The sequence below is a fragment of the Primulina huaijiensis genome, chromosome 1, assembly GCF_012295235.1.
Source record: "Primulina huaijiensis isolate GDHJ02 chromosome 1, ASM1229523v2, whole genome shotgun sequence".
Classification (NCBI taxonomy): Eukaryota; Viridiplantae; Streptophyta; class Magnoliopsida; order Lamiales; family Gesneriaceae; genus Primulina; species Primulina huaijiensis.
Window position 1 is genome coordinate 10,311,665 of NC_133306.1, and position 72,089 is coordinate 10,383,753.

The following is a 72,089-nucleotide window of genomic DNA, read 5'->3' on the forward strand; positions in this document are numbered from 1 at the left end:
GATGAGCACCGTCATGAGGACGGTAAGGGTCAGAGGCAAGAGAGACAGAGACCTCCACCCCCTCCACCAGATATGAACGTCCAGATGTTAGCTGGGATGACTCAGTTCTTCGCGCAGTTTGCGGGGAACAACGCTGTGGCAGCCAGACAGACAGGGCCTGAAGCTGTCTGTGAGCGGTTCATGAAGATGAGACCGAAAGAGTTCTCAGGGACGACAGATCCTTTGGTTGCAGAGGGCTAGATTAAATCCCTTGAGGTTATTTTCGAGTTCATGGGGCTTGAAGATGGAGATAGGGTTCGTTGTGCGACTTATCTGTTTGGAAGAGACACTCGTCTGTGGTGGGAAGGAGCATCTGTAGCTTTGGATATGGCTACTTTGAGCTGGGCGCGCTTCACAGAGGTATTCTACTCTAAATATTTTACTGACGAGGTGCGTTCCAGGTTGACCAGGGAGTTTATGACCTTGAGACAGAGAGACTTGACTGTTACGGAGTTCATCCGTAAGTTCGAGAGAGGATGTCATTTTGTACCCCTAATTGCTAATGATGCTGGAGCCAAATTGAGACATTTTATGGATGGTCTGCGGTCGATCTTGCGCCGTGATGTTAGGGTGGCTGCCTTACTACCTGTGATGTTGCTATTTCCAGAGCTCTAGCTGGAGAGCAAGAACAAAATGATATCGAGCGCGATCGCCAGGGTAAACGACCATTTCAGGCACCACACCGTCCTCCCCAGCAGCAGCATCAGAATAAGAGACCTTTCCACGGTCCACCAAGGAACAGAGGGCAGCAGCAGCAACAACAGGGACGGGCAGTCCCGAGGACAGTAGAGTATTCAGTCTGTGCCAAGTGCTCACGTCGTCATGCTGGGACTTGTATATATGGTTAGGGAAAGTGTTACAAATGTGGTAGTACTGACCACATATTGAAGAATTGTGCTCAGAAGAATCTGCCTACCCAAGGCAGAGTTTTTGCTCTCCATGCTGTAGAGACTAACCCAGAGACGATGCTCATGACAGGTATCCTAAATCTTTAAGTTGTATTTGAAGTTTAATGTTTTGGGTTAAGATTTTGAACTTAGAATTTATGATAGGATTGCATGTTCTAATCAGTGTTATTTACGGAAATTTAGGTTAGGAGAACTTTGACCTTTGCATGTCTATAAGCATAGCTCTTGTAAAACTATTGGGTTTAGCATGATATTCCAATCTTTCAGGGAGAATCTTTATAGCCGGTTCAGCTACGAAAACCTTGATAGATTCAGGGGCTACTCATTCATTCATTTCAAAAACCTTTACAAATTATCTCAAGATCAAGACAATTGGGCTAGACATAGCGTATTCAGTAGCATTGCCTTCTGGAAAGGAGATGACAGCTACTAATGTGATCCGAGACATAGACCTCGAACTTCATGGTAATCTCGTTTATGGGGATCTTATCGTGCTACCAATGCCAGAGTTTGATATCATTCTGGGTATGTACTGGCTTTTGAGAAACAGAGTTTTGATTGACTACCAGCGGAGATCAGTTCTAGTTCAACCGCCTAGGATGGAACAATTCTTATTCGAACCAGACAGGTACTTTCATTTACCGCGTATGATAGCTTGTGTCCAGGCTAGGAAGCTCATTCATAGAGGGTGTCGAGCATTTTTAGCTACTCTTGTATCTGTTCCTGAGACCCCAAACAGTCAGCATCCGCTGTTCCTATTGTCAAAGACTTTCTAGATGTTTTTCCTGATGACGTCACTGGTTTACCACCTGTGCGAGAGGTGGAATTCTCTATTGAGCTTATGCCAGGTACCGCGCCAATCTCAAAGGCACCATACCGATTAGCACCGACAGAGATGGCAGAACTCAAGAAGCAGATTCAGGAACTTCTTGAAAAGGAGTTCATTCGCCCGAGTTTTTCTCCATGGGGCGCGCTAGTCTTATTTGTGAAGAAGAAGGATGGGTCGATGAGGCTTTGCATCGATTATCGGGAGTTGAACAGAGTTACAGTGAAGAACAAATACCCACTTCCGAGGATTGCAGATTTATTTGATCAATTGTAAGGAGCTTCAGTATTCTCCAAGATAGATCTGCGTTCCGGTTATCATCAGTTGCGGGTTAAAGACGCTGATGTTCTCAAGACTGCTTTTAGGACTCGTTATGGCCACTTCGAGTTCCTTGTGATGCCGTTCGGTTTGACGAATGCGCCAGCGATCTTCATGGATATCATGAATCGCGTATTCTGGCCGTATCTTGATCAGTTCGTGATAGTATTCATAGACGATATTCTGGTCTACTCAAAGAATCAAGAGGATCACAACAGAAATCTGACCACAGTATTGCAGACCTTACAAAAGCATAAGCTATTCGCGAAGTTCAGTAAGTGCGAGTTCTGGTTAGAGAAAGTGACGTTCTTAGGCCACGTCGTTTCTAACAATGGTATTGAGGTAGACCCAGCGAAAGTTGCAGCAGTCAGAGATTGGGTTGTGCCGCAAAATGCATCAGAGATCCGTAGTTTCCTTGGGCTAGCAGGATATTATCGGAAGTTTATTCGGGGATTCTCCTTTATTGCAGTTCCACTCACATCATTGACGAAGAAGAATGTTAAGTATGTGTGGAGCGAGGAATGTCAGAAGAGCTTCGATACATTGAAGCAAGCTCTTATTTCAGCGCCAGTATTGGCCATGCCGTCAGGACCCGGAGATTTTGTTCTGTATACCGATGCTTCGAAACTCGGGTTAGGCGCAGTATTGATGCAGCATGGGAGGTGATAGCATATGCTTCTCGTCAGTTGAAGATTCATGAGAAGAATTATCCTACCCATGATCTAGAGTTGGCAGCCGTAGTATTTGCATTGAAGATTTGGAGGCACTATTTGTACGGAGAGAAGTGTCAGATCTTCACCGACCACAAAAGTCTCAAATACTTCTTTACACAGAAAGAGTTGAATATGCGGCAGAGGCGTTGGTTGGAGCTAGTGAAAGACTATGACTGTGACATTAGCTATCATCCTGGAAAAGCTAATGTAGTTGCGGATGCGTTGAGCAGGAAAGTCGCAGTGATGGCTCATATGGTGGTTTCGAGACCTCTTCAGTTTGAGATACAGAGGTTTGATCTAGAGACATATCCTCAAGGTAGAGTTCCTCGTCTATCTACTTTGACGATTCAGTCTTCTCTTCTAGACCGTATTCGTAGTGGACAGTTAGCAGACGAGCAGTTGGCAAAGTGGAGGCAGAGAGATGAGGTCAAGGGCAGTATCTTGTATACAATCAGAGATGGTATTGTGAGATATCGAGACAGAATGTGGGTTCCTAGCGGCGATTCTATTCGAGAGGATATCTTATCTGAGGCCCATATGTCGTCGTACTCTATTCATCCAGGGAGTACGAAGATGTACAAAGATCTACAGTTATTATATTGGTGGCCTGGGATGAAGAGGGATATCAGACGTTTTGTATCCGAATGTCTGACGTGCCAGCTAGTGAAAGCGGAACATCAGAGACCAGCAGGTATGCTCAAGCCTCTTCCTATTCCCGAGTGGAAGTGGGAGAATGTTACCATGGATTTTGTTGTCGGATTGCCGAAGTCAGTCAGAGGGTCGAATGCTATATGGGTGATTATTGATCGTCTTACAAAATCAGCCCATTTCTTGCCTATTAAGACGACTTTCTCCATGATCCAGTATGTGGAGTTATATATCCGGGAGATCGTCAGACTTCATGGTATTCCCGTTTCTATAGTGTCTGACCGAGATCCTAGGTTCACTTAATCATTTTGGAAGAGTCTACACTCAGCTATGGTTACCAAGTTGTTGTTTAGCACGGCTTTTCACCCACAGACAGATGGTCAGTCCGAGAGAGTTATCCAGATTTTGGAGGATCTTCTTCGTGCATGTGTCCTCGATTTCTCCGGGAGTTGGGAATCAAAGCTACCATTGGCGGAGTTTACCTATAACAACAGTTTTCAGTCGTCTATAGGTATGGCTCCATATGAAGCGCTGTACGGTCGTAAGTGTAGATCGTATATTCATTGGGATGAAGTATGGGAGATAACAGAATTGGGCCCGGAGATTGTGCAGCAGGCTGCTGAGGTAGTAGTCAAGATCCGTGATAGGATGAGGACTGCTCAGAGCAGACAGAAGAGTTATGCGGATCAGAGGAGGAGGGATCTAGAGTTTGCTGTTGGTGACCATGTTTTTGTGAAGATTGCACCGATGAAAGGTGTCATGCGGTTCGGGAAGAAAGGAAAGCTCAGTCCGAGATTCATTGGACCATTTGAGATCCTCGACAGAGTTGGGACATTAGCTTATCGTGTTGCTCTTCCGCCGAATCTGGCCGGAGTACACAACGTGTTTCACGTCTCCATGTTGAGGAAGTATATGGCGAATCCATTACATGTCTTGAACTTTGAACCATTGCAGCTCACTCCGAACTTGTCTTATGAGGAAAGGCCAGTGCAAATTTTAGACAGACAGGAGAAAAAGCCTCGGAACAAAATGGTCAAGCTAGTGAAAGTCAAATGGCTCAATCATTCGGAGGAGGAAGCTACGTGGGAATCTGAGTCGGAGATGAGGAGTTGTTATCCCGAGTTATTCGGTAAGTTTTAATTTCGGGGACGTAATTCCTTTAAGGGGGGTAGAGTTGTAGAACCCGAAAATCAGATTACGTATAAGCCATGCATAATTTCTATTATTTAATTAAAATGAATTTTTATTTAAATATGAAGTGTTTTATTTATTTTAAAAGAAGATGTTTAGTTTTATCTTTACAGGGTAAATACGCGAGGTCGGACCGGAGTTTGGAGATTTAAGATAAAATTAATAATAGGAAAGATATTCCTAATTTAATTAAGTCAATGAATAATTTAATTTAAAGAAATATAATGTTTTAAGATTTATTAAATTAATTAGAATTAAGTTGTTAAATAAATTCTTTTAGGTTCAATATTTAATTAAAGCTTAAATAAAATATGTAAACAAATAGGGGTGAATTAATAAAGGTCAAATATATTCAAGAAATTTAAACATAGCATTTAAACATTTAAATTTGAGGTCATGTATGCTATGCAAGATTTTATCCTAAATGGAATTGTTAATTCACTATAAAATATAAACCTTAAGCATTTAAAATATGAAACTAAAATAATAGTATACCATGCAAATGAGTAATAATTTTCGGTTAAGACAATTCAAAGGTGTAGTAAATCTATTCATGTTACTCTCTATGACCATTAAGGTGAATTCATTCCCTCACTTTAATTCACTAATTAGTAGTAAATTCAAATGTAATAATATACTTCATTTCCCCTTAACCTATGAGCCTAGAAAATGAGCTGATCGTGCATTGAGAATAAGAAAATGTATCGGCCAGCTAGAGGAGGAAAAACAATTCAAATTCCATTCTATTCCTTCACTTGAAACTCTCAACTAAATGCACTTCAATGCCTATTTATCACCTCCTATAATACTCATCTCTATTGTCTAGCAATCACACACCATTACCTTCGAAAAACATCAGAAAAACAGCAGATGAAATCGAGAGAACTGCAGCAGAAAAGTAGGAAAGAAAAGAAGTTCCAACTCCGACTCCGTTGCGTCGTATTCGTTGTATTGATTGTTTTTGTCAAAACAAATTCCAGGCATGTATATATTGTTTATTTGCTCTTCAATCAGGTCCTACAGATATATTTAAAGAATTATATGTTCATGAATCATGCAACAATTTGAAATTTTGACAGCAACATTCTGAAATTTTGCACAACCTTCTTTGGCCTTTATATTCAGCTTTACGGTTGGATTGTTTTTACTGAATCCAGGTGGTTGCTCGGTTTCAGGCTTACACGACTGCAGTTAGGCATGAATTAGAATGTTTTAGGGTGTTATTGGTCCATTGAATTGCATCCATACACTCACAAATAAAGGAATGATATCAACTTTTTCAAAACTACAGATTTAAGCTTCGTTTTTGGTCATTTGGGTGGTTATAGAGTGTGTTCGAATCTTGGCTGTCCTAGGGACTATAGTCATGGTTAGAACCCTCATTTATCATGTCTAGGACGTGACCAAGGTATCCTTTTGAAGCCTGGTTCATGGTTCCATCAGATTTTTAAAACAGCAACACAAGCATCACTTGATCTCTTTTAGTTTCTGATTTGTGTGAGTATGGTTTCGGTTTTTGGGTGTTGTATGGATTGTGGTTGGCTTGTAGCTCATAACCATGGTTCATACCACACGTCATCATGTCAAGATCGAGCCAAGGTTAATTATATAGCCACTGGAACGAAGATTGACAGCAAAATAATTCAATATACACACCACTGCACAGAATATGCATTATCGGCTAGCATGTTGCATTGTCCTATGTGTTGGCTCGGTTTGTGTCTGGCTTTTAGCCCTTAGCCATGGTCCAAGCCATACCTTAGGATGTTATTAAGAGTCCTTGGGTGGTGGTTCAAGCCCATGGTCATTTATTTCAGGATTTTCACTACAAACACACAAGCTGCTATTTCTTGTTTTTGACAGCAACTTGAGCTTCAGTTTTGGAGGTGGTTTGAGTTCTTGGTTGGCTTTTAGCCTATGGCCTTGGACTGGACACTACCTTAATGAGTTAGAAAAGTCGTGTTCTTGGCCGTTTGTGATTTGGTCGAGTTTAGGGGTCGTACAAGAATTTACGGTGAAAGGTGCCAAAATAACTCTCGAAAGAGTGTTTTATGTTTTTGGATTCACTTCACCTATTTTCGTGTTTTTCAGTTCTTATGCATATTTTTCAGTATATTTGAGGTATTTTTAATCATGGTTAAACGTCGGTTTAATGTTGGTTCGGGTTGGTACGATACCATGATTAAAAATCAAGTGGTTGGTCCTAATAGTCTCATTTTTGGTTCTATTGTTGAGTTTTGGTTCTATTGGCAAGTTTAAGTCAAGATAATATTATTTGCATGTGTCACATATTAGAGTTAAGTCGTAGCAAGCCTGGGAGCGATTCAACTCATCCGGTAAAAATAAGGTTATAATTTTATTACGTGCATAAAAATATAAAATGTTTATTTTTGAGATAGATGCTATATGTCTTGTGGCCACCGTATGTTTATGGGTTTGGAAGTCGGTAGGCGCAACCGAGGACCTCTCCACCCGGTGACTTACGACCGGTTTATGATTATGTATGGGTACGGACATCCAGTCCAAGGGCTGTGATTAATCTCTACCGCCCAGTATACTGTGGTTTAGTCTGATTAGACGCTCACGTTATGTTATGGGCCACTAGCTTAGAAACATTATCTCTACCAGAAAACTATGATATGATATGACAGAGCTCTATTGAGCAAAGCTTTTACGTATGATTTTCAGATATGCACGTAGTTATAATTATTCATGATACGATTTTCACCGTACGCTTTAAGATATTTTATTTTTACGTTGCATGCGATTTTATGATATATTTACTTGTTATTCACGATATATACATGTTGAGTCTTTAGACTCACTAGACTTGATTATTGTAGGTATTGATGAGTTTGAGACCACGGGCGGAGACCAGTGAGCGATCTTGGGACAGCAGTAGTAAACCCGAGGACCTCATGATTTAATTTACGCACCTTTTCTCATTCAAACTTGATTTTAACATGTTGGATTATTTTTAAATTGTTGTTTGAAATACAATGTTGACTTCCGCTGTTATTTTAAAGTTAAAATTATTTACATGTTTATTTTATAAATGAGTCAAGATAATTATTTATTTAGAAAATTTTTAATAATTCCGCTAAAATATGAATATGAAATACGGGCCTTTACAAAAACCCTTGGAAAAACATCCCTTATAAATCTCCTACCATGGCAGCTCCTTGGTGCAATATTAATATGAGTTTTGGATCATAAAATCATGAGTTTTTGGTATAGCAAAAGGCAATAAAACAAAAATAATTACAAGGCAACATATTTTTCATGAAAATATACATCAAACATATAATATGATGTGATAGATGAGAAAAAAGAGCTTAAGGCATGCCTTTGCGTTTACTACGCATGAAAACAACTTGGCGATGCGAGGAACGTTGGTAGAGATGGACCCTTGCTGAATTTCCCTCAAAATTACATGACTTTCCTTCCAAAACCGTGGGTGTGTGCGTGTGGTTTGCTGCATGGAAGATTCCTAGTGAGTTTGAGGGTGAGGGGGCGTGTGGTATGGGGTTTACGGGTAGGTTTTAGGGCCTTTTTTTTAATTAATACACATGATATAATCTTAGGTCCATTAACCAAGTATAATAAGTCCATTAGGCCCATTAATAATATTTAAAATATTTTGTTAAGGAAACTTTTGTGAAAATAATAGCCGAGTTCTCAAAAACTCCCTATTTTCATTGAAAATTGAATAACGGTTTAAAATACGACTTGGCGTATAAAAACACATCAAAACACCTCATTTTCAAAAATTCAATTTAAAATACAAAACAATTAAAACTAATTATTTAATAAATATTTTCCCTTATATGGTCCCCGGTCTCGTTCCTCGATCGCGTCTCGAATGACGTTTAAAACATAGTTTTATGCATTCTAACAAAAAACCCTATTTTAAACATGTGATCATGCGCATCATAATTAATTCATGCCATTAAAACCATTTAATTAGTCATTTTTCATTTTTCCTAGATTTGCATACAATTGCATTACGTTATCGTATTTTCGGACCTTACAGCAGCCCCTTCATGCATCAATAGCAAGAGTTCTGAATGATAAAAACTTGAGTTCTTGGCATATTATGGCATAACAACGAAAATAATACAAGGGTTCATATTTTTTTCATGCAAACATGCATCAAACATATGGTTTAATAGATAAGAAAAAAGAGGTTAAGGCGTGTCTCTGTATGCACGAAAACGATTTGCAATTTGAGGACGTCGACGCGGGGAGGAGCTTGCTGAATTTTTTTCTCCAAGTTCACGTGAAAACCCTTAGTTGTGTGTGTGGTCGTGTGCTTCAGCTAGGAAGAGTCCTAGTATTTCTTTTAGGGTGAGGGGCATGAGTTGTGTGGGGTTAAGGAAGGGTTTTTAGCACTATTTATTAATTAAAACTAATGGTGCAAGCTTAGGCTCATTAACCTAGTATATTTGGCCCATTAAGTCCATTAGTTAATATTTAAAATATTTTTTTTAGGAAAGTTTGTGAAAATATTAGCCGAGTTCTCAAAAAATCCATATTTTTATCGAAAATCGATAACCGGTTTAAAATACCACTTGGCGTATAAAAACGTCTCATTTTCGAAAATTTCATTTAAAATACACCACACATTAAACAATTAAAAATAATTATTTAATAAAAATATTTTCCCTCATATGGTCCCCCGTCTCCGTTCCTCGATCGCGTCTCGAATAGTCTTTAAAACACAGTTTTATGCATTCATGTAGAAAGATACATTTTAAACATGCACAACATATTAAATTTATGCAATTAAAACTATTTAATTAGTCATTTTCTATTTTTCTTAGATTTGCATATAGTTAGGTTACGTTATCGTATTTTTGGACCTTACATTCTTGGCGTTCCTAATTCCATTTTATAGGTTTCCCGTAACATAAAATTCAATAATCATAAACTTATTAAATCCAAAATCAATTCTCATAACCAATCTTACATTTACATCAATACCTAAAATCCCAAATTATACATTTTTATATTTCTAAAGATCGTCGTAGTGTTCGAATCATTTATTCTTTATATGAAATTCTCAAAAATTAACTCAACTAGTAACTACGAATCATTAGTATTTTCTTAGAAAATTTACATGTTTCAAAATCATTCATAATCTTCATGACTAACTTATGATCCAAAAAGTAGAACATCAGTACTACAAACAAAAATCACTATAGTCAAATTATTTTCAACTTTTCCTAATGCCCATTAGCCAAATTCTTAATCATGTCCAATTCCACTACAAAGCCAGCACGCATGAAAATCATATAATTTCTTATTTCATGCTGTAACATGCATATAGACAGATAAACATGTATTGTAAAATGTATATCATGTAAACATGCATGTGATAGCATTAAAAACATTTAAAAACTTAAAATTACAGACTTGAGGCTTGACGACTGAGCTTCAGAAGTTGGCGGTGACACAACCCTCTACAAGAACCTGCTCTGATACAAACTGAAACGTCTACTGCCTAAATTACTGCTAAATTTTTTTTTTGAAGCTATGACTGAAAATACACACATACTCATATATATAAAAATAAGACAACCATGCATTTAAAAATGTCGTCCAACCACTGAATAAAATAACTGCAGTTAAATAAATCTTAAATGAAATCAATCTCCTAGTCTACTGTTTTAAAAGAACTCAACATCTGTCAAAATCATCAAGTATAAAGAGATGCAAAAACATTTTAAATATTGTCTACACCTATGACTCATGATCATAATATGCGGAAGACTGCAAGGTCCTCGGGTAAACATGTGCACCTCCAGCTCAGCCTACTTAGTCTTCAGCTCCTCCAGTCTTCTCATCAACAAACTGCTCACCTGCACCATTCAAACTTAGTGAGTCTAAAGATTCAATACACCTAAACCGTTATAACTAGTATGTATACATATCATGTGTAAGGTCTAGGAAATTCGAACTATGTAACTCGACTGCATTCAATCTATGGTTTTATTTAAAATATGTGTTTAATGATTTTTATGCATTTAATACATGAATATTGCATGGATAAGTGTTTACTTCATTGTTACTTAAAAGTTTCATGCATTAGAATTTTAAGTTGCATTTCGTGCTTGAACGATTAATGAAGACCGGTGATAATCAGGAAAATATATTTTTTAAATAATTAATTTTAATTATTTAATATGAGGTGTAATTTAGGGAAGAATTCGAAATTTGGGCCTTGGTGGATATTTTTACTTGCCGACCGTATTTTAAATCGGTACCAAAAATTTTATCGATTCGGAGGACTTTTCGAAGGTTCGGGCAATATTTTCAAAAACGTACCATAACGAAATTTTTTTCAGAAGTTTTTTTGGGCTTGATGGTTTATTTTAGGGCTTAATGGGTCCAAAATCCTTTTAACCCTTTTAAATTTTAATTAGGGCCCATTAGTGTGTTAATTTTATACTTAAACATTACTAAACTAAACCCTAACCCTACTCATTATACATGGCCGCCCCTCCACTCATCAGCAGCCTCTTTTCGAAGAAAAACTAGCAGAAACTCACGAAATCCTCCATAGTTTTTAAGAAAGCTTCTTCTCCGCCTCTCCGGTGCAAGTCCTACGCGCATACTTTTGAGTTTTTTTAGCACAAAAACGTTAAGGCACGCCTTTTGTCATTTTTTTTCTCATCATTCATGCTATGTATGCTGATATATATTTATTTGCATGAGGAACTCTTCGATTTACCTTGTGACATCGTTTTAACAAAGGTTTGACACGAAATATGCATTCTCTTGTTCCATACTCACGTTTTTTGTGATTCTTGTACAAGGGTCTGCCATCTAGGGTTGCTAGGGAGCTGATAATGTCGAGAAAGAAGAGGGTTGAGTGTTGGAGTCGAAGCTTGGTTGGTTTAGGTGAGGGCCGATCGGTTTGGATGGAAAAACCTAGCGGCTAGGCGACTAGATCGAGATGTTGTGGTGTGCCGACTGTGCAAAGGTTGTCCCTAGCCCTGGACCAGACCCTGGTGGGTCTGATCCGTGGCCTAGGATGGCTCGAACATGGTTGGAGTTAGGGAAGAGGCCGATTGAGTAAATGGTGCTAGGATTGTTCTCGGTTGGTGCATTGTTGGTGGCTAGCGGTCATTTGCGTCTTGCAGCGTGCATGGGGCTATGAGCTTGAGTTAGTTCAGTTGAGTAGGGCCCTAAGGTGGGCTAGGAAGGGTTGGTCCAAGGCTGGTTCGAGCTGGTAGAGTCTAGGGTCGAAGATTTGCAAGTTTTGTGTACTAGGGTTGAAGTTCGTAACAAGCTGAAAATTTCCAGAAACCTTTGGGCATGGTTCGTAGGTCATAAGTGGTCTGAAATGAGTGGTTTAGAGGTTGGTCGTGTAGGTTCGAGTCACGGTCCGAGTTGGGAAAAATTCGGTTGAATTTCGGATTGATTCGGGTTAAAACCGGGACCTCGATCCAAGTTTTAAGACGAATAATTTAAGTTTTGAAATGGGCTCGAGTTTACATCTAATAAATGCTTATTTATATGTTTTGAGGTGTTTTAAGGAGTTTGGTAGGTTTCGGGTAGAAATTTTGAGGTCCAGGGATAAAATGGTCATTTAGGGTTTCCAGGGGCAAAATGGTCATTTTATACCCGGGTCGAGTTAGAAGTCCTAGCAGTGCCCTAAACACGTTTTGACATGTTTTAAATGTTTATTTTATCACTTTTATGATTTTTTATGAAAAATACGTTGCATGCTTGATTTTATGGAAAATTACGTATATGCATGATTTTGATAAGTGATGGATATGATGACAAGTTTTGAAGGATAGGAGTTGGTTGTGACTAACATTTATATGTATACGATGATATGTAAGATCAAGGCTCAGTGGATGGGTAATACTGTCGCTGATATCCCCGCCACCTGGTACCACGGTTATACGTAGATGGATCTATCGAATAGAGCTGATACGATAGAGCTGATAATAAAGTCACAACTAATGAACTTAATTCAATTAAAGAAAATGAACACATATATGATGATATGTTGATACATGTTTTGACCCGTTATGCCTTATTACGTTTACGTTTATGCTTTTAAGATCATGAAATGTATGTTGATTATAATACTTTTCAGTGTTGCATGTTATGTATATGTACTCGTTATGACGTTACAGGTGTGTTGAGTCTTTAGATTCACTAGTTGTGAATGATGTAGGTGAGCATATTGATCAGGAGATTGGAGGTGCTGAAGACTGAGTAGGCCGAGTTGGATGTGCGCACGTGAACCCGAGGACCTTATTTCTTCTGCACATCATGTTTATGAGATAGGAGTGATTTTGATATTTTTTTATACGCTTTCGTTTTATATGTTGATGATTGTTAATATTTTTGGATGCTTCGTTTTTTAATTATTTTGCTCGACGATCTAGGGTTTGACATTCGTCATACTTTTTAACTGCAGTGTTTTTTTAATGTTAGTTGAATATTTTTAATTTTAAAATATGAAACTTTCAGCTTTTATCGCATGCATGCTTAAAGATGTATATTTTCGAAAATGAGTTTTTGTTTAAAAAAAATTCTAGTATTAATTTAAGTAGTAGATGTTTCATCATGCAACAGTGAAAATTACTGTAAACAAAGTAACTTTCATGATCTTTCAAAGCCTGAACATAAACGTAAACATATTCATATCAAATCATGTAATATCGTGTCATCATATACGTTTTCCTTAATTGAATTCAGATCATTAGTTGTGACTTTCGTATCAGCTCTAATTCGATGGATCCATCTACGTATAACCGCGGTATCCGGCGGCGGTGACATCAGCGACAGTATTCCCCATCTACTGAGCCTTGGCCTTACATGATCGTGTTCGTGTTCATATTAGTCACAACCAACTCCCATTCTTCAAAACATATCATCATATTCACCACTTATAAAAATGATGCATATACGTAAATTTCCTAAAAATCAAGCATGCAACGTATTTTCATAAAAATTCATATTCATAATAAGCATAAACATTTTAAACATGCAATTTTGGTGATCAGGGTGCTGCCATGACTGCTAACTCGACCCGGGTGAAAATGATAATTTTGTCCTTGGAAACCCTAATTGACCATTTTATCCCTGGACCTCAAATTTCGACCTGAAGCCAACCATACTCCTCAAAACACCTCAAAACATAATTATAATAATTTTCTAGACGTAAACTTGAGTCCATTCGATAGCTTATATGATTCGTTTTAAAACTTAGACTGGGATCTCGGTTTTAACCCGAATCAACCCGAAACTCAACCAAACTTTTTCCAACTTAAACCATGACTTAAACCGACATGACCAGCCCTTAAACCCCTTGTTTCAGACCACCTAAGACCCTCGGGAAGGACAATACAGCTGTTGGAAAATTCTGCACACTAAAGGACATAACCCTAATTACAATAGCAAGCTAAACGCTCGACCCTGCACCTAACCAGCTTGGACCAGCCTCGGACCAAACCCTTCTAGGACGTGACTGGACCCTTCTGGACCGACCTAGCCATAGGTAGCAGTCCCATGCATGCGGATCCCTCGGTTCATCAAGGAGTACGAGATCTAGCCCCAAACTTGTCCTAACTTGCCATCAAGCTTCGATCCGCGTACCATCCCAAGCCCTGACATGAACCCCTCATGACCTAAACCAGCACCTGGAATGAGCCATTCACTGCTGCTCCTCCCCTTCCCCCCGTTCTTAGCCGAAACATGCATCACATGACCCAACCGATCGGCCCCCTTGTCTAGGTACGATTCGAGGTGCTCTCAGCCCTAGTCACCATCGACCTCAACGTGTACAGCCCCTAGGAGTCTATACCTAGCAGCCCCTTGAAACGTATGCATATTTTCGTGCAAGAATTGTATAAAACCAACACAACCTGATAGATCGATGGTTCCTAATGCAAAAACATACAAACCAATATATATTGGTGTTTTAACGCTTGAAAACCTTGATATAGTCGCGTAGAACGTGCACCAGAGAGATGGGGATGAGATTCATTGAAAAAATTTGAAAAATTCGAAGGTTGCTGCTGGAGATTTTTTCGAAAATGCTGCTGGAAAATATGGAGGGGCGGCCGAAATGTTTAGGGTAGGAGGATTAGGGTTTAGATGGTAGGTTTTAATATAATAATTAATGTATAACAGGCCCTTAATTAAAATAATGAGGTTAAAAAGGATTTTAGGCCCATTATGCAATAAAATAGTCCCATCAAGCCCAAATACACTCCCGTAAAATATTTCGTTTAGATACGTTTTTGAAAATATTGCCCGAACCCTCAAAAAGTCCCCCAACTTGTTAATATTTGTGTACTGATTTAAATATGACTTGGCGAGTAAAAATATCCTACCAAGGCTCATTTTAGAAAATCACTCTTAATTACGCAACATGTTAAATAATTAAAGATAATTATTTAATAAAAATATTTTTCCTTAACTGTCCCCGGTCTCCGTTCCTCGTTTGAGCGCGAAATACTACTAAAAGGCCCTAATTCATGAAATCTTAACAAACCATGAAATAAAACACCTATCCATGCAATAATGATGCATTTAATGCATTAAAAATAAATTAATTAAAATACATAATAAATTTGATAACTTGGATGCATGAGGTTCACGTGGACTTTCAAATTTTTGGGTCGTTACAAAGCCCGAATAAGAATAACTGTTATTCTAAATTACAAGAAGTTGTGAACCCATGACTAGCTGTATCTCTGAACCATTGAGGGTCACACAAGTATCGAATTTTGTGTTCTCGTTGAGATAGTCAAGTTTAAGGAGTCACTACAAGAAATTTCACATTCAACCACACTCAAAAGACAACGGTTTTATCAGAAACCGTTGTCTTTTTTTCTTTTAACAATGGTTTTAACGACCGTTGTCTTTGTGCTGGTTTTTTATTTAGCTAAGATAACGGTTTTTGTTAAAACCGTTGTCGTTTATGGGTTACGACAACGATTTTTATACCGTTGTCTATGAGCGGGTTTTTTTAATATGTACGACAACGGTTATTAATACCGTTGTCTTAGACCCCAAAAAAAGGCCAAAAGACAACGATTTTCTAAAACTGTGGCTATATTTAGCGACGGTTTAAGCAAAATCGTCGCATATTTTAAATTAGTGACGGTTTTGTTCAACCGTCGCTAAATTTAGCGATGGTTTTGCGTAATTTAATTATGGTTTTAATAAAACCGTTGTAAATTTTAAATTAGCGATGGTTAAATGAAACACCGTCGCTATTAGCGACGATTTGGTTGGCGATGCTTTAACAAAGAACCGTCGCTATTAGCGACAATTTATGATTAACTGTCGCTAATAGCGATTGTTTAGTCAAAAACCGTCGCTATGACCAAAATCCGTCGCAATTTGTCTATAAATAGCCGCATTCTCGATCTATTTTCCTCCACATCACTTAAAATTTTTCTCTCATACACGATTTTATTTTCGATTTTGGGTATTTTTTTTCCCTTCAATTTTTTGTAAATTTTTATTTAAGATCATGCATATTGTTAACATAGTCAAATTGTAAGTTTTTTTTATATTTATTAAATTATTAAAACTATTTTTTTTTATTTTACTAAAATAGTTAGCGACAGACATCATGACAAACCATCGCTAATACTATGGAAAACCGTCACTAACATTAGCGATGGTTTATTAAAATTAGTGACGAATACTATGGAAAACAGTGGCTAACATTAGCGACGATTTATTAAACCTTCGCTAATTAGCGACGGTTTTTTTTAGCGACGGAATTCAAAAAAAACCGTCGCTAATTAGCGACAGACAATTTTCAATAAACCGTCGCAAATGGTATCTACGACAACGTTTTGAAACCGTTTTCGTTGAATTCACTTTTAACAACACAACTTTTAACAACAGTTTTAAAAGAACAACGGTTTGATGAGTTGAATTTTTTTAAACCGTTGTCGTTGGACTTTTTTTTTTGTAGTGAGTTTAATTTGGTGACTGTAGTTTGATGAATATAAAAAAGATTGCCTATAAAGGATTTTATAAGTGGATTTCATATATTGGAAGTTTTGAAAGTTATCCAAACTATTAATTAAGTGAGGAGATTTGAATTGTTTGTTTTAGTAAAGGAGTTCACAAAACTGGCATCTACAAAAAATGAATCAATGAAAATTTTGATATTCGAAAATTTCAATTGTCATTATATGTACAAGATTTGTAACCTCGGTATATCAACGCTGTCTAATCGTCGATATATTTAATTAATAAAAATAAAGAATCCTGATGGGAGTATGATTATGAATCCTAATAGGATAAAGACTTCTTATGTGATCAGAAATCAAGCTCTATAAATATTTCATTAAGAGTAATATGAAATAAGACTATTTTTAACACAAATTTTGACCACAAAAATTTGTCTCCTTCTCCCTTCCACATTGATCCCGTCGCAGCCAGATATTTGAAATTGCGACGATCTAGTCTCAAAGCAAATTCGTGTAAGATTTCTAATGCACTGTACACGAGGAATCCAACCTCTGATCGTGGACCCAATTAGATGATCAAAGGAGGGAGATCCGTTCGAAAGATTTACACGAAGTGCTATATCCACTTAAAAATCGGAATAATTGTAGTCGACCTTAAATACGGAAAGGTAAACTGAAACGTCTGTTGTTCTTTTTGCTTAAAATGTACTAGGAAATTTTTTTTAAACCTCACTAAATCGGCCGAGATGCATAATCACATGCATAAAATATTTTGGAACCATTTTAAAATAAAACAATCAACTATATATTTGAGAAATACAGCCCATACTATAATCTCTCAAAAATCTCTCAACATAAATAAAAAGTCGTAAAATATTTTTAACATAACTTAAAATCATAAATCATAACTAGTGCGGAAAACTAGCGTCGATCCTCGTGTTATGTGCACCTTCTGTCCAGCAAAGTCAACCATCAAGACCTCCATTAACATATTATCATAATCATCTGCATCAATCACACTTAGTGAGTCTAAAGACTCAACACACCATAATCTTGATAACAACATAATACATATACAGATCACATACAATAGTGAAAAATACTTATACTTAAAATATCATTTTCATGAAGATGCATAAACTTTAAATAAAAACATTTTCATAATGATGCATATACGTATCATTTAGATTTTTCGAAATCAAGCATGCAACATGTCTTTTAATTTCCATATTAAATCATAAAAATCCATAATCATTTAAACATCATAATTTAACATATAAAAATTCATAAACATTTAAAACCAACATTTTAACATATAAAAATCCAGAACAAGCCATAAACATTTTAACATCTTAAACCTTTAAAATAAACATTTAAATCATACACATTTAAAATAAACGTTTTGGCATATTAAATCATGAAAACATCCATAAACATTTAAAATAATCATTTTAGCATATAAAACAGCATTCAGGACACTGCCATGACATTTACTAATTTCTAAGTGTAAAATGACCGTTTTGCCCCTAGACGTAAAATTTCCCGTTTTTGACATTTTCTTAATTTCATTGACTCTAACATGTCCCAAATAATTATTTAAGCTTACATGAATTTTTTTCTTATTTTTATTTAGCTTAAATCGAGGACTTTTTAAATTAACCTTTAAATATAACATATTAAAGCATTTAAATCTCGAATTAAACCAAACCTTAATATAAAATTCTCAAATTAATAACTTAGACTTTTAATAATTATTTGAGTTTAAATATAATTTTATTCCGCATAAAACTAGTCGTTTCAATTAATTCTTTAATTAAAGTTACATGCGGCGATTAAATCTCAGATAAATCCAAAACTCATTATTTTGATCCCAAACGTTAAACATAGTATTTTTATTATTTATTCTACCCTTGTGAGCCATGAACCTCAACCCGTGGACCCATGGTTTCAATTTTAGCCTTTAAAAGTTTTTTTTGACACGTTAATGAACACACCAAACCATCTCCCAAAATACTCGGGCCACGCCCAAGCCATCTTGAGCCAAACCCGAACCAACTCACCTAGGAACCGTACTGACCAAGCCCAACCCCAAAAACCAGTCCTGGACCGCTCCAAAACCTGTTGAAACTTGACCCAATATTCTGCATGTGTGCTTGAGTGCCTCCTAGCCTATCTTAGGACTCCTAGCCAACTATGACACTTCCAGTTGAGCCACCAGGGTGCCCATCTGACCCTAACCTTCCCTAGACCACATCCAGACCCAGCCAAGACCTAGCCCAGCCCCTGACAGCGTGCACGTAGCACCTGAATCAGAAACTCCAGCTGCGCACCAGCATGCCCGTGCTTTAAGTCTCCTAGCCACCCTAGGACTCCTCTAGCCACTTAACCAGCGATCACCTCGGACCCTCACCAACCCTGGATCATGCCCAGACCCGAGCCCAGCCCAGCCCAAGCCCTTAACCCATGTAGCGAACAACCTGAAGCAGAAGACAGCAGCGCGCTTGGGCTTCTTCACGTTCTGCTCGGCCCTCACTGAACCAAGCCACACCTCTGAACCCAGACCTTCGTAACCCTCCCTGGACCATCCTATGGTACCGACCAGACCACCCAGCCCAGCCCCATACTGAGCCGAGAGCCCCTCAGCCCGAGACCCACATGTTCGCGCATGGGGAGGAGTCCCTGCCACTGTGGACTCTTCCCTAGCGTTTCCCTCGAGTCCTAGCCGTGACAGGACTCTACTAGACCCTCTCCCCTGACCCTCATTGAGCCCCTGCCAGTCCTGGCCAAGCCCCAAGGAACCATGCAAATAAACCGACCCATACAATCCACATGATACCCGATGGTTTCCAGCTTATTTTATTCAGTTTTCACAACGTTTTTGTTGTGTTATTATGACCCTAAATCTCGTGTAAAACTACCCCTTAACATCCTAATACATGGCATCCCCTTTAACAACACAATAATCATGTTTTTAAATCAATACACAAGTGTTAAAAATCATCTAATATTCATGTACGAAAATCTTCAAGTTGTGTGCCTTGTTTTCTTTCAAAACATGTTCAAATAAATATTATGGTGTGATAGATGTTTGAAGAAAAGAAATATGGCGTGCCTTTGCGTATTTTACGCATGAAAAACCGTTGGCGATTGAAGAACGACGACGAAGATCCTTGGCTGGAAATTTCCTTGAAGCTTTCAAAGCTTTTCTCTTGATTATTGCTTGTGTTTCGTGTAAATTTGGTGGGGAGAAGAGTTTGTAAATTATAAAAGGGAGTGGGGAGTGTGTTTTAGGGATTATGGGGTGGGGTTTTAGCTTAAATAATAATTAAAACACTAATAAAAGTTTAGACCAATTAGGAAAGTTAATTAGGTCCATTAGTGCTTGATAAAAATATTTAAAAGATTTAAAAATAATTTTGCTTAAACAAGTTTGTGAATTTATTAGCCGGGTTGCCAAAACGTTCATATTTTTGCTGAAAAACCAACACCTATAAAATTTACGTCCATGCGTATAAAATTACCTAAAAACCCATTATTTTCAAAAATAAGAAAAAGCATTACCCATATTTTAAATAATTAGAAACAATTGTTTAATAAAAAATTTTCTATTTTTCAGCTATCGATCTCCGTTCCTCGATCGCAACTCGAATAACCTTTAAAAATAAATTTTAATACAACCATGTAGAAAAATATATTTTAAACATGTCAATATGCACAACAAAATTAATTTATACAATTAAAACATTTAATTAAAGTACAAAGAATTTAATAATTGCATGCATGTGATTCGCGTGGACCTTCGAATTTTCGAGGCATTACATAAACAATTCTAAACACTCTGAATGTTTTCATATGATGCCCAAAGAACGTTTCGAAAGTCCAAAACTAAAAATTTTAAACTTTCAGTGCATCTCGAATATGAGAAAACGGTACTCCAACAATATCTATCTATCTATCCTCATCACTCAAATTTTATCTCTGGTATTGGCGTGGAATTTTAATTCGATTCGGTGCTTGCTTAACAACTCATTATTCAAAAGTTTTGGAGTAGGTCTCTTGTGAGACGGTCTCACGAATCTTTATCTGAAAGACGGGTCAACACTACCGATATTCACAATAAAAAGTAATATTCTTAGCATAAAAAGTAATATTTTTTTCGTGGATGACCCAAATAAGAGATTCGTCTCACAAAATACAACCCGTGAGACAGTTTCACACAAATTTTTGCCAAAGTTTTGTTATGTATCACAAACATTTAATACAATATATCTAAAAAAAATTTAACATATTAATTGAGATCAAACCCACCCATTTTTCTTCGAGATCTTCGAATGGAAAAATTTAGACTCTCATTGAGCTTTAGTTTTGAAATGTAAGGTACACTTGAGACTTTTAACTCGGCGTACAGGGAGCTAGAATTTTTGTCCAGTGTAAAAAAAAATACTATAATTAATTAATAAATCAAAATATATAAATAAATCTTCTAATCAAGTAATAATTAAGTACTACAAAATAATTATCGTACAATTTTTCTTTTTAAGTCTTCGTATTTTGAAATTTTGTGCAATTGTTTCATTATTATAATTGATAAAAATATTTTTTCCTGTACCTAGTATCATTCATCAAATCATCATTCGTTTTTAATGAAAACTCTCTATCTACATGTTAGAGTAGATGTCCTACAAGCCAACGGTTGGCTAGGGAATTTATTGACTCACGTATAATAAACAATTTTTATTTTAATATAATTTAACTTTTTATGGTTTGTTATTACTTTATCTGTATACCCATGTGAATAACATAGATAAAGACCTTGATTATACTTTAATACAAATGAATCATAATTTCATGTTGAAACTCATTTGTAAACACAGTGTAATCTAAATTCGTTCTTAGTCGATTCAGCCGCCTAAATATGGATAAAGGTCGCTTGAGCTCGAGACTAGCATCTGTGATGTTGTGTACCGCGTTTCTTGGTAAGCGCATAGAGATGTTCAAACATGCAGATGGGTAGTCATATGATGATTATACCGAACAACCCTCCCTCGGACTTTCCAAGTGGTTATCATTCATCGAGAAGATAAGTCTGTGGCTATGATTGTACACCATTAGTCCTTACGACCCGGGACAACACTGAGGCTCTATATGCTAGGGCTGTGCTTTGACTCGTTTATCGGCTCCAGGAGAGTCATCAGGTGGCGAGGTTGGGTACAGTTGCATATAGGAGCCAGTGCATTGTAGTCGGGGATTCACCGCTTACCTACGGGTGTGGATATCCTATGTGATCTGAAGTAATAATAGTGCATGGAATCTCTGGCCAGAGTATGAGATGTACGTTAGAGAATGAGTTTTCCAAATAGTACACGCGATGTCACTATTATATGTGTCACATAGTTATCGAATTAATATGCAACTCTCGATGACCCAATGGTTGCAGATTCGATCGAGACATATGAGATGAAGGGACCGTACTGTACGTTAATCATAATCGACTGGTTCTTATAGGCACTATCAGTGATACCTAGGGGATCATGGGGCGATGCTACTAGACGCTCTTACCATGATCCGATTGGTGCAATCAGAAATGAGTTCTGACATTCTTGATCAAGGTGTTGATGAAAAGAATGAGGCTAACTAGGGTAAGCCCGAATAACAATAAATGTTATTCTGAATCACAAAGAGTTGTGAACCCACGGCTAGCTGTATCCCTGAACCATTGAGGGTCACACAAGCACTTGTTTACTTGTTCCCGTTGAGATAATAAATTCAAGGAGTTGAATTTATAGAAAACGTTGAGATAATAAATTCAATGAGTTGAATTTATAAGAAATAAGTTTGATATGATCAATCGATAAGCTTATAAATAAAGTTTATAAAAGCTTATAGAAATTTTGAGAGCATGACTGTTAAGACAGTCAAAGGAGTACACCTGTTGGCGTTCTCTAAATTAAAGTGTGCATCATAATAACAAATAAGTTGAATTTGTCACATCGATGATATTAGATCGTCGATCGGGATTATGATGAGATTAATATAATGGGAGCATGAATCATGGTCTTGTAAGAATATAAGCTCATCATGCTAATTTATTAAAGTTCAAATGAGCTTTAATAATCAAATTATATTTTAATTGAGTTAAAATATAGCTCATTAAGTTTTTATTAAATATGATATTGATTTATGTAATATGGAGATATTCATGATACCATAATTTAGAAACTTGCACACAAAACAAAATAAGATTAATGCATGATATTCTCAGAATATGTGCATTAAAGATTCGAGATTGGCTAATGTATATGGCATGCAATTAGAATCCATAATTATTTAATTAATCTGATTAATTAAGTAAAGGTTGGATTAGAAAATAATTAAGGATATTATTATTCTTATTTTGCACAAGAATCTTTCGAAATTCTCTTGAAAATTTCGTAAGGCATGACCGAAATTTTGAAATAGAGGGACCGAAGATTTGGCATGAAATAAGAATATTTCATTAACACAATTAATTGGATTAATTAAGTTAATGAATAATTAGTATTAAAATAAGGATTTCTTATCCTTATTTAAAAGGCATGCATTCGGCAAACTTAAGGTGAAGAACAATGTTTTCGGCTCTTCAAAAAATTCCAAAAAGGCTGCTCTCGATTTTATTTTTCTGGTTACAAGAAAAATTCGACTTGAGTCGATTTTCCGTGTTCTATCTCTACACAAAATTTCTTCTAATTTTCCAGTACAAATTAGAAGAGGAACAATTAATCCGGTCGTGGACCTGATTCGAAGATCGAAGAAAGTTCGTAGGGATTTACAACAAGAGTTACGTTCGCTAATACCGGAGTAGTTGAAGCCAAGTGAATTATTTCACTAAAGGTATATTACTAAACATCCTATGTATGTTTATGTTTATTAAAATCATACGAGTGTCCAAATATTTTGATTGTCAAAATAAAATAAAAATTTTAAACTTCCGCTGCATTTTGGGCACGAGAGAACCGATGATCCAACAGTGTTATTAGAGCCAAGTTTTCTCTAAATCGTATGGTTTTGATATTGAATAATTTATTTCTAACCACGCAAGAAAATTTTTTCGGAAAATTGTAGCACCATAGAAAAAAAATTTTATTTTTCCAAAAAAAAAAATAATTTGTTTCTGCACGGAACATTTCCGGGCAGCCCGTGCGCACAGGGTCGCGCACGCGGCGTGCGGAATGACCGCACGCTGCGTGCGCGGCCGGCGCGCAGCACGCGCACGGCTGTGCGCACAGCAGCCTGCGACTGCCCGAAACGTTCGGGCAGTGCGCGGGCGGCTGCCCGGGAGTGTTTCGGGAATCGTGCTGGATGATGGGCTTAAATTGTTTGGGCCTAGGGTGCAATTTTCTAATTTTTCTAATTTTTGAGTAAAATTGATATTTTTTAAAATTGGTTCAATTTTTCTTTTTGAAAATTAATTTTTGGAAAATTAATAATTTTCTTGTAAAATAGATAATTAGAATATGATTTTAATTATTTATTGTAAAAAAGAGTTTTACAAGAAATCAATTATTATTGATTTAATTGGAAATTAAATAAATGTGTTTATTTAATTTATTAAATTCTTTAATAATCGTGGTGGTTAGTGATAAAATTATTAGATATATGATTTATCAATTAATTAAATTTGTTTAATTAAATTGTTGTTAATATTTGATATTAAATGTATGAAGGATGATCGAGAGCCTTGACCAATATGTTAGGTGTTTGTTAGGATATTTTAATGTTTTAATTCATTTCTTTAATATTTGATATTATTAAAGTGGGCCTGGTTTATGGCCCGTTACCAACCCATGAGATGTATCTCTTATGTGTCATGGCTATTTAAATGTAATTATTAGAAATAGAGGGAGATCAAGACTGGAAGATGGTGGGCCCGATACACAAGATGAAGACATGTAAAATATTGGAATATCATGTAATAAGTTGCATTTGCATCTCTGCATTCACCTAGGTTTTGAACCTGGATCCATGTCTGGATCACATGGATCTAATAGTGTTGGCGATCGATCATACTTATTTATTGTTGAATGTCATATTATGATATATATGTGATATATAGTAGTATGCATGTATGTATATTATTAGATAATATAGTTGCATGAATCCGGCAAACATACAAACTCGTGGCACGCGATTTTTAAATTAAAATGATGAGAAAAGTTTAAAATTAAAATCCCTCATTTTGAATATGATTCAAAATTTATATCAAACCGTAAAAGTAAAAATTAAAAGATTTTAAATTTTCCTTGCTTTCCATCAACCGTGGTTGCATGTTGATCGCTACCTGCGGACAGTGTCTGGCTCATATTATTGGGGAGGCCTGGACGCCGGAAAGCTGTGATTTCCACCGGACATATGATGTGAATTGAGTGGAACTCTCATGACTTCGGCTCATATTATTAGGGGAACTCATGGTGACCGTCCACTACAATTCAATATTGATGGGTCGGTTTGACACGTGAAAATAAACGGCGTCATATTATTGGGTCCTTATTAAACGTGAAGCGAAACACGCGGAGGTTGCACATGGATGCAATTGGATTCTACCTTTTAGAAATTATAATTGGCTGATATTATTCGGGATTATAATTGGCTAATTGGACTCTTCGTGCCCACTAAGAAAATACGATTTCCCTTTTTCATCAGAGAGTGATGGAAATGTCAAAATAGTGGGAGGGAAATTTATAAAATAAAAATCCATATTTTATATCTTAGAATTATTTTAAAATAATCATCAATCATTATTATGTTTCCATATCAGTATATTTTCAATTTCGTCACGTAATACATTTTTATTAACAAGCTAACCGAACCAAACTTTCAAGACTGGTTGAGAAATTGTTCTGAATTCGGAGAAAATACATACACACTAATGTCAGTCCTGTTGAACTGACAAAGCAGGCTAGATGGTAGGACCATAGTATGAAAGCTAAAGTGTAACATGCTCGCGTTTATGTTGAATGAACTGTAGGGACAGTTTGAGGAAATGTTGAATGCTGCTGACATTCGAATACACTTGCAAGAGTTGCATGGTGCATGAAACTCATACAATGATGCACACCACTTTCAAGGAGCTCATGACTACACGTATGCAAGATGATGCTTTGGCCCATGAGCGTGGTGTACGTATGACTTGGCTTATTGAGAATGTGGTGGGCCTGGAATATGTGATTCCTAACGAGTTACTAGATAACATCAATTGGTTGTCTCTCTTTTCCTCATTTGACGGGGTTATGGTGAAATTCAATTTGAATAAGATAGATGATAGCCTTGAAGAGCTAGTCAATACGCTTATGACTTATGAGATCAACATAAAAGAGAAAAATGTTGTTTTTCTAATGAGCCTCTCGTCAGATGAAAAATGGCCCACAAAGTAAGGGAAAGAAATATTATGTCCCTCACAAGAAAAACAAACCCAATAAGAGGCAAACTCTGAAGGACACTTAACGGGTCTACAAAGTCCGATAAGTCAGAACATATTTATTTCACTGCAATAAGTCTAGACATAAGAAATTATATATGTCAGAAATGTTCTGAAAATGATAAGTGAATGTCCAAGTAAACATGATTTCAACAACAAACAAAAGAAAGTTAAATGATCCAAATCCCACACAAATATGGCACGCTAGACTAGGTCACATTTCCCAAAGAAGGATGCACAAACTAGTGAGAGAAGACATGTTTGACTTGTTGGACATAAATTCTCTGCCTACTTGTGAGTCCTGTCTAAAAAAAAAAATGACTAAAACTCCATTCAATGGAAACGTAGAACGTGCACATGGTCTACTGGATTTGATCCATACGGATGTTTGTGGCCCGCTAAGTGTTAGCATAAAATATGGGCGATTCTACTTCATTACCTTTACTGATGTCCATTCGAGGTATGTGTATGTTTATTTGATGAAACATAAATCTGAAGCATTTGAAAAGTTTAAAGAATTCAGATCTGAAGTAGAAAATCAGCTCGAAAGAAGTATTAAAGCACATCGATCTGATCGAGGTGGAGAATACTTAAGTGCTGAATTTTGGGTTATCTAAAAGAGAATGAGATTCTCTTACAGTGGACTCCACCAGCAACACCAAAATGAATGGTGCTTCTGAACGTCGTAATCGGACCTTGATGGACATGGTTCGATCTATGATGGGATTCATTGAATTGCCTACATGGTTTTGGGGCTTTGCTCTTGACACTGCGGCAATGTTGTTGAATAATGTCCATACTAAAGCAGTGGATAAAACACCATATGAGATATGGATGGGAAAAACTCTCAAATATTCTTACTTGAGAATATGGGGGTGTCCTGCTTACGTGCAGACAGTAGGAGACAAATTGGATAGTAGATCCACTTTGTGCTACTTTGTAGGATATCCAAAGAATTCTGTTGGATATTATTTCTATCACCCTAATGAAACAAAAGTGTTTGTTTCAAGAAATACCACCTTTTTGGAATAGGAATTTCTATTAGATAGAAAAGACAAGATGATGGAACTTGAAGAAATTCAAGATACTCCCTCAATTGTAAAAGTTGAACCTGATCCCCAACAACCAGTAGTTGAAGTACACGTTCCTAGAAGGTCTGATACGGTTATCAAACCGCCTGCAAGATACATGCTTCTTCATGAACAAGGCCATGATGAGCCTTGTGTCAGAGATCAATATATGGTCTCAAGCAGGCGTAAAGGAGTTGGAACCTCAGATTTGATAGCATTATCAAAGAGTTTGGTTTTGCTAAGAATCCTGAGAAACCATGCGTGTACAAGAAAGTTAGTGGGAGTGCAGTGACATTCCTAGTACTTTATGTTGATGACATTCTACTCATTGGGAATGATGTAGGATTAATGAAATCAACTAAAGTATGATTAGCAAGTAAATTCTCCATGAAAGACATGGGTGAAGCATCCTATGTATTAGGAATACAAATCTATAGAGATAGATCAAAGAGGATATTTGGCTCACCCAAGCCACTTATATTGATACCATTCTTAAGCAATTCTCTATGGAAGAGTCCAAGAGAGGATACTTACCAATGTGCCATGGTGTTACTCTATCTAAATCTATGTGTCCCAAAACTGATGAAAAGATAGAGATAATGACACGTATTCAATATGCGTCAGCAATTGGTAGTATCATGTATGGTATGATATAGACACGTCCTGATGTTGCTAACGCTCTGAGTATTACAAGCAGATAGCAGGTGAACCCTGGTCCAATGTATTGGAAGGTCGTGAAAGATATTCTTAAATACTTAAGAAGGACTAAGAACTAGTTCATGGTCTGTGGGGTTTGAGAATTGAAATTGGAAGGCTACACTGATTCTAGCATCCAATGTGACGTAGATGATTCGAAATCGACCTCTAGTTTTGTATTCATGCTAAATGGTGCGAGTGTCTCTTGGAAAAGTTCCAAGCAAGACATCGTTGCGGATTCCACCACTGAAGCTGAATGCGTTGTTGTATCTGATGCAGCCAAAGAGGTAGTTTGGATGAGAAATTTTGTCTAAGAGTTGGACGTTATTCCTAATAGAGTTGATCCAGTCCCGGTGTACTGCGACAACACTGGTGCTGTTGCGCAAGCAAAGTAACCAAGGTCTCATCAAAGATCCAAACATATACTGAGAAAGTTCCACATCATCCGGGAGATTGTGGGAATAAGAGATATATCAGTCGAAATAGTCCTCTCTTCAGATAATGTTGCTGATCCACTTACACAGCCCTTGCCAGGACCATTGTTTGTGTAGCATCGCGAAGCAATGGGATTAAAGTTTATGGGTAGTTGGCTCTAGGGCAAGTGAGAGATTGTTAGAGTAGATGCCTTGCAAATCAACGGTTGGCTAGGGAATTTATTGACTCACGTGTAATAAACAATCTTTATTTTAATATAATTTAAATTTTATAGTTTGTTATTTCTTTATCTGTATACCCATGTGAACAACATAGATAAAGACCTTGTTAATACAAATGAATCGTAATTCGATGTTGAAACTCATTTGTAAACACTGTATAATCTAAATTCGTTCTTAGCCGATTCAGCCGCTTAAAACATGGATAAAGGTTGCTTGAGGTCGAGACCAGCATCTGTGATGTTGTGTACCGCGTTTCTTGGTAAGGGCATAGAGATGTCCAAACATGCAGATGGGTAGTCATATAATGATTATAACGAACAACCCTCTCTCGGACTTTCCAAGTGGTTATCATTCATCGAGAGGATAAGTCCGTGTTTATTATTGTACACCATTAGTCCTTACGACCCGGGACAACACTGAGGCTCTATATGCTAGGGTTGTGCTTTGACTCGTTTACCGGCTCCAGGAGAGCCATCAGGTGGCGAGGTTGGGTATAGTTACGACACATATAAGAGCCAGTGTATTGTAGTCAGGGATTCACCGCTCACCTACGGGTGTGGATATCCTATGTGATATGAAGTAATAATAATGCATGGAATCTCTGGCCAGAGTATGAGATGTACGTTGGAGAATGAGTTTTCCAAATAGTACACGCGATGCCACTATTATATGTGTCACGTAGTTATCGAATTAATGTGCAACTCTCGATGAACCAATGGTTGCAGATTCGATCGGGATATATGAGATGAAGGGACCGTACTGTACGTTAATCATTATCGACTGGTTCTTGTAGGCACTATCAGTGATACCTAGGGGATCATGAGACGATGCTACTAGACGCTCTTACCATGATCCGATGGAGGCAATTAGAAATGAGTTCTGACATTCTTGATCAAGGTGTTGATGAAAAGAATGAGGCTAACTAGGGTAAGCCCGAATAAGAATAAATGTTATTCTGAATCACAAAGAGTTGTGAACCCACAGCTAGCTGTATCCCTGAATCATTGAAGGTCACACAAGCACTAGTTTACTTGTTCCCGTGGAGATAATAAATTCAAGGAGTTGAATTTATAGAAAACGTTGAGATAATAAATTCAGTGAGTTGAATTTATAAGAAATAATTTTGATATGATCAATCGATAAGCTTATAAATAAAATTTATAAAAGCTTATAGAAATTTTGAGAGCATGCCTGTTAATACAGTTAAAGGAGTACACATGTTGGTGATCTCGAAATTAAAGTGTGCATCATAATAACAAATAAGTTGAATTTGTCACATCGATGATATTGTATCGTCGATCGGGATTATGATGAGATTAATATAATGGGATCATGAATCATGGGCTTGTAATAGTATAAGCCCATCATGCAAATTTATTAAAGTTCAAATGACCTTTAATAATCAAATTATATATTAATTGAGTTAAAATATAGCTCATTAAGTTTTTATTAAATATGGTATTGATTTATGTAATATGAAGATATTCATGATACCATAATTTAGAAACTTGTACACAAAACAAAATAATATTAATGCATGATATTCTCAGAATATGTGCATTAAAGATTCGAGATTGGCTAATGTATATGGCATGCAATTAGAATCCATAATTATTTAATTAATCTGATTAATTAAGTAAAGGTTGGATTAGAAAATAATTAAGGATTTTATTATTCTTATTTTGCACAAGAATCTTTCGAAATTTTCTTGAAAATTTCGTAAGGCATGACCGAAATTTTGAAATAGAGGGGACCGAAGATTTGGCATGAAATAAGAATATTTCATTAACACAATTAATTGGATTAATTAAGTTAATGAATAATTAGTATTAAAATAAGGATTTCTTATCCTTATTTAAAAGGCATGCATTCGGCAATCTTAAGATAAAGAAAAAATTCGACTTGAGTCGATTTTTCGTGTTCGATCTCTACGCAAAATGTCTTCTAATTTCTATTGAAAATTAGAAGAAGAACAATTAATTCGGTCGTGGACCTGATTCGGAGATCAAAGAAAGTTCGTAGGGATTTACAAGAAGAGTTACGTCCGCTAATACCGGAATAGTTGGAGTCAAGTGAATTATTTCACTAAAGGTATATTACTAAACATCTTATGTATGTTTATGTTTATTAAAACCATACGAGTGTGCAAATATTTTGATTGTCAAAATAAAATAAAAATTTTAAACTTCCGCTGCGTTTTGGACACGAGAGAACCGATGATCCAACACTACATTACTAGTGGCAACCGGTAGAATTAATATAAATTATATTAATATTAACAATTTTATTATTTAATTAAAATTAATTTATTGCGATTATATAGTAATGAATGATAAATTTTCTTTAAAAGAATTAAACTATAAATATATAAATATATGACGTAAGATGTTTTAGTCAATAATTTTAAAAAGCCAACAATGACTTAATCATTATTACGATAATTTATTATTATTACAAATTTGATTAAATTTAATAGACACAGTAAAGAAAATGAAATTTGATTTTAAAAGTATTTCGAAGTTTTTTCTGAGCTTACTGTACAAGGGCGGAGCCACATATGCCCCAAATGGGCTCTTCTATATTTTTTTTATATATATTTTTTAATTAGAGATTTTAGCCCAACTTGTATTAAACTGTTGGTGCAATAATTGTCTCAGTTTGGTAGAACGATCGAACCGTGGTGCTTGAACTGCTGTGCGGTTTAAAAGATTTGAGTTACACCATTACCACCAGCTATAACTCTTGGTAAAGCAGCAAGCGTTCGGTCCTACATAAACCTAGGTAGCTCAAGTAGAGAAAAAAAAAGAGATAAGCTCGTAAAAGTTAAAAAAAAAAAGTATTTTTAGCTTGACATGTATTATTTTATAATTTATTAACAAAAATTTTAGCACTGATCTTATCAAATTTCTGGCTCTACCACCGCTAATGCGAGCAGCTGCTCATACTAGGCTAAGGGGAGCGATGTTTGGATGTCTTGTAAATTTCAATTTGAATATTTCAAATTTGGTTTATAATTTTCTTTGACGGAGTATTTATTAAAGAAATATATTATACAAATAGGGATGTCAATGGGTCCGAGTTTTACCCAGACTCACCCCATTTGGGGCGGGTTTCTGCATACTAAATGGGTCATGGGACGGGTCTCGGGTCTAATTTTTCAGACCCATCTGAGTATGGGACGGGTCATAGGTATTATAATACCCGCCCCATACCCTCCCACATATGTTGATATAAATTGATATGCTCGCGAAGATGGTTATGTGGTGAGGTGGAAGGTAAATAAATCACAGTTTTATTTTGTTATTGTACTTTCATTTTAATTTTGTTACTATACTTTCTCTCTTTAAATTACATTTTTTTACGGTTTTAAATTACAATTTTATTTTTTCAATATATTTTCTCTATTTAATTTTGTAGGTGATTCTTTAAGTAATTTACCAACTTGTCCTACCATTCTTGATGAAGAGGAAGATGATCATTAAGAATGTGTCTAAAATATTGCTTACTCGTTGATTTTAGATTGATCTGTTTAAGTTCTGATGAGTTATTTTTGGGGATGACAAGACTTTTTTTGGAGAGCTAGTAACTTTTTTTTAATATAATTCATTACGTCGTGAAAATACTTTGTTTGTTATTTTTAAGTGTGGTCGAAGACATGAATTAGTTTTCTATTGTGTTTTATTTAGAGACTTGTTTGTTTCATAATTCAGTCATGTGATAAGAAGATTATAGTTTTCATTTAAAAAAAATTCGGGTCTAACGGGTCTCGCGGGTCTACCCGATCCTATTTCGTATTTGGGGTGGGGTGGGTCCGAAGAATATTTAACCGGAGTGGGACGGATAATGAGTCAAAGTTTTCTTCATGAGAGAGTGGTTAAGAATACGAGCAGCACTAACTATTCTTCTTCAAGAAGCAAGAATTAAATGGGTCAATTGTTGGCAGTTGAGCATTAGCGTCGTAGGAGGAGGCTCAATGACCCTGTAGATTTTGTAGATTTTGTCAAGTTTGCTTTTATATTTCATTTATTACCAATAATGTTGATTTTTTATTATTATTATGTTCATGAATTAAGTGGGACCAATAAAGTTTATGGTTAAGAGATCTTTAATTCCATGAAAAGTTGACATTTGATCCGCAACTCAACAAATCCATTAATTCAAAAGTGGCTGAGCTGCTGATGCATGGATAGTTGAATTTTGTGAAGTGGGAATGGATATAGATAGATAGATAGATAGCCTTGTTCGGACTATTTTCGATCAATTAATCTTATGTTTCAGTAATTATAGTAAAGTTTATATTGCTATTTAATTCTTTCCATGATCGATACACTATCATTAATTTATGACTCAAATTTTGCTTTATTTGAAAAATTAGATGACTATTTCCAAAACACAAGTCATATTCAACTTGTTAGAATTGTTTTGGATCAATGAATATTTGGTTTACAGTAAATAAAGTAAATGTTAGATTGTTATTTCGATATTCTTATACTATCATGGATGAATGACTGAAACTTTGTTTTATTTGAAAAATAAGACGATTTTTCTCAAACACTAATTATATTCAAATTGTTCTGCTTGTTTATATTGTTATTTCAATATTCTCATTATGACTAGACTGTCATGAACGGATGACTTGAACTTTACTTTGTTTGAAAAATTGGACGATTCTTTCCAAAACACTAATCATATTGAATTTGTACCTTCTATATTATATCAGTGAATCTTTGGTTTCGAGCTAATGGAGTAAATGTTAGAGTGATATTTCAATCTTCCAATAACAGCTGCACGATCATGAATGAATGAATCGAACTTTGATTATTTGAAAAGTTGGGTCATTCTTTCCGAAACACTAGTCATATTCAACTTGTTCACCTTGTTTTGGATCAATTAATATTTTTTTGTTTAGAGTAAATGAGGTAAATGTCAGATTTTTATTTAAATCTTTATTTCTTGATTTGAACTTGTGTTGGAATGTTACAATCTCAAATTATTTTCCATGGTGACTTGTGACAGCTAAATGATATGAAAATTGTATCAAATCCTGCATGAGTAAAGACATTGGTGCTTAATGATACAACAATTACGTCTATTAAAAGTAAGACTTTTAGCTATGAATATGGGAACATTTTTACGCATAATCACCAATAAAAAAGTAAAAAGGCTCAAGACTGGAATGCAGATAAAAATTTGTTCAACTAAATCTTCATCGGCCATCTAAACCAATAAATCAAAGCGTGTCCACTCTTTTTTAGATACTATCACTTACTGAAATTAGGTTTTTTTTCCCTTGAGGTATCTCGAATTCGAAACTTCATTGAGGAGTGTAATTTACATTCTAAAAAGTGTTAATCACATTTAATTTTACTTGTTTATTTTATAAATTGACAACGTTATACTTACATGTTCTTTATAAAGGTTTCAAATCATTTTAAAATTTAAACAATTTTCTTTTTAATCTCATATTTTGATAGAAAGTATACCTAATATAAACTATCTTCCATATATAATAACCAATTAGTAAATTAAAATTTCTTTACACTAAATCATAAAGTTAATATTCAAACTAGAAGAACTTTTACACCATTATCCGTCTTGAAATATCATAATATTTTCTTAACAGGGAGAATTATTAGATTTGTATGCAATTGCAAATATCAAAATTTGAATGAATTGTGTTAATACTTGTGTTAATATCAAACGTTTACCAATAGACCAAAAGTTATATCTGTTAGTCAAGGCGCAACTTTATTTCCATATACTTGTGGCAGCGCAGAGTGCTCCTACTTGGTTGCTAATGGGTCGGGCTGTTAGGCCCACGAGTCCGTCCGGGGAGGTGTGTTTCTATCTGCCGGTGCTGTCTCATGCGTCAAGCTGCTGATAAGAAAACTAAGTAAATATTTCAAAAAAAAATCTAATGAAAATATAAATAAAAGATAGAGTAGTGAAGTGTGATTAATATTTTCGAAGTGTAAATAACACTTTCCAAAATTGAGATCTTCATGTTAGAATCATGAGATACAAGTCTTCATCGTATGTGACATATTAGGATTAACATGTACTAAATCGAGAAATTGAATAGTTCATTATAGCAAACGACCTAATTAAATAATCGAGTCTCTCGTAAATTTTACCTAATTTATTTATTCAATACCAAATGATACATAAATGTGTGATGATCATATTATTGCATTAAAACGCAGTTTTATTCTAATACCCTATTTAGGTATTATCATATACCAAACATGATATCTGCATCCCAACGGGCCTACGCCATGCTGAATTGATCGTGGGTTTTCAAAATCGATGCCCCAGCATGCAGCGCCTAGCAAAAGATAATCCAATAAAAATTATTGAATTTAATAATTTAATTCTAGGCCCATGTATGTAGATAAAAATTTCAGGATGATTAATATAATATAAATACATATACATAAACAAATTAAAAAAAATCAGCGATAGATAGTCATAAAACATATAAAAAAATATATCTACAGAGTTAATAATATAAATCTGTAAAATAATTAACAAACATTGAACTTATAATAAATAATATATACTATATTATAACGAGATAGCAAAATAATCGTAAGGTCAAAAAATAAGACAACGTAACCTAACTGCATGCAAATCTAGGGAAAACGAAAAATAGCTAATTAATTGATTATGTTGATATGTTTATATGATTTTAAAGTAGTTTTCTACTTTAATGCATTAAAATGTATTTTTAAAGGTTATTCGGATTGCGATCGAGGAACAGAGACTGATGGATGAAAATGAAAAATAATTTTATTAAATAATTGTTCTTTGAAAATAAAGAGTTTTGAGGTGATTTTATACGCCGAGATGTAATTTTTAGCGGTATACGATTTTCAACAAAAATACGAACGTTTTGACAATTCGGCTAATAATTTCACAAACTTTACTAAACGAAATAATTTTTAAAAGCACTAATGAGCTTATTGGGCTTAACTAACAATGTTAATAGACCTAAACTATTATCAAGTTTTATTTAACAAATAAGCCTAAGCACTACCCATAAGTCATAACAATACACGCCCCTTCCCCTAAAAAACATACAAGGACTCTTGTTCTCTCACAATCACACGGCACACACCAAAAACAAGCAAGGAAAGCTTCGAATTTCAAGGAAAATTCACCAAATGTTTTCTCGTCACCCTTCTTTGCTTCATCAACGAAATTTCGCGCCTTAAATACGCAAAGGCACGTCATAATTTTTTCTTTTATCATCTATCGCACCCTAATATGTATTTAATTATGTTTTGCATGAAAAACAAGTTACTCTTTTATTTATTTTCGTTTTATGCATAAACAAGGGTTTTGAAGCATGATTTTTTATCCAAAAACATGATTTATGTACACATGAAGGGGCTGCCATGTCACAGGATCATAGGGCCGTGTTTCTATACGAGTTAAGAGTCCAAGGATGCACCTAATATGCTGCACAAGAAAGAAGAACACGCTGGAACCAAGCTGGTGCACGTTTATGTTATAGGGTTCGATTTCAAGGGTTAACCTTGCGTGGCTCGGCTTGGGTGCGACCAGGGCTGGGCTGGGTCATGGTTGGGTAAGGAGGGGAGTCCTAGCCACGCTAGGACTCGAGAGCAGTGGTTGGGAAGGAGTCCTAGCACCCGAGACAAGCCGCGCGGGGAGCAGCTGCTGCGCTTGGGACTTGTGGCTCGGCCAGGGGGTTAAGGCTAGGCTAGGCTAGGTCTCTAGGGTCTTGAGAGGGTGCACAAGGGTCTGGGTTTGGGTATGGCTCGGTGGTTAGAGTCCTAGGCGAGTTCGAAGAGTCCTAGTGGATCATGGAGTCTCGGCCTCTACTTGCTGCTGGTGCAGATGGCTTCGGCTTGGGCTAGGGTCAAGTCTAGAGGTCCACGAGGGTCGGCTCAGGCTGGTTCATGGCTCGATGGAAACGTAAGTTGGCTCGAGGAGTTTAGTCATGGTTCGGCCCTTAGGGTTTTCTTAGCTAGAGTTTGAAACATGGTTCAACGGGGGCGAATAATGGTTCACGAGGGATAATTAAATATAAAAGTCTATGTTTTAAATTTGAGAATTTTATATTCAAGTTCGAATTTAATTCGGGCTTAAAACACATTAATAACTAATAATTAAAGAATAAATAAAAAGCCATCGATTTAAGCTAAATAAAAATATGAGAAAATTTATCTAAGCTTAAATTATTATTTGGGATGGTCTAGAGTCAACGGAAATAAGAAAAAGTCAAAATCGTGAAATTTTAATTCTAGGGGTAAAATGGTAATTTTACTCCTAGAAAATAATAAACGTCATGACAGTGCTCTGAATGCTGTTTTATATGTTAAAATGGTTATTTTAAATGTTTATAAAATTTTATGATGAAACGTTAACGTTAAAAGATATGTTGCATGTTTAGTTTAAAATAAAAATGATATTTATATGCATGGATTTTATAAAGTGATGAAAATGTGAAATGTTGAAGGATGTGAAGTAATTGTGACTAATACGAATACGATGATATGTTAATACGTAAGGTCAAGGCTCAGTTGACGGGTGAGAGTGTCACTGATGTCCCCGCCGCCCGGTACTGTGGTTACATGTAAATAGATCCATCGACCCCCAATACGAATACGAAAGTCACAATTAACGATCTGAATTCAACGATAAAGGAATAAGTATACGTATATGATGAATATGAATATGTTGATGATGATATAAATATGAATATGGTTTTGTTGATATGAAAAATGTTTATGTTTATGCATGATAATGAAAATGTTATTTTACGTAAAAGTATTTTCACTGTTGCATGTGATTTTATACATATTATTTGTTATCAAGAATACGGTGTGTTGAGTCTTTAGACTCACTAGATGTGATCGATGCAATGAAGTATGATTAATGATTTAAGTTATGTTAAAGATATTTTTACAAATTTTATTATGCTTTTGAGTTATTTTTTAGAGGTTGTTAGTTTTAGCAGTATCGCTAAGTTAGAAGTTGAAAAAATTTGACGATTTTATGTTTTAAACTATCTTCTTTGATTTTCAAATATAGTTGGTTGTTTTATTTTTAAAAAAATGGTGCAAATATTTTAAAGTATACACTACAACAAAAATCGTATTTAACAACACATCAAAGACAACGGTTTTAACAAAAACCGCTGTCTTTTTACTTTTAACAACGGTTTTAACAAAAACCGTTGTCGTAGCCTAAAAAAATCCGCTCAAAGACAACAGTTTCTTTAAAACCGTTGTCTTTGATATATCTACGACAACGATTTTTTAAAACCGTTGTCTATGAGCGTTTTTTTTTTGCCTACGACAACGGTTTTTAAAAACCGTTGTCTATGAGCGTTTTTTTTTGGACTACGACAACGGTTTTTAAACAGTTGTCGTATTAGCGTTTTTCTTCAAGCTACGACAACGGTTTGTAAAAAACCGTTGTCTTTCAACTGGTTTTTCTACAAATTTTGTTGTCAATATTAGATTTTGCGACGGCCTAAGTAAATTCTGTCGCTAAAATTAGCGACGGTTATACTATACCGTCGCTAATTTAAATATTGCGACGGTTTAAGTATACCCGTCGCTAAAATTAGCGACGGTGTAAAGTAAAACTGTCGTCGATGTAGATATAGCGGCGGTTTTCAAAAAACGGTCGCTAAATTTAGCGACGGTTTTTGTATAACCGTCGTTACATTTAGCGACCGTTTTAATAAACCGTCGTCGATCTATATTTAGCGACAGTTTATATTAAACCGTCGCTACTTTTAGCGACGGTTTAATATAACCGTCGCTCAATAAAGCGACAGTTCTTGTAAAAGCATCGCTAATTTAAATCGGCGACGGTTTAAAAAATAACTGTCGCTAATTGCGACGGTTTAATCAAAACCGTCGCACACTCTCTATAAATATCCCTACCCTCAGTCCATTTCCTACCATACCACTTCACAACACTTAAAGATTTTTCTCTCTTACACAATTTTAATTTAGTTTTTCTCTTTAAAGATTAATAAATTTTTACCCTTAAAATTTTTCTCCCTTACACAATTTTAATTTCTTTTTTCTCTTTAAAGATTAATAAATTTTTACCCTTAAAATTTTTCTCCCTTACACATTTTTAATTTCGTTTTCCTCTTTAAAAATTAATAAATTTTTACCACTTTACAACACTAAAAATTTTTCTCCCTTACACAATTTTAATTTCGTCTTTTTCTTTCAAGTTTAATAAAATTTTAAAATCAAAATATAATATTTTCGACTGAATTTTTTTTTATTTTAATGACAAAAATAGCGACGGAAAGCATAAAACACCGTCGCTAATATTAGCGACGAAATTGAATAAATACCGTCGCTAATTTTAGCGACGGTGTATAAAACCGTCGCTCTTTAGCGACTATTTTAATTACGACCGTCGCTAATTTTAGCGACGGTTAACGATGATTTCCGTCGCAAATTAATTTGCGACGGTTGTTTAAAAACCGTCGCAAATTGTAACTACCACAACACTCTTTAACCGTTGTCTTTTAGCGAATTCTTTAACCACATGACCTTTGACAACGGTTTTGTATACCTACGACAACGGTTTTTCACCGTCATCTTTAGACGTCTACGACAACGGTTTTTCACCGTTGTCTTTGAGCACACCCTTTAACCACAGGGCTTCTAACAACGGTTTTAAAAGGCCTACAACAACGGGGAAAAACCGTTGTCGTAGGCCTTTTTTCTTGTAGTGATATATATGTATATATATATCATTAGGTCGAGAGTAATGAGTGAAAAAAAAATTTCGAGTACTTTTTAAGATAACGAGTAGTGGACGTTTTAGTTGGTATCAGAGTAATATTCCGGTAAAGGGTTGTGCCACCATCAGTGCCGGGAAGCTCAGTCGTCAAGCCTCAAATTTGTAAGTTTATATGCTTTATACGATTCTTATGATGCTACCTGCATGGTTACACAAATTATTTGTTATGTCGCATGTTTAATAGCTTTTCGAGAATATACATTTTATATGCTTAAAGTGCTCAAAATGGATTAGAATATGTTACATGATTAGAAAAATTAGTTTTAAATGCATGTTGGTTACGTTAGAATTTGGAAAACGTTCAGACATAATGCCTCCCAGACGCACACTTATTGCTGATAGACAGACAAAGAATGTTGAGGATCGTCATGCTAATGCACCCCCGCCTCCTAATGGGGATGCTGCTACGCGTGCACTGGAGGGCATGGCACACTTTCTTTGAACAGTTTCAGCAGGATCCTTGGCCACATCACGATATTTATGATCAGTTCAAGAGGTTAGCGCCAAAAGAAGTTTCTGGCACCACCGACCCATTTGCTGCTGAGGCTTGGATTCGAGTACTTGAGGTGCATTTTCGCTACTTGAATATGGGAGATGCTGATCGCATGAGGTTTGCTACATATATGTTTAGGGACAATGCTTCTTTATGGTGGGAAGGAGCTAAGCATGGTATTAATCTCGCTACTCTTACATGGGCTCGATTCAAGGAAATATTCTATGAGAAGTACTTCACTATTGACGTCCAAGGACGATTGAAGAGAGAGTTTATGACTCTCCGTCAGGGAGACACATCTGTGGCTGAGTTTGTGAGGAAGTTTGATAGAGGTTGTCACTTTTGTACCACTTATCGCTAGGGACGCTGCTGAGAAGTTGAGGCACTTTCTAGATGGTCTACAACCTGCTATACGACGTGACGTGACGATGATGCGTCTCTTGGATTATGCTGCTGCCACTGCCTATGCATTTCAAGCCGAGCAAGCTTTGAAAGAGATTGATTTTGACATGGAGCGGAAAAGACAGCAACACCAGCATAATTCTCAGCCGCATAAGAAGCCATACATGGGGCCTCCTAGACCTCAGGGGCAGAAAAAGACCCAAGGTCAAGCAAAGAAGTCAGGATCACCAAAGCCACCACATCTTGGAGCACCAAAGCCTGCAGAGAGGCAACCATGCAAGGAGTGAAATCGCTTACACTACGGCAAGTGCATGTGGAGGTCTTTTAGATGCTTCATATGCAAGGAGGAAGGGCATAAGGTTGCTGATTCCTCGAAGAAGAATGCACCTACTGTGGGCAGAGCTTATTTTATGCATGCCGAGGAGGCTGAAGAAGGGCTAGACACGACTCTTATCACCGGTAACCTAGTTATTTAACAATTTTATATTGCTTTTATTGAATGAAATGTTAAATTGATTATTAGAATTGAATTGAGATCAATAATAACCTAGTAAAAATTAGGTTACATGCCCTACCTTAGTAGGAATTAAGAAACGATGATGGAAACCATAGAAAATTGTATTGATTTTGAGCCTTAATTTATGTAAAGGAAGTAATAATTCCAAATAAAAGTTCTATGGCCAAAAATTGAGAAAAATCATAACCAAGGGCTTGTTAGAGAATTTTCTAATTTTGAGGGACCATTATGCAGTTACCGAAACTTTTGGGCAAGAATGAAAATTTTAGAAAATTTAAGGACCTAATCGAAATTTCCGAAAAAATTCAAGGACCGAAATGCAATTTCCGATAATATAAGGACCAACTGTGTAATTTTTGAAATTTAAGGGACCAAAATCATAAATTCCAAAAATTTAAGGGTCAAAATTGCAATATTCGAAAATTTTGGGGACTAATATGCAAATTTCAAAAAATTGAAGGGCTAAAATGCAATTTTTCATGAAATGCTAAAGTTCAACGCGTAATCTTCATATAACTTTGGGAGAATAATGATAGAAATTCTTTAAGTTTCAACACGAAAAGATTTAAAAGACGTTTTCGCCGCAGGGAGGATTATCATTCTAGGTGTAGCTATCTATGCACTTACTTGTAAGGTCCAAAATTAAGACGACGTAATCCAACTGCATGCGAATCTAGGAAATAATGAAAAATAAGTAGTACGTAATTGATTTTAATTGCTAATTAATTATGTGATATACTTGTTTATATACTAAATGAGATTTTACTGTCATCATGCATCAAAATTGTATTTTTAGGAATATTCAAAGTGACGATCGAGGAACGGGGACCAATGACTGAAAAATGTAAAAAGCTTTTATTAAATGATTATTTTTAATTATTTAAAATATGGTCGATGATTTTTCATATTTTTGGAAAATATGGGGTTTTGAGGTGATTTTATACGCCGGGACGTAAACTTTATCGGTTATGGTTTTTCAACAAAAAATACGGACTTTTTGGCAACCCGGCTAATAAATTCACAAATTTATTTAAATAAAAAACATTGACAATATTTTATTAAATACTAATTAAAATTAATGGGCTTAATTTAGAGCTTAATAGGCCTAAAAGCCTTGAGGTTGATTAAGTAATATTTATAGTGTTATTTAAGCAAAACCCTAAACCTAACAACAAAAAAAAATTGGCCACTATTCTATAAAATTGAAAAACTCTCCCAACCCTCACCAAACACACGGCAGCACACATACACGGCACTTTGAAAGATTTTGGCAAGGGTTTTCGAAGGTAGCAAGCTAGTAGAAGCCAAGGTCGTCTCCCGTTCTTCGTCTTCAACGGATATTCGAGCGTATTTAACGCAAAGGCACGCTATACATCTCTTTTTTCTCATCCATCATATCATATTATGGTTTGAATTAGTGTATGTGTGAAGAACATGAAATATTATTCAGAATTTTCGGATTCACTCTTGTGCATGCTTTGAACTTTTGATTTTATGCACAAAATTCATGCCTTGTACGTATTCAGGGGCTGCCATGATACTAGGTTGGGACCGGGTAAGGTTTATGCACGTTTTAGAATCACATACACTCACCCTAACACCACAAAAAAATAGGGAAAGGCAGAATCAGAACAAGCAACCGCGATGTTGCTGTCAAGTTTGAGGGATCGGGTTTCATGCACTAGGGAAAGGTCTGGCCTTGGCATGGGTTCAGGGCTGGCTAGGGACTTGGGTGAGTCTAGACTAAAGTCCTAGCCAAGCTAGGATTCGAGTTTGAGGGTTGGGAGGAGTCCTGATATACAAGGACTCCTACCCGCACGCATGCACAGATTCTGTGCAGGAGGTGCGCTGCTTGCTGGGAGGGAAGGGCTCAGTCCAAGCTTGTTGGGCAGGGTTAGGGCGAGTCCTCAGGGTCCTAGGTAAGTGTTAAGTACGCTAGTTCATGTCTGGAGTTGTCGGCTAGGGTCCTGAATGCAACAAACGTAGTGTCCGTGCACATTGAAACTCTCGGCCAGCATAGGGGTGAATTAGGGGCTTTGTTTTTTGCTTTAGGTGGGCTTTCTTGGGGAACTAAGGGTCATGTAGGTTAATTGAGGATGTTGGTCAAGTTTTGGATCGACATGGCTCGGGGGTAACTCGTAAAATTCGGAAGTTGGCTCGGGGTCGAAGTTTAGGTGTCAAAATAGGGTTTTCAAACGAATGAAAATTGGAAAACGGCTCACGGGGGTCGAGTCATAGTCCATAAGGGCTAAATTAATATAAAAAGACTAAATTTAGAATTTAGGAATTTTATATTAAAGTTTGGGATTTTTCGGGATTAAAACACCGTCAAAACAATTAATTAATGATAAATGAAAAAAACTAATATTTAAGCTAAATAAAATTATGGGAAAATTAATTTAGGCTTAAATAATTATTTGGGACATGTTACAGTCAATGGATTCAAGAAAAAGTAAAAATCAATGAATTTTACGTCTAGGGGTAAAACGGTCTTTTTACATCGGGAAATAAGTAAACGTCATGGCATTACCCTAAATGCTGTTTTTACGATATTATGAATATTTTAAATTGTTTATGAAATGTTCAGGATTAAGTTATGATTTTTTTAAAATGTCCAATGGATTTTTATGATTTAAAGTTGACATTTAAAAGACATGTTGCATGCTTGGTTTCATAAATGAAAATGTTATGTTATGTATGATTTTATAAAGTGATGAAAATGTAAAACGTTGAAGGAAGTGAAGTAATTGTGACTAATTCGTTAATGATGGCGATGTCGTGAGGGTGATGGTCCTAGTGGGAGCCCGGCGATTGTGTTTCCATTATTGCGAATATGAGGTTTTGAGGATATGAGGTTTGAGGTAAGGATGAGAATATCGTGAGGGGAGAAGGCCCCAGAGAGAGCTCATTTATAGGAGAAGGCCCAGAGGGAGCCCCGACGATCGTATTTCTATTCGATCATGATAGGCCAAGGCCCAGTTGACCGGTGAGAGTGTCGCTGGTGTCCCCCATCGCCCAATACTGTGGTTACATGTAGATGGATCCATCGACTTTTGAGGTTTGAGGAAAGTCACAATTAACGATCTGAATTCAACAAAGGAAAAAGGAAAATGTTTATGATCACGTTAAAATGTTTTATGTCAGGATAAGGAAAAAGGTTAAGGTTTATTTATGCATATCATGAAATTTTATTTTACCTAAAAGTATTTTCACTGTGACATGCGATTTTATATGTATTATTTGTTATCTAGATTATGGTGTGTTGAGTCTTTAGACTCACTAGGTGTGATGGATGCAGGTGGGTATGAGGGAGGTCTCGACGGATGATTCTACTGGACTTTCGGTGCACACAACCTGAGGACCAACGCTTCTATTATTCCATATTATGACTTTTGACTCATGATTTATGATTAAAGATTTTTAAGACTATTTACTTATGCTTTTGAGAGATTTTTGAGAGGTTTAGTATGGGATATACTTTTCAAACTTGTTGCTTTTGGGTTTGGTAAACATGCGATGATTTCATTTTATGACTATTGCACTTGATTTTTAAAATGCTAGGTGGTTGGTATTTTATTTTTAAAAGGGTAAAGTATTTTAATATTTTCACGAGGTTTGAGTACATGGCCGAAAATTGAGTGTTTATAAAAAAAAAAAAAAAATTTCCTAGTACTTTTAAAGCAATAAAAAGGGCAGGACGTTTCAGTTAGTATCAGAGCAAAGGTCCTGTAAAGGGTTGTGCCACCATCAGCGCCGGGAAGATCGGTCGTCAAACGTCAAAGTTGTAACTTTTACATGCTTTATGTGATTCAGTATGATGTTACCTGCATGACGTTATGAATATTATGTTTATGCTACATGTTTATTAGCTTTTTGAGTATTATTGCTTTTCATGTTTAAAATGCTAATTAAGTTAGGATATGTCACATGATTAGAGAACTTAGATTTAAATGCATGTTGGTTACGTTAGAATTTGGAAAACATTCAGATATAATGCCTCCTAGGCGTGCACCAGTTATTAAGAATCAGGAAGAGAACATTGTTAATCGCCGAGGGAATAATCAAGGAAATGCACCACAACCCCCACCGGGGGATCCTGCTAGTCGTGCATTAGAGGGTATGGCTCGTCTCTTCGAGCAACAGTTACAGTAGCAGCAGTTACAACAGCAGCAGTTACAGCTGCAGTTACAGCAGATGCAGCAATAGCAGCTACAGCAGCCACCTAGGCCACAACAGGATGTTTATGAGCAGTTCCGGACGCTAGGGCCGAAGGAATTTTCTGGCACCACCGATCCATTTGCTGCTNAATGTTTATGAGCAGTTCCGGAGGCTAGGGCCGAAGGAATTTTCTGGCACCACCGATCCATTTGCTACTGAGGGTTGGATCCGTTCACTCGAAGTACATTTTCGCTATCTGGACATGGGAGATGCTGACCGAGTGAGGTGTACTACTTATCTGCTTAGGACGACGCTTCTTTATGGTGGGAAGGAGCCGAGCATGGTGTTGACCTTACTATACTCACTTGGGCACAGTTCAAGAATAAATTCTATGAAAAATACTTTACTGCTGATGTCAGAGGTCGGATAAAGAGGGAATTTATGACTCTCCGTCAGGGAGACATACCTCTTGCTGATTTTGTGAAGAAGTTTGATAGGGGTTGCCACTTTGTACCCTTATTGCCGGGGACGCGGAAGAAAAGCTTAGGCATTTCATGGATGGCCTACGACCTACCATTCAGGATAAAGTTATGATGATGCTTCCGGAGAATTATGCTATGGCAGTTACTTATGCATATCAGGCTGAGCAGTCCTTGAAAGACATTGACTTTGAGATTCAGCGAAAGAGGCAGCACTATCAGAATAACAATCAACCCAACAAGAAGCCGAATACTGGTCCTCCTAGATCTCAAGGGCCCCAAAAGCCGCAAGGTCAAGTCAAGAAGCCAACGCCACCAAAGCCACAAAATCCTGGAGCACCAAAGCCTGCTGAGAGGCAACTATGCAAACAGTGGAACCGTCCACATCTTGGCAAGTGTGAATGGGGATCGTTTACATGCTTCTACTGCAAGGAGGATGGACACAAAGCCAATGACTGCCCAAAGAGGAAACTAGCTACTACGGCCCGAGCTTATGTTATGAATGCCAAGGAAGCTGAGGAAGATGCAGACACTACACTCATCACGGGTAACCTAGTCATTTAACATTTTTATATTGCTTACTATTGCATGAAATGTTAAATTGGTTATTAGAATTGATTAGAGAACAAGAATTAACCTAGTGAAATTTAGGTTGCATGTTCTACTTAGTTAGACTTAAGTTATGATTTTAGAAACCATAGATAATGACTTGAATTTTGTGCCTTATTTTATGTGAAGGACGAAAGAATTCCAAATAAAAAGCTCTAAGGCCAAAAATTTAAGGAAATCATAACTAAGGGGTTGAATGAAGGTATCGAATCTATTGGGGTTAATTGGGAAAATTTTCGAAAATTGAGAACTAAATTGTAATTTTCGATAATTAAGGGACCAAAACGCAATTAACCAAAAGATAAAAGGCTTTAATGCAAATACCAAATTCTTAAGGACCAAAATGAAAATTTTGAAACTCTCAAGGACTAAATCAGAATTTTCGCAATAAAATAAGGACTTAATTACAATAATTAGAAAATATAAGGGCCTTAAGGCAAATATCCAAAAATTTTGGGGTTTAATATGCAAATTTCGAGAAATTGGAGGGCTAAAATGCAATTTTTCCAGAAATTCTTAAGTTCAACGCGTAATCTTCTTATACCTTTGGCAAATTAATGATAGTAAATCCTTAAGCTTCAACATGAAAAGATTTAAAGGACATTTTCGCAGCAGGGAGGATTATCAATCAAGGCGTAGCAACCTATTCACTATTAGACTCGGGAGCTACACATTCATTCATATATGAAACCTTCATAAAAAGACTGAATATTATTCCTCAAGATATGGGTCTGGGTTTCAAAGTTTAAATTCCATCCGGTGATCAAATGCTCACGTCCAAGATTGTCAAGAATCTGTAGTTCTATTTATTCAAAGATGTTTTCCGGGCAGATCTTATTGTCTTTCCTATGCCCGAATTTGATATTATACTTGGGATGGATTGGTTATCAGCGAATGGAGCTTCGATTGATTTTCGTCAGCGATCAGTATCTATTAGACCACCTAGTGGTAAATCTTTTGTCTTTGAGGCGGCGAGAAACAAGCAAATGCCGCACGTTATCTCTTGTCTATGTGCGAGGAAGCTTATTAAGAGTGGATGCCAAGCTTATCTAGCATGTGTCACTACCACGCATGCATCTACCAGTCATAAGTTAGAAGATGTTGATGTTGTGAGAGATTTCCATAGCGTCTTTCACGAGGACGTTTCTGGCATCCCGCCTGATCGTGAAGTGGAATTTTCTATTGATCTTATGCCGGGCACTGTTCCTATATCTAAAGCACCTTATCGTCTAGCACCCGTCGAAATAAAAGAGCTAAAAGATCAAATCCAAGAATTGCTAGACAAGGGTTTCATTCTCCCTAATTACTGTCCATGGGGCGCTCCGGTATTATTTGTGAAAAAGAAAGATGGTAGTATGAGTCTTTGTATCGATTATCGTGAGCTTAATCGGGTTACCATCAAAAATAAGTATCCACTGCCAAGAATCGAAGATTTATTTGATCAGTTGCAAGGAGCATCGATATTTTCTAAGATTGACCTGCGATCTGGATACCATCAATTAAAAGTGAAAGAGTCTGATGTGCACAAGACAACATTCCGTACTAGATATGGGCACTACGAGTTTATGGTCATGCCATTTGGTCTGACTAATGCACCAGCGATCTTCATGGATCTCATGAATCGCGTATTTCAGCCGTATCTGGATCAGTTTATTATTGTCTTCATTGATGATATATTGATTTATTCGAAGAACAAAGAGGAGTATAGTCGTCATTTGAGGACAGCACTGCAAGTACTACAAGACAGGAAACTATATGCAAAATTCAGCAAGTGCGAGTTTTGGCTCGATAGAGTGTCATTCTTAGGCCACATCATTTCTCGTAATGGCGTTGAAGTTGATCCAAGCAAAGTCGAGGCAGTGAAAGAGTAGCCAGTACCGAAGAGTGTCACCGAGATTCGCAGTTTCTTGGGACTTGCTGGCTATTATCGCAAATTCATCAAGGGATTCTCATCCATTGCAGTACCATTGACATCCTTGACTAAGAAGAATGCGAAATTATTTGGGGATCCGAGTGTCAAGACAGTTTTGACAAGTTAAAGCAAGCCTTGATCTCAGCACCAGTGTTATCTAAGCCGTCGGGGCAAGGGGATTATGTTCTTTATACCGACGCTTCTAAACTTTGATTGGGCACAGTTCTAATGCGAAATGACCGAGTTATAGCCTATGCGTCGAGACAGTTGAAGATTCACGAGAAAAACTCCCCCACTCATGATCTTGAGCTTGCAGTAGTAGTTTTTGCTTTCAAAATTTGGAGACACTACATTTATGGGGAGAAATGTAAGATATTCACCGATCATAAAAGTTTGAAATACTTCTTCACCCAAAAGGAGCTGAATATGAGACAGCGCAGATGGCTTGAGCTAGTAAAAGATTATGATTGTGACATTAGCTACCATCCGGAAAAAGCTAATGTAGTGGCAGACGAGCTGAGTAGAAAAGCAGCAATTATCACTCATCTATCACTCCAAAAACCGTTGCAGTTCNAACTGAGTAGAAAAGCAGCAATTATCACTCATCTATCACTCCAAAAACCGTTGCAGTCCGAGATACAGCGGTTTGAGCTGACAGTGTATGCTAGTGGCGAGGCCCCTAATCTTGCCACATTATCGGTACAGTCGAACTTGAGAGATAGAATTCGTGATGGGCAGTCCACTGATGAACAGTTACAAAAGTGGAGAGCTAGAGATGAAGCCAAGGGTCGGAAATTATATTCAGAGGTGGATGGTATAGTTCGTTATCGAGATCGGTTATGGGTTCCTAGTGACGATTCTTTGAGAGGCCTTATTATGAAAGAAGCTCATAACACACCTTATTCCATTCACCCGGGGAGCACGAAAATGTACAAAGATTTGCAGTTGCTATATTGGTGGCCAGGCATGAAGAGAGACATTCTGAAGTTTGTATCCGAGTGTTTGACTTGCCAACAAGTTAAAGCAGAGCATCAAAGACCAGCAGGGAAATTGAAGCCACTCTCTATTCCCGAGTGGAAATGGGAAAATGTCACCATGGACTTTGTTGTGGGATTGCCAAAGACAGTTAAGGGATTCAATGCTATATGGGTGATAGTCGATCGTCTTACTAAATCAGCGCATTTTCTACCTATCAAGACGACTTTCACAATGATTCAGTACGCCGAGTTGTATATTCGAGAGATAGTTCGTTTCCATGGGATTCCTGTATCCATTGTTTCTGACAGAGATCCGAGGTTCACGTAATCTTTCTGGAAAAGTCTACATGCAGCGATGGGGACCAAGTTATTATTCAGTACAACATTTCATTCTCAAACCGATGGACAGTCAAAAAGAGTTATACAGATTTTGGAAGATCTACTTCGAGCATGTGTTATTGATTTCCAAGGCAGATGGGAACCAAAATTACCTCTAGTGGAGTTCACCTAAAATAATAGCTATCAATCATCAACCGGGATGGCTCCTTTTTAGGCACTTTACGGAAGGAAATGTAGATCTCCTATTCATTGGGACGAAGCTGGTGAAAGAAGAGAGATTGGCCCAGACGTGATTGAAGAGACTACCGAGCTTATAGTCAAAATTCGCGATAGAATGAAGACGGTGCAGAGCCGACAAAAGAGTTATGCAGACAAACGACGAAGGGACTTGGACTTTGCAGTGGGCGACCATGTATTTGTGAAAATAGCACCTATGAAGGGTGTTATGCGCTTTGGCAAGAAAGGCAAGCTTAGTCCAAGATTTATTGGTCCGTTTGAGATTTTGAAGAGGATTGGTACACTAGCTTATAGAGTGGCATTGCCACCAGCGCTTGCAGGAGTTCACGATGTGTTCCACATTTCAATGTTGCGGAAGTACATGTCGAATCCGTCACATGTGCTTAATTATGAACCTCTTCAATTAACTCCAAATATGACATATGAAGAAAGACCTGTCCGAATCATAGCAAGACAAGAAAGACGATTGCGAAACAAAGTCATTGCAATGGTCAAGGTCAAGTGGCTAAATCACTCGGAAGAGGAAGCTACTTGGGAAACCGAGAGAGACTTGAAGCGTCGCTATCCTGATCTATTCGGTAAGTTCTAATTTCGAGGACGAAATTCTATTTAAGGGGGGAGGAATTGTAAGGTCCAAAATTAAGACGACGTAATCCAACTGCATGTGAATCTAGGAAATAATGAAAAATAAGTAGTTATTGATTTTAATTGCTAATTAATTATGTGACATACTTGTTTATATACTAAATGAGATTTTACTGTCATCATGCATAAAATTGTATTTTTAGGAATATTTAAAGTGACGACCGAGGAACGGGGACCGATGACTGAAAAATTTAAAATGCTTTTATTAAATGATTATTTTTAATTATTTAAAATATGGTCGATGATTTTTCATATTTTTGGAAAATATGGGGTTTGGAGGTGCTTTTATACGCCGGGACGTAAACTTTATCGGTGATGGTTTTTCAACAAAAAATACGGACTTTTTGGCAACACGGCTAATAAATTCACAAATTTATTTAAATAAAAAACCTTGACAATATTTTATTAAATACTAATTAAAATTAATGGGCTTAATTTAGAGGCTTAATAGGCCTAAAAGCCTTGAGGTTGATTAAGTAATATTTATAGTGTTATTTAAGCAAAACCCTAAACCTAACAACAAAAAACAATCGGCCACTATTCTCTAAAACTGAAAAACTCTCCCCAACCCTCACCAAACACACGGCAGCACACATACACGGCACTTTGAAAAATTTTGGTAAGGGATTTCGAATGTAGCAAGCTAGTAGAAGCCAAGGTCGTCTCCCGTTCTTCGTCGTCAACGGATATTCGAGCGTATTTAACGCAAAGGCACGTTATACATCTCCTTTTTCTCATCCATCATATCATATTATGGTTTGAATTAGTGTATGTGTGAAGAACATGAAATATTATTCAGAATTTTCGGATTCACTCTTGTGCATGCTTTGAACTTTTGATTTTATGCACAAAATTCATGCCTTGTACGTATTCAGGGACTGCCATGATACTAGGTTGGGACCGGGTAAGGTTTATGCACATTTTAGAATCACATACACTCGCCCTAACACCACAAAAAAAATGGGGAAAGGCAGAATCAGAACAAGAAACCGCGATGTTGCTGTCAAGTTTGAGGGATCGGGTTTCATGCACCAGGGGAAGGGCTGGCCTTGGCATGGGTTTAGGGCTGGCTAGGGACTTGGGTGAGTCTAGACTAGAGTCCTAGCCAAGCTAGGATACGAGTTTGAGGGTTGGGAGGAGTCCTGATATAAAAGGACTCCTACACGCACGCATGCACAGATTCTGTGCAGGAGGTGCGCTGCTTGCTGGTAGGGAAGTGCTCAATCCAAGCTTGCTGGGCAGGGTTAGGGAGAGTCCTCAGGGTCCTTGGTAAGTGTTAAGTACGCTGGTTCGTGTCTGGAGTTGTCGGCTAGGGTCCTGAATGCAAGTAACGTAGTGTCCATGCACATTGAAACTCTCGGCCAGCATAGGGGTGAATTAGGGGCTTCGGTTTTTGCTTTAGGTGGGCTTTCTTGGGGAACTAAGGGTCTAGTAGGTTAATTTAGGATGTTGGTCAAGTTTTGGATCGACATGGCTCGGGGGTAACTCGTGAAAATCAGAAGTTGGCGCAAGGTCGAAGTTTAGGTGTCAAAATAGGGTTTTCAAACGAATGAAAATTGGAAAACGGCTCACGGGGGTCGAGTCATGGTCCATAAGGGCTAAAATAATATAAAAAGACTAAATTTAGAATTTATGAATTTTATATTAAAGTTTAGGATTTTTCGGGATTAAAACACCGTCAAAACAATTAATTAATGATAAATGAAAAAGTCTAATATTTAAGCTAAATAAAATTATGGGAAAATTAATTTAGGCTTTATAATTATTTGAGACATGTTAGTGTCAATGAATTCAAGAAAAAGTTAAAACTGAGGAATTTTACGTCTAGGGGTAAAACGGTCTTTTTACACCGGGAAATTAGTAAACGTCATGGCAGTACCCTAAATGATATTTTTACGATATTATGAATATTTTTAATTGTTTATGAAATGTTCAGGATTAAGTTATGATTTTTTTTAAAATGTCCAATGGATTTTTATGATTTAAAGTTGACATTTAAAAGACATGTTGCATGCTTGGTTTCACAAATGAAAATGTTATGTTATGTATGATTTTATAAAGTGATGAAAATGTAAAACGTTGAAGGAAGTGAAGTAATTGTGACTAATTCGTTAATGATGGCGATGTCGTAAGGGTGATGGTCCCATTGGGAGCCCGACGATCGTGTTTCCATTATTGCGAATATGAGGTTATGAGGATATGAGGTTTGAGGTAAGGATGGGAATATCGTGAGGGGAGAAGGCCCCCAGAGGGAGCCCATTTATGGGAGAAGGCCCCAGAGGGAGCCACGAAGATCGTATTTCTATTCGATCATGATAGGCCAGGGCCCAGTTGACCGGTGAGAGTGTCGCTGGTGTCCCCCGCCGCCTAGTACTGTGGTTACATGTAGATGGATCCATCGACTTTTGAGGTTTGAGGAAAGTCACAATTAACGATCTGAATTCAACAAAGGAAAAAGAAAAATGTTTATGATCACGTTAAAATGTTTTATGTCAGGATAAGGAAAAATGTTAAGGTTTATTTATGCATATCATGAAATGTTATTTTTAACTAAAAGTATTTTCACTGTTGCATGCGATTTTATATGTATTATTTGTTATCTAGATTATGGTGCGCTGAGTCTTTAGACTCACTAGGTGTGATGGATGCAGGTGGGTATGAGGGAGGTCTCGACGGGTGATTCTACTGGACTGTCGGTGCACACAACCCGAGGACCAAAGCTTCTATTATTCCGCATTATGACTTTTCACTCATGATTTATGATTAACGATTTTTAAGACTATTTACTTATGCTTTTAAGAGATTTTTGAGAGGTTTAGTATGGGCTATACTTTTCAAACTTGTTGCTTTTGGGTTTGGTAAACATGCGACGATTTCATTTTATGACTATTGCACTTGATTTTTAAAATGCTAGGTGGTTGGTATTTTATTTTTTAAAGGGTAAAGTATTTTAATATTTTCATGAGGTTTGAGTACATGGCCGAAAATTGAGTGTTTATAAAAAAAAAAATTTCCTAGTACTTTTAAAGCAATAAAAAGGGCAGGACGTTTCAGCACTGCTAGATTCAGAAGCTACACATTCTTTCGTATCTGAGACTTTTTGAAACGTCTGCTACTCGTTTTCTTAAAACGTGCCAGAATTTTTTTTTTCAACCCTCACATAGCATTCGGCCGAACCATAAAATATTTTTGACATCATTTTAAAATAAATCAACCAACTATAATTTGAAAACCAAAAGAAATAGTTTAGCATAAAATAACCCAACATTTTACTAATCCTAAAAATAACATTTGAAAAATATACTCATACTATAACCTCTAAAAAATTACTCATTAATAAATTGTCGTAAAAATATCTTTAACATAACTTAAAAACGTAAATCATAACTAGTGCGGAAAACTAGCGTCGGTCCTCGGGTTATGTGCACCTTCAGTCCAGCAAAGTCAACCATCAAGACCTCCATTATCATTATTATCATAATTATCTGCATCAATCACACCTAGTGAGTCTAAAGACTCAACACATCATATTTTTTATACCAAATAATACGTATAAAATCACAAGTAACAGTGAAAATACTTTTACGTAAAAATAGCATTTTCATGACATGCATAAATTTCAAACATGAACATTTTCGTAAACATTTTCATGATGCATAAACTTTATAAAAACATTTTCATCATTCTTTTTCATAAACGTTTTCATAAACATATTTATGTCATCGTCAACATATTCATATACATATTATCATCAACATATACGTATTCCCTTTTCCTTTCGTTGAATTCAGATCATCAATCGTGACTTTTGTGTTCGTATACGTGTTGGCGATGGATCCATCTACATGTAACCACAGTACTGGGCGGCGGGGACACCAGCAACACTCTTACCGGTCAATTGGGCCTTGGCCTTACGTATTAACATATCATCGTAAACTTGTTCATATCCGTATCCAAGGAAATACGATCGTCGGGCTCCCACTAGGACCATAACCCTCACGAAATTTCCAACATATCATCGTATTAGTCACAATTACTTCACTTCCTTTAACGTTTCATATTATCATCACTTTATAAAATTTAAACATGCATGTAACGTTTTTTTTAACCAAGTATGCAACATGTCTTTTAAATGTCCATAATTAAACCATAAAATCCATAAATGTTTTAAAAATAACATTTTAACATATACATATCCATGAACCTTTAAAATAACATTTTAACATATAAAAATTAATAAACATTCCAAATAATCATATTAGCATATAAAACAGCATTCAGGACACTGCCATGACGTTTACTAATTTCTAGGTGTAAAATGATCGTTTTACCCGTAGACGTAAAATTTCACTTTTTTGACTTTTTCCTAATTTCATTGACCCTAACATGTCTCAAATAATTATTTAAACTTACATGAATTTTCTCATATTTTTATTTTAAATTAATCTTTAAATAAGACGTATTACTGTGTTTTAATCCCGAATTAAAACAAAACTTAATATAAACTTCCCAAATTAAAAAAATTAGACTTTTAATAATTATTTAAGCTTATATATAATTTTCCATAATTTTATAAAGTTTAAAACTAGGCGTTTCAATTAATTCGTTAATTAACGTTTCGTGCGGCGATAAAATCCCGGATAAATCCAAAACTCATTATTTTAATCCCAAACTTTAAACATATCATTTTTATGATTTATCCTACCCTTGTGAGCCATGAACCATTCCCGTGGACTCATGGTTCCATTTTTAAATTTTAAATCTCGTTTTTGACACACTAACGAACCCTCAAAGCCTTCTCCCAATTTACTCGAGCCACGCCCAAGCCACCTTGAGCCAAACCCAAGCCAACCCACCTAAGCACCCTAATGAACCATTAGAACCCATTGGACCTGACCCTAAGCCCCAAAACCGAAGCAACACATGAGCCATGCTCGAACCCTCTTGAGCCAACCTCTATCCAGACCCCCTATGGAACCTAATAGACCCTTAGAACCCAAGGACTCGACCCCAGCCTCTGAAATCAAAACTACACCAGCAGGTGCAAGCAGCAGCCATGTACCTCACTTGGCATGAACTCCATGTTTCTGTTACTAGGACCTAGCCAACCCAACCAGGCCCTGAACCAACCCCTCGAGCAACCTTTCTAGGACCCTAAGGACCTACCCTAGCCAGCCCAAGCCCTCTGGCCGAGCCCCCTATCCATCTGCGCGCTGCTGTACCCAACAGCGTAGCATGTGCTGTTGTGCGCGGGTGGAGTCCTAGCTTGCTAGGACTCCTCCCCAGCCCCTTTACTCGAGTCCTAACATGGCTAGGACTCTTCCCTTAACCCATCACAGACCCTAGCCAAGCCCTGGTCCCAACCAAGCCAAGCTTTGCACCAAGTCTCCCCCCTTAAACGAGCCCTATGACACCAAACAACCACTTATGGTTTCCAGCTTCTGTTATTCGGTTGTGCAACGTTTTAATTAGTTGTGTTATTTGGACCCTAACTCGTGTAAAAACATGCTTAATCCATACGCTAACCGTGGCAGCCCATTGAACAACATAAAACATGATTTTTGAACCAAAATACAAGAGTTTAACACATGTTCATGCATAGTTATGGAAATAACAATTGCGTGCCATGTTTTCATTCAAAATATGCTTAGATAATTAATATACTGTGATAGATGTTTGAAAAGGAGAATATGGCTTGCATTTGCGTTTTAAACGCACGATTTAACGTTGACGATTACGAAGAACGGCGGCGATCGACCTTGGCTTGAATAATTTTTCAACCTTCGAAACTTCTCCTTGTTGGATACTTTGTGTGTGCCGTAGTATAATTTGGGAAGAAAAGAATTTTGATTGCATTGGGGAGGTGGGGCGTAGGTTATGGGGTGGGTTTTTAGTTTAAATAATGTTTAGAATCTTATTTAAACTCTAATTACTAGCTCAGGCCCATTAACCATATTAATTAAGTCCAATTAACCCATTAGTGTTTAATTAATATATAAAAAGATTTAAAAAATAATTTTGCTTAAATAAGTTTGTGAATTTATTAGCCGGGTTGCCTAAACGTTCGCATTTTTGTTGAAAATTCAACACCGATAAAATTTACGTCTCGGCGTATAAAATCACCCAAAATCCCTTATTTTTAAAAATAATAAAAAGCAGCAATCATATTTTAAATAATTAAAAACAATTATTTAATAAAAACATTTTCTATTTTTTAGCCCTTGGTCTCCGTTCCTCGATCGCAACTCAAATAACCTTTAAAAATACATTTTAATGCAACCATGTAGAAAAATATATTTTAAACATGTAAATATGAGCAATCTAATTAATTTAATGCAATTAAAACATTTATTTAAAATACAAAAAAATTTAATAATTGCATGCATGTGGTTTGCGTGGAACTTCGAATATTCGGGGCGTTACACTTTTGTTAAGCGATTGAATATTATTCCCGAGGATATGGAATTGGGTTTCAAAGTTTCTATTTCTTCCAGAGGCCATATGATCACGTCTACTCGTCTAGTATTGTGAAGAATCTGGAGCTTCGTTTATTCAAAAATGTGGTTCGGGCAGATCTTATTGTACTCCCTATGCCTGAATTTGACATCATACTTAGTATGGATTGGTTATCAGCGAATGGAGCTTCGATAGATTTTCGTCAGAGATTTGTGTCTATTCGACTTCCTTGTGGTAAATCTTTTGTTTTTGAGGCGGAAAGGAACAAGCAAATGCCGCACATTATCTCTTGTTTGTGTGCGAGGAAGCTTTTGAGACGAGGATGCAAACTTTTCTAGCATGTGTCACTGCTGCACATGCTCCCATAATTTAGAAGTTAGAGGATGTCGATATTGTCAGAGACTTTCCTAGCGTCTTTCCTGAGGACGTTTCTGGCATTCCACCTGATCGTGAGGTGGAATTTTCTATTGAGTTGATTCCGGGCACTGTACCCATTTTTAAAGCACCTTATCGTCTATCACTCGCTGAAATGAAAAAATTAAAAGATTAAATTCAAGAATTGCTAGACAAGGGTTTTATTCGCCCTATTTATTCTCCATGGGGCACACCGATATTGTTTGTGTAGAAGAAAGATGGTAGTATATGACTCTGTATCGATTATCGAGAGCTGAATAGAGACGCTATCAAGAATAACTATCCTCTACCAAGAATTGAAGATTTATTTGATCAATTGTAAGGAGCATCGATATTCTCAAAGATTGATCTTCGTTCTGGATACCATAAGTTGAAAGTGAAAGAGTCCGATGTTCATAAGATAGCGTTTCGGACAAGATATGGGCACTACGAGTTTATGGTCATGTCATTTGGGTTGACCAATGCGCCAGCGATCTTCATGGATCTCATGAATAGCGTATTTCAGCCGTATCTTGATCAATTTGTCATAGTCTTCATTGATGATATTTTGATCTATTCGAAGAGTAAAGAGAAGCATAGTCGGCATTTGAGGACATTACTGCAAGTACTGCAAGATAGGAAGTTGTTCGCAAAATTCAGCAAGTGCGAGTTTTGGCTTGATAGAGTGGCATTCTTAGGCCACATCATTTCTAGTGATGGAGTCGAGGTTGATCCTAGCAAAGTAGAAGTGGTTAGAGAGTGGCCAGTGCCGAAGAGTGTCACCGAGATTCGTAGTTTCTTGGGACTAGCTGGCTATTTTCGAAAGTTTATTTAGGGATTCTCATCTATTGTGGTACCCATGACCGCCTTGACAAAGAAGAATGCAAAGTTTGTATAGGGATCCGAGTGCCAAGACAGTTTTGACATATTAGAGCAATCCTTGATTTCAGCGTCAGTGTTATTTATGCCATCGGGGCAAGTAGAGTATGTTCTTTATTTCGACGCTTCTAAACTTGGTTTGGACGCAGTTCTGATTCAAAACAACCGAGTTATAGCCTATGCGTCGAGGCAGTTGAAAGTTAACGAGAAAAACTACTCCACTCATGATCTTGAGCTTGCAGTGGTAGTTTTTGCTTTGAAGATTTGGAGACATTACTTGTATGGGGAGAAGTGCAAGATTTCACCGACCATAAAAGTTTGAAATACTTCGTTACCCAAAAAGAGTTGAATATGCGACAGTGAAGATGACTTGAGTTGGTGAAAGACTACGACTGTGAGATTAGCTACCATCCAGGAAAAACTAATGTAGTGGCAGACGCATTGAGTCGAAAAACAGCAGTTATTACTCAATTATCTCTTTAAAGACCACTGCAGTCCGAGATGCAGCGGTTTGAGCTCACAGTGTATGCTAGGGGCGAGGCCCCTAATCTTGCCACCTTGACCGCACAATCGACTTTGAGAGATAGAATCCGTGAGGGACTGTAACGCAATAAACATGCATGCAATTATTAAATTCTCTTGTATTTTAATTAAATGTTTTAATTGCATGAATTAATTATGTTGTGCATATTTACATGTTTAAAATATATTTTTCTATATGGTTGCATTAAAAATGTATTTTTAAAAGTTATTTGAGTTGCAATCGAAGAACGGAGACCGAAGGCTGAAAATATAAAATGGTTTTATTAAATAATTGTTTCTAATTATTTAAATTAAGGGTGATGCTTTTTCTTTTGTAACGACCCATTACAGGGCCAATGGACCGCCCATACGGCCCACTGCCCCGATCGACCCAAGGCTATACCGATCCTGGGCTCCCTCAAGGGGCCTTTTCCCTCACGGGCTTTCCATAGGCGTCGTACGGGTTACTTATAGAACTCTCCAGCCCATGCACTAGAGCTTGTGCCTTCCCAGACTCGAACCTGAGATCACATGGATATATTTAAAAATATGGGGTTTTGAGGTGATTTTATACGCTAGGACGTAAATTTTATCGGTGTTGGTTGTTCAACAAAAATACAAATATTTTGGAAACCCGGTTAATAAATTAAAAAATTAAAAACTTAGCCTTTTAATAATTATTTGAGCTTAAATATAATTTTTCATAATTTTATAAAGCTTAAAACTATCCGTTTCAATTAATTCGTTAATTAATGTTTCGGGAAATCCTGGATAAATCCAAAACTCGTTATTTTGATCCCAAACTTTAAACATAGCATTTTTATTATTTTTCCTACCCTTCCAAGTCATGAGCCACACCCGTGGACCCATGGATTCCATTTTAGCTTTATTATTTTCGTTTTGGACACCCTATCGAACACACCGAGCCATCTCCTAATTTACTCGAGCCACGCCTGAGACACCTTGAGCCAAAAACTAGCCAACCCATCTAGGAACCCTTTTGACCAAGCCCAGCTCGTAAAACCAGCACTGGCCCGTTAAAAAACCTCTTGGAACGGGGACCAAAATTTGCACCCTTTTCTAACTCACGCTAGTATTTTCCAAGCCAACCTAGGTCACCTCCAGCCGAGCCACATCCGAGCCCAGCTGACCCTGACCACCTCTGGACCACGCTCAGACCCAGCCCAGACCAACCAAGCCCCTGGACCCTGCACACGAGCCACATGAATCAGAAGACACAAGCTGCGCGCTTGTGCTTCTTCATGTCAACTCGAACCAACGGCCAGCCTAGCCACTCTAGCCCCTAGCCAGACCCCTACCCATCCTCCTAGGACCCTGATGGACCACCTGGCCTAGCCCCAAACTGAGCCATAGCCCCTGGAAGTCTCAGCCCCCTCATGAAACCTGCGAGTGAAGAGTATCCTCACGCAAAGACTCTTCCAGCCCTGAAAATAGCAGCTATGAAGAGTGTTATGCGATTTGACAAGAAAGACAAACTCAGTCCAAGATTCATAGGCCCATTTGAGATTTTGGAGAGAAGTGGAACACTAGCCTATTGAGTGGCATTGCCACCGATGCTATCTGGTGTATACAATGTGTTTCATATCTCGATGCTGCGAAAGTACATGTCGAACCCATCACATGTACTAAATCATGAACCTCTACAATTGACTCCAAATATGACTTATGAAGAAAGGCCTATAAAAATCTTGGGTAGGCAAGAAAGAAGACTCTGAAACAAAGTCATTCCAAAGGTCAAGGTCAAATGGCTAAATCACTCGGAGGAAGAAGCTACTTGGGAAACCGAGAGGGACTTAAGGAGTGTTGGAAACTGAATTTCAGAAGTTTGACAAACTGAGCATTTAATAGATTGAACTTATTGATCAAGAAGACTGATAGTAACTGATCTAAAATATGCAAACTATCGATTGCCCATAACTGAAGATTAATGCGAAGATAATCAAAGAAAACTTAACCAGCTGACTGAACTACGCAGACAACTGACTAATCAGTTTGAAACTAATCAGTTGCTACAAACAGTTGTGAGCTTATCAGTTATAGCCTATCAGCTGATCTTTCGGCTGTACACATCATCAGTTAAGCAAAAAGACATTCAACCGACAACTGTACAAAAGCAAACTACAACTAGTAGTGGGATGGCTGCATTTCAGAAAAACCGCAGTGTACAATTGTCAGAAAAATTTCGACGTGGCAAACAACGGATAGAAAGATTCAAATCACATTCAATATTACTGTTAGAAGCAAAGCCTATAAATTTTAGAGAAAGAGCAGCTGAGAAAAAATTAATTCTCGACTCTTGAAAAACTCTAGACTCTCGAACAACTATCAACTGAGCCGTTACTCTACTGAAATCTTTGCAAACTTCAAAGCTCACACTTATTGTATACAATCATAGCAATTAAGGCTATATTTCGAGCTTACAAGCACATATTGATATTGTTGTAATTAGTTGTGCTAAGTTATTTGAATCGAGTTGAGTACTGTAAATCGTTTTGTAACTAAGAGTTTCAGTTTGGCATTGTTAATTCCAAAACTGAAGTGGGTCTGTACAACTCTTTGTATCGATCAAAGTCTTTTAGTGAATTTCCTATCTTTGCGATAGAAAGGGTCACGTAGGAGTGTTTGAAATCTCCGAACATCCGTAAAATCTTGTGTGTTCTTATTTCAGTTTTATTCTATCTATTAGTCAGTTTATTTCCGCACTATTATTGTTAACTGACTGATATAGACTGACAAGATTCCCGAGTTTCAGCTTATCACCAAACTGACACAATATTCGAAAAGGTTGTGAAAATCGTTAGTGTTTATTCAACCACTCCTTCTAAACACGCTTTCACCCCTTAACCGATCCTATCAAGAGATATCAGAGCATTTAAATCTTGATCTTGAATATTTCTATATACAAACTGATTACCATGTCTTCCTTCAAGAAAATCCTAATGTTTTCCAGAGAAGATTTTGACGACTGGAAGATTAGAATGTAGGCTCATCTAACTGCAAAAGATGATGACATGTGGTACGTTATCACTGAAAGACCCATGAGAATACTGAAAGCAAACACTGTTGTTGCTATAACTGAAGGTGCACCACATCGTATTAAAAAACCCCGAGATGAATGGACAGCTGAAGACAAGAGAAAAGCCAACTTGGACAACGTGGCTAAAGACATTATGTACAAAACGCTGGATAAAGTCACTTTCAGCAAGATAAAGATGTGCAGAACTGGTAAGAAAATCTGAGAGAAATTGATTCAGCTATGCGAGGGCAATGAGCAAACTAAGGAGAATAAACTATCAGTTGCCGTTCAAAAATTCGACAATATCAAGATGAATATTGGAGAATCCATGCATGACTATGATGAAAGAATCATTGGAATAATAAACGAATTGAATGCACTTGGGAAGGTGTATTCAAATAAAGAGGTAGCACTAAAAATAGTCAGAGGTCTTCCCAAGTAATGAGATGTTAAGACCATGGCAATGCGAGAATCATAGGACCTGAACAAGGTCGAACTTAATGATTTATTTGTAGATTTAAAAGCATACGAGTTTGAGTTGCAAACCAGAGAAGGGGAACCTTCTACACCAGTTGCTACAACTGCCCTAACTGCTGTCAGACTGGAACCAACTGGTTCAGTTGACAAATATGTTGATCAGTTAAGTAATGACGCTATGTAATTATTTGTTAAAAAGTTTGGAAGATTTATGAGAAGAATTTAAGGAAACTTCCAAAGACAATATCAGAAAAATCTCTCCAAAGAAGAACCTAATGCTTGCTACAACTGTGGTAAAACTGGTCATTTCTTTGCTGACTGTCCCAAGCCAAAGAAGAACAGTCGAGGCTCAACTGAAAAAGGAAAGAAACCTTATGAGCACAAGAGAAGATCTAAGGATGACAAGAAATCTTACAGAAATAAGCATGAGGAGCTTCTAGCTGAGGAAATCAAGTCAAAATGGGTAGAATCTGACAGTGATGATTCAGAACCTGAGAGCTTGAGCTGCTCCAGTGATGATGATGAAGAGATCAAGTGTCTGATGGCTGATGACACAGAACTGGAGTTAACCAGTCAACAGGTATTCGAATTCAGTTCAACTGATTTCATATGAGATGAACTCATTTCTACACTTCATGACATGGCTAATGAGTATCACAAGCTTGCCTTAACTTTTGAGAAAGCCAGAGCAAAACAAACTGATCCCAAAGATGATAAAACTGAAACTGATGAATCAATTGGTTTGTTGAGTCTTAAATGAGAGATTGCTAAGCTCAATGCTAAAAGAAGCAAGAATCAATCAATGATTCAGTAGTTGATGTTTGAGAATTCAAAGAAAACTGAGATTATTAAAGCATGGAATAAATCATCTGTTGCATTAGCTGAATTACAAGACAAGAAAAAATCAGTTACTGATAAAACTGGTTTAGGGTTCAACAACCAAGATGAAACATCCACCTGTGATACTCAGCCAAAACTGAACATGAGAAAAGGGAAATATATTCAATTTGTAAAATCAGTTGTGGTACAAGAACAACTTGAGCCAAGTAAACCAGTTGTACAACCTATTGAAAATAAGAACAAGGCTAGAAGGTATGGTATTGGTTATAGCCCAAAAATTTCAATTGACCCACAAAGTCAGTCACCAAAAAGGTTCAACAATAAATACGTGAACTATTCTGATGGCTACTTCAATTACTATAACAGTAAGCCAGTCCAGAAAAGATATCGGCTGAACAACTAGTTGAACAAAGCTAAAGCACATATTGATTCATCTACACACTACACACCAAGCACACAGAAGCCGAGAAACACCATTTGGTACACAGCAACAGGAAAGTCAGTTAGACTGATCCTAGTCTGGGTTCCTAAAATATTAATCAGTTTAGGACCCAAATAGATGTGGGTACCAAAATTATATACTGTGTATGATTGCAGGTGATATGAAACATATGCAATTCGTTTTGCTTAAAAAGTACTAGAATTTTTTTTAAACCTCCCTAGCATCGGTCGAACCACAAAAATTACATGCATAAAATATTTTAGAACAATTTTAAAATAAAACAACCAAATATATATTTGAGAAATACAGATCATACTATAATATCTCAAAAATCATTCAAAACATAAATAAAAAGTCGTAAAATATTTTTAACATAACTTGAAATCATAACTCATAACTAGTGCATAAAACTAGCGTTGGTCTTCAGGTTATGTGCACCTTGAGTCCAGCAAAGTCAACCATCAAGACCTCAATTAACATTTTTAAGATTAATCACCTGCATCAATCAGACCTAGTGAGTCTAAAGACTCAACACATCATATTCTTGATAACAAATAATACGTATAAAACCACAAGCAACAGTGAAAAATACTTTTACTTAAAATAGCATTTTCATGATAATGCATAAACTTTAAACCATAAACGTTTTCATAAACTTTTTCGTAACAACATAAACATATTCATATTCATCGTAAACATATTCATATTCATATCCATATTCATGTTCATCTCAACATATTCATATTCATGTTCATATTCATATTCGTGTTTGTTGAATTCCGATCGTGATTGTGACTCGTATTCTTAAACGTATTGGGCGATGGCTCCATCTACATGTAACCACAGTACTGGGCGGAGGGGACACCAGCAACACTCTCACCGGTAACACGATCGTATTCGTATTCGTATCAACGGAAACACGATCGTCGGGCTCCCACTAGGACCATAACCCTCATGATATCTCCAACATATTTAGTCACAATCCTTTCACGTACTTCAACATTTCGTATTTCCATCACTAAATAAAAACATGCGTATAATATCGTTTTTCTTTTAAACCAAGCATGCAACATATCTTTTAAATGCCAATGTTAAATCATAAAAATCCATAAACATTTAAAATAAATGTTTTAACATATCGAAATCATAAAAAGCCATAAACGTTTTAAAATAAACATTTTAACATTATAAACGTTTAAAATAAACATTTAAATCATAACTGTTTAAAATAAATATTTTAACATAAAAATCCATAAACATAAAAATTCCATAAACCTTTAAAATTGACATATTAACATATAAAAATTCATAAACATCCATAATCATTGAAAATAATCACATTAGTATATAAACCAACATTCAGGACACTGCCATGACGTTTACTAATTTTTAGGTGTGAAAAGACCTTTTTACCCCTAGACGTAAAATTTCACGTTTTTGATATTTTCTTAATTTCATTGACATTAACCTATCCCAAATAATTATTTAAAATTACATGAATTTTCTCATATTTTTATTTAGCTTAAATCGAGGACTTTGAAATTAATCTTTAAATGTGACGTATTAATACATTTTAATCTCGAATTAAACCAAACCTTGATATAAAATTCCCATAATAAAAACATAGCCTTTTAATAATTATAAATATAATTTTTCATAATTTTATAAAGCTTAAAACTAGGCGTTTCAATTAATTCGTTAATTAACATTTCGTGCGGCGATAAAATCCCGAATAAATCCAAAACTCAATATTTTGATCCCAAACTTTAAACATAGCATTTTTATTATTTATCCTACACTTCCAAGTCATGAACCGAACCCGTGGACCCATGGATTCCATTTTAGATTTATTATTTTCGTTTTGGACATCCCATCGAACACACCGATCCATCTCCTAATTTCCTGGAACCGGGACAAAAATCTGCACCCTTTTCTAACTCACGCTAGTAATTTCCTAGCCAACCTAGGTCACCTCCAGCCGAGCCACACCCGAGCCCAGCCAACCCTGACCACCCTTGGACCACGCCCAGACCAACCCAGCCCCTGGACCCTGCGCACGAGCCACCTGAATCAGAAGACACAAGCTGCGCGCTTGTGCTTATTCATGTAAACTCAAACCAGCGGCCAGCCTAGCCACTCCAGCCCCTGGCTCGACCCCTGCCCATTGTCCTAGGACCCTGATGGACCACCTGGCCCAGCCCCAAACCGAGCCATAGCCCCTGGAACTCTCGGCCCCCTCTTGAAACCTGCGCTTGAAGAGTCCCCTCACGCAAGGACTCTTCCAGCCCACCTAGCGCTAGCCCTAGCCCCATAGGACTCTAATAGGCCCTCACACCTGACCCTCCTCGAGCCCCAGCCAGCCCTGGCCAAAGCCCCAAGCCCCATGCAAGGAAATCGAACCCATGAAGACAACACAAACTCTCGGCCCTCTTCCCTTAACCCACGTTTGTTCCAACTTGTGTTTGTTTTCATGTGCAGCTTATTTGTGTGATTAGGACTCTTTAAAACATGTAGAAACCACCCTTAAACCTTACCTAATCATGGTAGCCCCTTAGGATCATGTTAAAACGAAAATATTACCAAACATGTATTACCAAAGTTCTTTAAAACATGTAGAAACCACCCTTAAACCATTTTGGATCAACATGCATGATTTAAAAACCCTTCTTGATGCAAAAATGAAAATATTACAAAAGTTCCCTTAATTTTCATGCAAAACTTAATTAAATAAATACTATGGTGTGATAGATGTATGGCGTGCCTTTGAAACGTGCGAAAACGTTGGCGATTGAAGAACGACGACGACGAGACGATGACTTGATTTTTCCCTTGAATTTTCAAAGCTCTATCTTCCTTTGCTTGTGTGTGCCGTGAATTGTAATTTAAGAGAAGAGTTTTGATTGAAAAGGGGAGTGGGGCGTGAGTGTAAAGGGTTTGGGGTAGGTTAATTGCATATTATATATTTAATTAAAAACTAACTAAGCCTTGGCCCATTAAGATATTAATTAGGCCCATTTAAGCTCATTAGAGATTAATTCAAATATTAAAAATAATTTTGCTTAAATAAGTTTGTGAATTTATTAGCCGGGTTGCCAAAACGTTTGTATTTTTGTTGAAAAATCAACACCGATAAAATTTACGTCCCGGCGTATAAAATCACCTCAAAATCCCATATTTTCAAAAATAAGAAAAAGCATCACCCTTAATTTAAATAATTAGAAACAATTATTTAATAAAAACATTTTCTATTTTTCAGCCCCCGATCTCCGTTCCTCGATCGCAACTTGAATAACCTTTAAAAATACATTTTTAATGAAATCATTTAGAAAAATATATTTTAAACATGTAAATATGCCCAACATAATTAATTCATGCATTTAAAACATTTAATTAAAATACAAAAAAATTTAGTAATTGCATGCATGTGGTTTGCGTGGACCTTTAAATTTTCGGGGCGTTACATGATAGGTACAAACAAAGAATCAATCTGGTATCTGGACAGTGGCTGCTCGCGTCATATAACAGGGGATGCAAATTTGCTATCCCAACGGATCAAATACACTGGTCCAAACATCAATTTTGGAAACAACTCCAAAGGTAAAACTGTGGGTAAGGGTAAGCTTATCCATTGTAATTTTACTATCAAAGATGTTTTACTAGTTGAGAATTTGAAGTATAACTTGATTAGCATCAGTTAGTTATGCGACAATAAATTCTCAGTTCAGTTCGATAGACATGCTTGTTCAGTTAGAGACTCAACTGATGAGGTCATCATAACTGGTAATCGTTGCGAGAACACCTACAAAGTCAATTGGACTTAGCAACCTTATGCACCCGTTTGTTTTAAAGCTTCCAAATCTTCTAAAAACTAGTTGTGGCATAAGAGGTTGAACCACCTGAACTTTAAATCTATTGCTTATCTGAGTAACCATGATCTTGTAACTGATTTGCCCAAAATAGATTTTTCAAAAGATAAAATTTGTTCAGCATGTCATTGTCATGAACAAGTAAGATCTTAATTTAAACAAGGGTTGTAAATCATCTTCTAGATGCTTAGAACTGCTACATATGGATCTTTTTGGTCCTATACCAGTCATGAGCTTAGGGGGAATGAAATACATCTTAGTAGTCGTGGATGATTATTCAATATTTACTTGGGTTATTTTTTTCAAATCCAAAGACCAAACTGCTGCACAACTTATTAAGCTTTTCAAAAGACTATTAAATGAAAATTCAGTTGGGATTTATCGAATAAGGAGATCTTAGGTTCGAGTCTGGGGAGGTACAAACTCCAGTGCCTGGGCTGGAGGAGTCATTGAGTAATGGGCCATGGGATAACCGACTCCCGCTAGTTGGATCGGGAACAGCCCATGGGCATTACAATAAAAAGGCGCTTTCACTATTTTTAGAAGATACTGAGATCAAGCATGAGCTGTCAGCAGCAAAAACCCCTCAGCAAAATATTGTAGCTGAGAGAAGAAATTGGGCCTTTAAAAAAGCTGTTAGAACAATGCTTGCTGATTCTGGTATTTTTAAGAGGTTTTGGGCAGAAGCAGTAAACACTGCATGTTACACTCAGAACAGATCAATTATTAATAAGAATCATTTGAAAACACCGTGTGAGATCTGGCATGGACGCAAAAATGTGGTGTAAGGTCCAAAATTAAGACGACGTAACCCAACTGCCTGCAAATCTAAGAAATATGAAAAATAAGTAATTAATTGATTATGTGATGTGCATGATTATATGTTAAATAGGATTTAATTGTCATGATGCATAAAATTGTATATTTAAGAATTATTCAAGTTGCGATCGATGAACGGAGCCGAGGGCTGAAAAACGTAAAATGTTTTTATTAAATAATTATTTTTAATTGTTTAAAATATGAACGATGCTTTTTATTATTTTTGAAAATAAGGGGGTTTCGAGGTAATTTTATACACCGGGACGTAATTTTTATCGGTGTTGGATTTTCAAACAAAATACGAACGTTTTGGCAACCCGGCGAATAAATTCACAAACTTTATTAAACTAAATAATTTTTATTATTTAATTAAAGATTATTGGGCCTAATTTGAATGCTTAATAGGCCTAAGTTTAATTAAAGATTTAATTAGCATATAATATATTAAAACACCTCAAACCCTACACTCAAACTCACGCCAACTTTCAGAATTTTCTCACCCAAAATTCTCCCAACATCACACGGCACACACACACAATTTGAAGGAGCAAAGTCGATAATTGCTAGGAAAAATCAATCCAAGGTTGTCGTCGTCGTTATTCGCCATCGTCAACGAGAATTCGTGCTTTTAAAATGCAAAGGCACGCATAATATTTCCTTCAAAACATCATCACACCATAATATATTTTTATGCATGAATATATAAAAAACAAGTGACAGTTTTAAGTATTTTTGTTTTTGCACCTACCATGAAACTCCAAGCATAGTTTTGATTACCAAAATCATGTGTTTGTATTGTTTAAGGGCTTCCATGATATAGGTTATGATTAAGCATGATTTTACATGAGTTTAGAGTCCTAAGATCACCCTAGAAACGCTGCATATCAAGAAACAACAAGCTGGTAAAACATGTTGTCATATGTGATCAAGTGTTCGGCTTTTGTTCTTCATGGCTCGGCTGGGCTTTGGCTGGGTCCAGACGTTAGCCAGGACCATGGGGGAGTCAGGTGTAGAGTCCTAGCCATGCTTGGACTCGATTTAAGTGGGCTAGGAGAAGTCCTTGCCAACAAGGACTCCTACCCGAGAGATGCTAAGAGGGACGCACAGGTTCGGTGGTCTGCGCAGGGTTGTGAGCTCGGCCAAGGGGGCTTGGACTGGGCTAGGTCGACTCTTTGGGGTCTTAGGTGAGTGCAAAACAGGCTGGTTCAAGGGTGGCTCGGTCGGTTAGGGTCCTAAGATGCAAAACGTAGAGTCCATGCACATAGGAGGTCTTCTCGGCTGCAACGATTGGGAGTGGTAAGCTTTGATTCTTTGGCTAGGGGTCTTGTCCATGAGTTCCTAGGGTCCAGAAGGGTGCCTAAGGGTGTTGGCCAGGGTTTGGTTCATCATGGCTTGAGGGTGGCTCGAGGAAATAGAGATATGGCTCGAGGGTGAAAGGCTTAGGTCAAAATAGGTTTTTAATGAGCAAAAAAATCGAAACACGGCTCACGGGGGTCAAGTCATGGTTCACGATGGCTAAAAGAATATAAAAAAACTAAGTTTTAAATTTAGGAATTTTATGTAAAAGTTTAGGATTTTTCGGAATTAAAACGTCTAATTACGAATTAATTAAAAAGCCTAATATTTAAGTTAAATATAATTATGAAAAATTTAATTTAGGCTTAAATAATTATTTGGGACATGTTAGAGTCAATGAAATTAAGAAAAAGTCAAAAACGTAAAATGTCACGTTCAGGGGTAAAACGGTCTTTTTACACCTGAAAATTAGTAAAAATCATGGCAGTGCTCTAATTGCTGTTTTATATGCTAATATGATTATTTGACATGTTTATGAATTTTTATATGTTAAACCATGATTTTTAAATGTTCAAGAAATTTTTATGGATTAATTATATGACATTTAAAAGAAATGTTGTATGATTGGTTTCAAAAACAAAAACGATACGTATATGCATGATTTTTATTAAGTGATAATAACATATTGAAGCACGTGAAGGGATTGTGACTAAATACGATGTTATGTTTGAAATATCGTGAGGTTTATGGTCTAGTGGGAGTCCGACGATCGTGTTTCTTTGGGTACGGATACGAATACGAATACGTTAATATGTTGGCCAAGGCTCACTTGACCGGTGAGAGTGTTGCTGGTGTCCCCGTCGCCCAGTACTGTGGTTTTCTCTAGATGGATCCATCGCCCAATACGAATAAAAATACGAGTCACAATCAACGATCTGAATTCAACAAAACACGAATATGATTATGAATATGTTGATACGTTGATATGAAAAGGTTTAAGAAAATGTTTATGTTTAAAGTTATGAATTATCATGAAAAAGTTATTTTAAGTACAAGTATTTTTCACTGTTGCATGTGATCTGTATTATGTATTACTTGTTATCAAAGATATGACGTGTTGAGTCTTTAGACTCACTAGGTGTGATTGGTGTAGGTGAGTATGATAATAATGTTGAGGGAGGCTTGGATGCCTAATCTGACTGGGCTGGAGGTGCACGTAACCCGATGATCAGCGCTTCTACTTTCCGTATTTTAAGTTTATGATTTTATGTTTAAGATTTTACGACTATTTATTTATGTTTTGAGAGATTTTTGAGAGGTTTAGTATGGGCTACACTTTTCATTTTTTTTGTTTTTTAGGTTTGGTAAATGATTTTAGGATCTCATGTTTTGACTATTTCCCTTGTATTTTCAAATATTAGTTGGATGTTTTATTTTAAAACGGTACAAAAGTATTTTATGTATATGCATATGTAATGGCCGAAATTATAAAGAGCTTTTGGAAAAAAAAAATTTCTAGTATTTTTTAAGAAAACGATTAAGCAGATGTTTAATGTGGTTTCCTATTTCAAAATATTTGGTTGCAGATGTTTTATTCTTGATAATGGCAAAAATCATTTAAAAGCTTTTGATGCTAAATCTGCAGAGGGAATATTTCTTGGGTATTCTTCAGTTAGTAAAGCATACAGAGTTTTTAACAAATGCAATTTGAATGTAGAAGAGTCTATTAATGCTGTATTTGATGAATCTGTGCTAACTGATAATCCAACTGATCCAGTTGAGTTAGTTGATCGCTTTACAGATATTAGTTTGGAGGATGATAATGAAGAAGAGAATCACATTAATCGAAATATCCTTCAAACACCAGAACCTGAAGTGCTGGATCAATCAGTTGAACCAGAAATTGTTACTGATAATCAGTTGGTGGAGCAAAATGAAATTACTCAGTTACCAACTGATACAGCACCAACTGAAACTAAAGAAAATATTCGGTTGCCAACTGAAGCAGTTGCCGAAATGAACGCAACAAATGCTGAGTACAGATGGAAGAAATCACATCCTCCAGAATTTGTGATAGGTAATCCATCTGATCCGGTAAGAACTCGGAATCAAATGTTTAATTTATTTATTCATTCAGCTTTCGTTCAATTTGAACCTAAGAAAACTGATGAAACTCTTGATGATCCTAATTGGATAAATGGCTTGCAAGAAATGCTAAATCAGTTTACTCATAACAATTTCTGGAACTTAGTTCCAAGACCAGTTTCTAAAACTATTATAGGTACAAAGTGGGTATATAGAAATAAACTGAACGAAGATGGTTCAGTTGTGCGCAACAAAACGAGGCTTGTAGCACAAGGATATAGGCAAGAAGAAGTGTTGGATGCAATAATTTTCTCTGCTTGGTAGAGAGATCGAACCGTGGTGCTTGATCTGCTGTGCGGTTTAAAAGATTTGAGTTGCACCATTACCACCAGCTATAGCTTTGGGTAAAGCGGTAAGCGCTCGGTCCTACAATTGGTATCAGAGCTAAGGTCACAGGTTCGATTCCCATTTATTGCAAGGAGTGCTATTATTGGGAGGGAGATTGTTGGATGCAATAATTGTCCCTACTTGGTAGAGCTATTGAACCGTGGTGTTTGAGCTGCTGTGCGGTTTAAAAGATTTGAGTTGCACCATTACTACTAGCTATAGCTTTTGGTAAAGCGGCAAGCGCTTACCGCTCGGTCCTACAATTGGTATGAGAGCCAAGGTCATGGGTTCGATTTCCATTGATTGCAAGGAGTGCAATTATTGAGAGGGAGATTGTTGGATGCAATAATTATCCCTGCTTGGTAGAACTATAGAACCGTGGTGTTTGAGCTGTTGTGCGGTTTAAAAGATTTGAGTTGCACCATTACTACTAGCTATAGCTTTTGGTAAAGCGGCAAGCGCTCGGTCCTACAAGAAGGAAAACATTACGATGAAACTTATGCATCAGTTGCAAGACTGGAAGCAATTAGAATGTTC